Below are 72,089 nucleotides of genomic sequence, written 5' to 3' on the forward strand. Positions count from 1 at the left end.
ATCCCTTGCAAATGAAAAGCAATCGACGCGTTTTAGTTTGTGTTCTTAAGTTTTGTATAAACAACTAATATTTTCCGATCTTGCCAATACTACAGCTTACACCCATTGTTCTATTTATCACCTATCGTATAAAAAATCTTAAGTTTTCGGAACCAGCCAATTACACATTTGGGGCATAGTATCACAGTTCGGCAACGCCATCGCACAGGCCCGTGCGCAGGAATCATTCAAGGGGTGGGTTTAAGCGGGGTTCAAAAGGTGGGAAAGGCGTCATCCACAATATTTACAATGTAAAACAAATTCTGAGAATGAAGTATGAATGGTCAAGTTGTTTGCACTTTTATATAATAAGTATTGTATTGTTCATGGAACTTAATGTTGAAAAATTTCTCATGGGAGGGGAGGCGGTTTGAAACTAATGTTTTTTTTTAACTAAGATTTATCTAGCGATAATAGAGCAAGCTGATTTTGCGTTTTTCAACAATGGCTGTTTTCCTACGAATGTGAGTAGACCCTTAACGTGAAATTGATTCCATCTGGTTTCAATTCGATGATCCAATCGAAAAAAAAACATCATCTTAAGCATAAATCAAATTTGAACTGACTTGTGTTTTATCTTTTGTAGTCTTTCTTATCGTTTATTGCATTTTAGTTAGACGGCAAAGGAAAAAGAACACAATAAGCTAGATTTAGAAAATCTGCTTTAAATCTAAAATTAGTTAGATTAGAGACCTTACAACTTTTTAATTTTAGTGGAAAGTGTTCAAAATTAAGCAATTCCACAGTTCTGTGTATGGCGATGCTTAAGGGCATGCCAAACCGTGTTTCAACAATAGTCTTTTACTAAACGAAGGCGGGTGGGTAATGTCAGAGTTATAACTGGCGGATGTGAATACGAGTAAAATTGAAATGCTTCTTTCGCACAGCCGAATATCAATAATCTATATTAGATAATTTTTTTGTGTGAATTTTGCTACTGTTGCTGCTTCGCTTCCAGAATTGTAACTAAAACTCAGTTGCAAAATTGAGGTTAGGAATCCAGATCACGTATTCAGTTTATAAAGTTCTAGAATTCTAGAACTGAACTCAAATTCAGAATGCAATTGTGTTGAGGCACTGAATTCAGTTCCAAAATCTTGTTCTAGAACCAGGGCTCTGAACTCGATTCCAGCATACTTAATCTGAATTTTAGAAATTAACTCCAAAAATCAATTTAGGAACCAAATTCTGTAACTGAATTTAGGAAGTAAATTCTGAAACGGAATTCAGCAATTAAAATTAGAAGTGAGTTTCAAAATTCGGGTGCAGAGTTCAGTTCTAAAATGTTGTTCCAGAATTCCGATCTAGAATGCATATCCAAAGTGCGCTTGTTCATAATAACTATGAATTAATTAATTAAGGTACTAAATTGAATTCCAAAATCTAGTCAAGGAACCAGTTCGAAAAATCTAGTTCCACAATCCAGAATTAGGATTCTATTCCAGAGTATCAGTTTTAACTTTTGAACCTTTATTTTGGAACTAACTTGTGAATCTGAATTCTAATTCTGAGACTACCTCAAAACCGTCATCAGGATGCGAAAAAACAAGCAAGCGTTTGGCGACAATGGCATGGAGAAAGAATTATATTTATGCGTTTAGCATAATTCGAGACATTCACGATTAAGTTCTACCCATTCATCCACATGACGAATTTTGAAAAGACGCTACGTAGTAAAATAAGACGTATTCTTGTCAACAACACTTTTGAAAAATTCAAGAAATATTGACAAAAAATTTGACAAAATAAACTAAAAACATTAAAAACCTTAAACACTTTTCTGATTTCTAGATTTTTTCGGAAATTTTATTGCGAAAAAGTGTTTACAGATGTATTATTCAAAGTATTGTTCCGAAACTTTCTCCGATCTTTCCGGCAATTTTCGGATCGGATTTGCAACCCTGGTGTTGAGTGGAAGTGATCAGCCGCTGGTCTGCTCTGACAAAATGTGAAATACCGTGTGGTTTTTAACTTTTACAATGGAATATGTTGGATATTTGGTGAATCTAAATACCGCTGCCCCTGTGTCGAATAAATGTGAACAGTGGATGGATGGTCAGAGTGAACAAATGTAAACCTAAACTCAGTACTGGAACGGGAGATGATATCACAAAAGGGAGTATTATTTCGTTATATATTTTTCCAAATATAACTAACCAGCCGATATAGCACTCACTGGGAACAAATCAACTGTGGTCTATAGTTCAGCGATGCCAGACTCTGCGAGCAAAAGGGAAAGAAAGGGAAAAAATAATAAGAAAAAAATCACGGCCGGACGAGTTTTAGAAGTCTGTATGCTGTTCACTATCTGTATAAGTAAAAAAAAAGAAAGCCTCGAAATTCAGCAGAGTACCTGCAGGGATTTCGAAAGTCTGCTGGAGTTAATCTGGCATCTCTGAATGTCGAATCGGTGCTGTCAAATGAAAAGTTTTGTTTTGTTTGAGCATCCAAATAATACGATAAACATGGGAAGGTAGGATACTAGTATCGATAACTTTTTATTTCCATTCTAGTAACGAGGAGGAACCATACACATTTTTGACTACAATCGCCAAATTTGCACATAGTGAACAAGCGATCGAAACGTAATTTGATTGTTTTCGCTTATTATCCATAAACAGTGAACAGCTCTTTCATTGGTTGAAATGGTACAAGTACTGATGGATAGTAGATAATCCTATATTAATCTGTTTCTGAAATGAATAAACTACCGATGAATTGGTTGGACTGGAACAATTCTACAGGGTCCGGCACTCGAAGTGTAACCAACTTCAGACCGCTCGCGCAGCTGACGCACGGGCATCAGTTCTCTAGAAATTTGCTAAATGACAGTTCGGAGTTGTATTGTTTACAAGCGCAAGAAAGCATTTTGCCAAAAGTGAACGCGAAAAAAAAAATCTTGACTTGAGAGAGCGAAGGAGTTGCTTCGTTTGGCCGAAAGCGGTCAATTTCCGAACATTGTATTTTCTGACGAGAAAATTTTTCCAATTGAGCAATTCGTAAACTCTCAAAACGATAGGGTTTACATGACCGACCGTTCATACGAGAATTTGAGTCATCGATTGGCCACCAGGAGGCAACACCTGCAACAGATAATGGTTTGGGGCGCTGTAACCGCAGATAGGCGCTCTCCAATCGTTTTCATCGAGCCTGGCGTCAAGGTAAATGCGACATATTATCGGGAAAGTATTCTGGAGGTTGCTTTGTAGCCGTGGGCAGACAAACATTTCGGTGGCAGACCATGGACGTTTCAGCAGGACTCGGCACCGTCTCACAAAGCTCGAGTGAACCAAGAATGGCTGAAAAACAACGTTCCGAACTTCATCACGTCCACACAATGGCTCTCGAATTCACCAGATGCGAATCCAATGGATTATTCTCTTTGGGCCATTTTGGAGAGCAAAGTCCGAACTAAAAGATACATCAGTCTCGAGGCGCTGAAAAAAGTTATTGTCCGCGAGTGGGCCTAAATATCTGCAAGTCACATTCGGCAACTTGCGATTCGTTTTTTGACCGTCTCAAGGCCATAGTCAAGGCAAAAGGTGGTCATATCGAGCAAAAGTGAATTGATTCTGAATTTTGTATTATTTTTACACATTTTGTACTTTGAATTAAGTAAAAGTAATTTTCCAAACTGAATTTATGGCCTTTTTAATTGGTTACACTTCGAGTGCCGGACCCTGTACACTAACCCCATCCACTATACATTCCGATTCTTCCTTGTCATAGATTTGTAACAATTTGTGATGAAATTCCGATTTATTGTTAGCAAACTCACACCAGCCAGCATAGTCCAAATCATCATACCTATTTATAGTTTGTTCAATCATATCATTCCACGTAAAACCTGGACGACAGGACCTCAAGCGTGATGCCACTCGAATGGATGAGAGCTTGAACGCCTTTGTACATGGCCGAACCATCGCATTTGATACATGCTTACTTTTTTTGTAATCCGTCTTTTCTGTAAAAGTTGAGAGTTCAAAATAGTTTTTCATCGCGCTGTACGTTAATTTTTTGTAATAGGGCCTGGGGTCCTTTAGGAGATTGATAGTACCTATTAGCTCTCTCCGGACAGTACCAGCCTACATGCCGTGTGGAATCCGGCAGGGAAAAATGAACCAAGAATAGATCAACTGGGTTCCAGCTTCCATGTCGACAATTGCAGGAGTTTCGTTTTCCTTTCAGTTAGCAGATATTTTCAACGTTTCACTTTTGATTACTCTTTTTTACTAAATTATCTCTTCATTCAACCTATCAATTTCCGTCTAGCGTGAATTTTGGGATTACCAGAAGATGTACATTGAAGGAAGATTTACCAGTCCCAGGTCGAATCATCTAGAAATTCCCTATATAATTTCAGCTAATCCCGATCAGTAACGGAGTAGCAACCAGGGGTGGTCGCTCAAGCTCAAGCTCAAGCTCTTTCCGGCAATTTTCGGATCCCGACTCAAAAAAAGGAGTCCTCTTTTGACGCTATCAATGAAGCAATCCATTTCTCCAACTCTTCGAAGGATTGAAAATGTTGATCTGCCAGGCCGTGTGCCATCGAACGAATAGGTGAAAGTCAGAAGGGGTGACATCTGGGGAATACGGCGGGTGGGGCAAGACTTCCCATTTCAGCGTTTCCAGGTACTTTTTGACCACTTTAGCGACGTGAGGCCGAGTATTGTCGTGTTGGAGGATGACTTTGTCCTGTCGCTCTTGATATTGTAGCCGCTTTTCTTTTAGCGCGCGACTAAGGCGCATCAGTTGCGTGCCCAGGGCCTTGAGAAATTTTGAAATGGCTTGCTGACTCACTCCCAACGTTTCGGCAAGCTCTTCTTGGGTTTGGCACGAATCTTCATCAAGCAATGCTTCTAGTTGTTCATCTTTGAAGGTTTTTTCTCTTCCACCACCACGTTTGTCTTCGATATCGAAATCACCATTTATAAAACGTTGAAACCACTCCCGACACTTTCTTTTGCTCAGAGCAGCATCACCGTAAGTTTCTGAGAGCATTCGATGCGCTTCAGCTGCATTTTTTTTTAATTGTAACAGAAAAGTAAAACTTCCCGCAAATGGCGAGAATTGGGCACATAAACAGACATTTTCGAGCGTGAATAATACGAAAACAAGAACAACTGTCACTGAAACGGTGATGACAATTCGTTAGGCACTGTACACACTCACTTTAAAGGCATTATCATCTATATATTTTGAACAGCCTCATCCGGTACAGCCACCTATCGAAAACGGAGCCACTAATCGAAGCAAAGTTGTACACCTGATATTATGACGAATGACCATTAATGGTTAAAACCTGGGCGAAACAAAATAAAACCCCAAATATACCGCCCATGAAAATGTGGTTTCTTGGAACGAAATTCGATCTACTCACAAAAGTACAGTTCTTATTTTGATGAAGATTTTATTAATTTACATTAAATAACAACAGAAAATATTTCGCGTATGCTAAATCAAAGAATTGTTTATATGTAAACGACATCTAACAGTCAATCCAGCAAACTTCAACTACAACAGGGGATTGCATTTTCAAGTGAAGAGGTAATGTATGTAGCATTACATATAAGTTAAAGTATAACAAAAGAAAACAATTTCACTTGGAATGAAAACGAAGGGGGGGATTATTCCTTTTCGAATATAATCTAGGTCTCTCGTTAGTAGATGGTCGATTTCCAAAGTTCAACGTACGCATGATTTCCTCCTTAAATAGGCTACATACACCATTTGTTAACCACTTCGTCTTTGATAGAATGCTGGGAGGAGTTCTATTGCTTCGTCGGTGCCACTTCTGAAATATTTGTCCTTCAATATATTTGAAGTCAACCCGATGCCTTCAGTCTGATGTATGTATCCAACATCGTCTCAACACCACGCGTCCGCATTTCCAAATGCTTTTACCTTGTGTTGTTTTCGCATCTTAAATTTAAACAATATTTCGAATTCGTAGCTTGTCGTATTGAATTCATATCAAACACACTTACTTTCATCTCACCCTTTGGACCAAAACATGGTCTTAAAAGTCACTTAAATGGATGGTTTCAAATGGAAAAGGACATTTAGTACGGTAGGCCTAATCGAATGTTAAGAAAAACAAAACTCATCAGGCCAATTGTAGGAATTGCATTAAATTAGAATTCCATTTTCTAAATCACATCACAGTATTATGGTATGAAAGTGAGCCGAACAATGGGCATTGTTTTAAAGCACATATTCCATGATGACTTGTTAACTGTTATGGGTACTGCCATGAAGTCTTTTCAACAGAAGGAGTTTTAAATTGCCGTATTCTGCAATTCATGTTCTAATATAATGATTTAAGCTAAAAATCATCTAACAACCGCCTTTCCTCTCAATGGAGATTCATTATAAATGTTGATTTGCATTATATTTGATTTTTGATCCTATTTTTCGTTTCATTTCAGCGCAAACAAAAGAAAATAATGAGCAAACCGACAAAGAAGCGTCCCAACAGCGCAAAGCTCATCGTCGATGAAATTGAAGTGGCGGGCAAAAACCTTCGCGATGAAGCACTCAAATATATGAAGGTAAAGCTTTTCACTAGAGCTTCGGAAGCTTGCTTTAATACGAAAAATTACACATTTTATTCAATATATTCTATTTTATTTTCCTTACACGTATTGCAGGCTCGCAACTTTTCCAAAGCTTTGGGTCTTTATGATCAGGTATGCTTAGTATTCGATGTGTTTACAATCAGTAACTAAAACGGTATTGTCCATGGTATCCTTTGAAAATTCTTGTTTATTTCGCATATTTTGCATAGGAGTACAATAACGAAGGACACTTGTTGATAGTAGTCGATATCACCCATACCCGATCGGGTGGTTGGATAGCAAAACCAAACGCCTAGTTAATACATATATAGAGAGGGATCTGAGTGAAAATCATGCACTTCATGTTTTGAAAAAAAAAATCGGTTTCTGTTTCGAACGTAGCGTTCAATTCTATTTTAGTGAAAAGGGGTTCCATACATATGCGATAAAACACATTCATAGTATTTCTACATTTGGTTTACTACTGAAATATTTGCGTTATCCTTTTCCAGTGATAGTATACAATATCTAGAAAAAGTACCATTCATGACAAATCGATTATCAAGTGTTTGTTTCCATGACTCTGTATCACCAAAGGTGTATCGTTTCAACAGCTACGGTTTGGTGTTGGAATGGAAAGTCAATAAGATATACATACCCTTTCTCACTTGCTCTCATATAAGTATTCCATAGCACCTTCTAGATTTATTCCATTGATGCAGAAGTCAGTAACTTCTCAACACAATTCCTATTAGGAAGTTTTCCATTTAGAAGATTTATCAGTCGAAAAGTGTGTCATCAGTGAAACGCATTAATATTGTTAAGGTCAAGAAACGGCCAAACTTTTCATATCGTGTCAGAATGAGTAAAACAGCAGTGGGAATTTTGGGCGGTGACGATGAGCTCCTACAGAGCTTCGTCCGCGTGGGACTCCAATCTGAAGGGGACGACGGTCAGCAGATACAAAGTCTTATTTCAGCTGGAGGCAGTGGCAGTGGTGGTGGTAGTGGTAGTTCCGGTACACCTGGTACTACCGAGTCCCATCGGATGAGCCACCCGAAAATCGAGACACATTTAGTGCGACAGCACTCTGACCATATGTCGGATTTTAGTGATAAAAATGCTACCCGAAAGTACAGGTAATCAACGCTATATGTGTGCAAAATTGTATTGAAGGAGTTGTTCAAAAAGTGTAGAATTAATTGTTTTCAAAAATATTTTTCTCGACCAGGTTTCTAAGATCGTCGTTCAATAGACGATCATAGTTAACATACAATCAGACATAACACTCACAACTAACAACTAACTCATGCATCTTCCCAGTTGTCTTACCAGTCTTCTTGAAGACCCTCTTCACGACGTTCGATGGGTCGAAGCTGACGGCAATTTGGCCGACGCTAAATCCGACCAAAACAGTGGAGGTATACTATGCTTCTTATATAAAGGCAGCAATCTTTTCTGGAGACACTCAGATCGATAGATTTCTGCATTTATAGTTTCGGTAGTGTAAAAAATGGTTGACTTCAAACCACAGGAACATATTGCTTGCCATACCAGTACCTTTCGATCGAATTTCTTCACTTGAATCGACCTGTCCGTATCACTCACATCCTCCCCAACGACGACAGTAAAGTATTGTGGACCTGTAAGGGTTTTTGAGTCCTCTTTTACATAAGTCTCATCGTCCATCAAAACGCATGCATCCGGACACTGCAAAAGACTCGAATACAATTTCCGGGCCTTAGTTGCTGCTCGCTTCTTCTGTTCTACACTTTGTTTCTAGATTTTCTGCTTCTTGTAAGTCTTCCGGTGATTTCGCCTCTTGATACGCTGGATCATTCCGACACTCGTTCCTGCTTTTTTGGCGAAATCACGTATTGACATTGATTTGTTCTTCACGATTAGAGATACCACTTTCAGGTCCAGTTTCGGGTTGGAAGAACTGGGTTTTCTTCTTCTTCCTTGTAGCTCATAAAAGGATAGTGTTCCCCAAACTTATTAATGATAGTTTTAACAAAGATAAACTCAAGATGGAGTAGTCTGCGATTTCTTATGTATCATTTGAATAGGACCCCTCGATGAGCTCGGTTCACTGTCAGTTTCAGTATTTTGAAGCAAAACAACAAGCGTCTGATCGCTAGATGCGCTGTAGCTATGACAATGATTGTTTATGTTTGGAAAAATATCAAATTACAGTATGAACGATATTGAATAATTTTGCCTTATATCCAGTGGTTCTTGCAATAAAAAAGTAAAAACTACTTAGAACCATTCTGTAGAATTTATTTAGTTTGTTGATGCCTATGAAGTCAGTTGTGGCAAGAAATCATTATGTGCTGAATGTAAATATATGTTTAATGTAAATATATGTTTTCCTAACATGTATTGTTTCCATGGCATTTTGTCGGAACTAGTCGACGCTTATTAACGGAGGGTCAATAAAATTACATTATTACTGAAGCAACTGGTTCACGATTACTGACCCAACATTTTTCAAAGAATCGTATGGGACATTGTAATCTTGAGTTTATCTTTGGTTTTAACACTGACATGATGAATTCCAAACCGCTTCGCCAATTTTCGCATAGTAATACCCTTCTCACTTAGCCATGTGTCCAAGACCTAAATTTTCACTTCCTTTTCAATACGCGTCATTTTGAAAACGCATAATTTCAACCGCACAAACAAGCAAACAAACGAAAACTGACAGCCAAACGCGCAGCATGCTGTGATCTGAGCATATAAAACCATCACAAATACATGCGTATAACACAAATGTATGTGGATAGCTTATTTTCGATACACTACTTATTTAGCAGTTAAGTTGTCAACAATAACCCTACCCTATGATTGCTTTTGAAAGTTCGATAATTATTTTCAGGCAAGTCAGAAAAAGAATAATAGTAGTAGTAATAAAGTTCATAAGTAAGTTATGAGATGTTCAAATTACACACCTTCAACCGATTCTCGAAATGCCGAATTAGATCGGCAACACGAAATTGAACTGATTGTAATCTATACACTCTTTTTCGGAATTCGTTAAAGTAATATTTTCATATATCAATGTTTTTCTTTGCCAAAGTTCGGCATAATATATTACTGAACTTGTGATTAAACAACAAATATACAAATAGCTGTGTCATGTCCCCCTAAACCTGACGATTTTGCATAGCATTTCTCGTGGTGCAGAAAAATTGGGTGAAGGAAACGATTTCGATTACGGTAATCTATATTTCATTAATTATTGAATGATTTATTGAATTATTATTATTGATATTTCGATTTAACCGATTTCTGATATATCACCAAATAGTCAAACATCTCGGCGAAATGCATGAATATCGGATAATTTTGTTTTCTTTTTTTTCAAAAACGTCTGAGATCTCGGAAATTTATCATTCGTATGAAACTGAAAATATTGTCAGTCAGATTTAAAATATCATGATCCAAAAATTATAGTGTGTACTTTCAAATATCTTTTTATTTCCGGCAAAGAAGCACTAAAAACTAATGTTTTTAGTCGTGATGTAGCGAAAAAAAAATCAGTCGCAGTTGTCTTTTCTATATTGGCAGGTATAAATACGATGTTGTATTGGAGAAAAAGACATAAAACTTGGAAAAAATTAGAGGGTTGTATTCAAGACACTACCGAGCACAATAGCAAATTTTGTTCATATTGTAACTTGATGTTATTAACACATGAATGAACATTGTCATAGTTACAACGCGTGTAGCCATCAGACGCTTATTGTTTTGAAGCAAATAATAATTAAACTGAAACTGGCGATTAACCAAATTCTACGAGGATTCCTATTCAAACGATATATGTAAAATCGCAGCTAAGCTTACCTTGAGTTTATCTTTGATACTATATGATATTGCATCTAATTGTACTATGTATATGTGAGCCTGTGGAACTCATTTATACTACTAAACCGAGGAGGCCGCTTTTAGATAAGTTTCAGAACTTTATTTTGAATCTTTTGAAGCGTTTAATTCCTGGTGGGACAACAACTTGTTCAGTCACATTGCCACGTTTTGTTCGTGTGGGAATGGAGATTTAAGTATGCAAACCGATCCGTTGACAATTCAAACCAATTTTTCAATTCTATGCAATTGAAATATTCAAATGACATTATCTCATAAGTTTAAGTTAAATGTTTTCGAATCGATTGATTGTTGAATTATATAAATCCATCAACAAATGACGATTATAACCATAGTATGCTATTGAAATACTGAAACGACGTTGCCATATATGTTTAAGTTGAAATTTTCCGAATCGATTGGTTGTTAAATTATATAAATCCATCAATAAATGACTGAGTTATTAACGTTCAAAATTATGACGAAAAAAGGCGGGTGGGTAATGTCAGAGACATAAATGGATTTCGTGAATACGAAAACAACTGACATGTTCATTAATACTTCCGAATATCAATTGTATAAATTATGCAAGCATTCCCCTTTTCTCTCTTTTTTCGCAAAAACAAAGAAGGCTTCACTTGATCTCGATTACTGTGAATTTCACACAGCGAAAAGTGCATAAATCTAACCAAACTGTTCTAGATTTGCACTAAACTGAGGATATTTACCTTCGATTTGCGAGCAAGAAATCCTATTAGTTCTTTAGAAAACTTTTAGAGTAATTAGAACGGCTGATTTTGTGTGATGCTGTCCACCGTTGTCCTCTTTTCGTTGTTTTTTCACCAATGCAAACAACTGGCAGCTGTGACGTAATCGCTCTTGTCGGAAGCGAAACTAGCTTTGCAAACGACACACAATACATCTGCTAGCAGTGGCGATAGAATCCAAATTGATCCAATTTTTGTTAAGAGGTTTCTTTTTAAGTGATTTCGTTTGTAGCTTTTTCATTAATGGGCGGTCCTGACGGCTATAAAAATAGTCGCATACAGAATTTTAATGTAGATTATTTCATTTTGAATTTACATTTCATTGAAAGAAACTATTAGGATGCTGTACCTGTCTTTCAGAAGGACCATATTGTGGAACTCACTACGATATTAAGCACTGTTCGGAACATTTTTCTCGAACGATTTGTTGTACAGCAGCAGATATTTTGTTCTCTTCCTCAGAACGCGTTCTGATTGGCTGGTGTTAACATGGGTCAAATGAGACAGGTTTTTCAATAGTATACTATTGAAATACTTCAATGCTGTTGCTATACACGTTTAAGTTGAAAAATTCAATTGGTAGTTAGATTATATAAATTCTTTCACAGATCACTGAGCTATGAGCTTTCAAAATACGAGAAAGGCAAACGCGCCTTATGAATTATCCTTTCCAAAAACTCGTTTATACCAAACATTTCAGGAAAGTTTAGTTTTGAATTATTTGAGATTATGTCACACAACTGAAAATTTTATCATAAAATTGTGATCATATTTCCGATGGCATGTAGCAAAAATTATGTTGATTCGTTAGATATTCACGATCGTAAACTTATCACTCTCTCAGAGGGTAAATTTTGAAAAAGCGCCCCATAGTAAAGTAAGTCGTATTCACGATAAAAGGTTACGCGGCTATTTTTGAAACTTTTAATTGGCACCCGGCCCCGTATAGCGAAGAGTAAGGCATTTTTAATGCCAAAAGACATAAACTTCTCTTTGAAAATTTTTCTTCGCCTTCGCGAAATCGACTCTCTCACTGAAAACTTTGAGCACTCGGAAAACAAAAACCGAATACAAGAAGTACACCGGACGGCGTAGCCCGGAAGGTTGAAAGATACAAAAAACATCATTTGGCATATACAATTAGAGTGCAACATTCGAAACTCACTGTTTCGCGTAAAAACATTATTACGCACAGTCGCTTCAAATGCGCACAAATTCTTAATAAATACACTTTCCACTAAGAGTTTACGTCATTTTTACATATCGGTTTAAACATTTATATATGGATATATCGATTTATATATGGATATATGCAAAACAATATGCAAGCAGTGTCAACAAGACTGTCTTTTTAGCTTTTTAAAGTATTGTTTTGCTTTGACACTTCTCACGAGTTTTTGGCTAAAAACTTGTTAATAAAACCAATAACATTTTTGTTTTCTTTGCGCTGTCCTTCAGCAATGATGGTGATAAATAAATAGAAACAAATTTTCTTGTTTTAATAACATAATTTGTTGTCAATGAGAATTTCGTGTTGGATTGAAATATTGCTGGTTTGTGTCCATAATATTCGCCAACTAAACACATTCTCTAAAAATAAGAGTTTTTTTCAGCAAAGTAAATTCTCAATTTTAACTAATTTCATAGTTATTTTGGAAATTTTGTTGTTAAAATCAACTAATTCAAAAACAGTAATTTCAGTCGTTCCGTGATAGTTTTGAAAATATCGAATTTAGGGACTTTATGGTTCCTAATTGGATAATATAGCTAAAAGTAATCGAATGTTTCGAAACACCACCAGGCCAAGCAGAAGCTACCGAGCTGTCGGACTTACAAAAAATTTGACGGGCCGTATTACGAACGACGACTACTGAAGATTCATATGATTTGATCATGATGGGATTACGAAAAACAAAAATTTGTCAAACCAATCGTCAATCACTCCAATGTCCTTATATTGCAACCCAAGTTGCAAACATTGTTCTTGTATTGGATCTCTCAACTCTTCCCGCAACGATTGTGTGATTGGAAAAGCGCACTTTGCTTGTATGATGTGCATCAACTTTCTTGTTTGACATGTTTCATAGCAGTAATATTTGTTGAGAGAAAACTGGAAATGAATCAGTTTAAAAGAACATATTGTTTTAGAGTTGGTTTCACAAGCAATAATATGAATGATTTTCGCATTTGTAACAAAAACACGTGGAATCACTTGTCTAACATATCAAACAAAAATAACCGTACTGTAGCAATTCCTATCGTTCGCTTGATTAACGTATACAACATAATAAAATCTGTAGTTCCTTCTATGGGATTTCCATTTCGTATGTAATAATCATACGAATTGCTAGGGCTATGAACCGAGCGCCTAAAGCAAACAACTGTGTCGACGGTGCGAAAAACTCGGAGAGGAATATCGGTTGCAACCAAATGGATTTTATGCCGGATCCGGCATTCCAATACATGCACACGCCGGCAGCTCAGTCATCGCCGATGATGAAAAAACGTCCCGGATAGTCCCGGATAGTGTGAATAGACTTTTAGCGTTCCTGAAGTAGGTAACCAATTCTCACGCTAAAAGTTGTTGTAGATGATTTTTAAATTCTAACAGTTGGTACAATTTTAGGTCATCTGAGAATATTTGTTAGCTTTTGATCATCAACCAAACTAAAAATTGAAAAAGTGGATGATTTGTCGCAAATGAAAAATATGACCACCACACTATGTTTACAGTTTACTACAGCAACTCGCTCCTAAAAAGGGACGATAACTTACGGAGCATTTAAAAGCGAGTTTTAGCATCAAGTGACGATTCATTCTGAAATTGCAAACAAGATTTAATAGATTATATTTGTCTGCATGGTTTTAACATAGTATAATTTCGATCGAGACATTTTGATTATCTCAGACATGTTGAAATGAAGATTATTCGCGTAAAGTGGGTTAATATAAAAAATGAGAATGATTATATAATCACATAAAAGATATGTTTCATTGTGTTTTTTTTTAAATAATTTTTACAAATTTTGCCAGTAAGGAATTACCAGCAATAATGTAAACAACAATTTATCTATTATGAGTTTGATAGACCTTCCGAAAGAAATGCTCAACCGTCGACAATTAATGCGTTTGTGCCACTTGTGCTACTGCCTAGATATAGCACCTTCGTATTTCTATCTGTTTCGAGCACTGACGTATGACCTTGCTGTGCAATGGTTCACGTCATACGAAAAAATGAAATTGTTTCGTGAATTGAATCGATATCATGAAATTGTTTTGAAAAGAGAATCAGAGAATTTTCCGAATGGTTAACGAGAATTATAGTAGTACTTTGAATGAATTCGGTGTACCAATTTCTTATAATAATATCATGATTTCTGAAATAAAATTGGTATTACATTTCTGTAGTGGAATTTGACCAGACCAACAACAGATTTCGCAGCCGATTCACAGTGTACAGAACCATTGCATGCCGATTCTACTGACACTACGTCAGCCAACTGGTCGTATTTCAGCGGAAAGCACATGTTAATACATGATACGAAAAAAATTCAAAACATTCTCGGTAACCGGCTACCCAGAATCAATGTCCCACATTCTCAGCGTTAACGGAGCGTTACGACAAATTGCCATTAATGTTATTCGCTTCGGTGGTAGAAACACCGGCTTTAAAAGTTTTCTTTAAAAAATACTTTTGCAATTGAAAGTATTTGAGAAATGTAAAATTTAATCCTATTTTATTTTAGAAATCTATTTAACGAACCTATAGATCTGAAAAAACGCCGGTACTTCGACGAGGTATACACGGATAAGGATCGTGCAGCTGCTGTTAGCATCGGTAATTATTATATCACGACAAAATTAATCATTATGAAATTGATATTTAATCTTATCTACGCAGGAAGCTATGACATAAAACAGAATCTCCTCAACAAACGTCGTGCTGAGAGACATGAAGCTTTGCAGTTACCAGAACAGGCGGATCCAGGTGCTATACTGGCACTTGGAATGCGTGAGATTAAAAACAGAAACCTGGACAATGCCGTTCATTTTCTTTCCAAGGCACTATTATTTAATTGACTAGATTGCTTAGATTTAACCTATTATATGATATGATGTTACTTTTTTATTCTTACATAGGCTTTGGATATGAACAACAATGACCAAAGTGCGTTGGTAGCTAGAAGCAAATGCTACCTTCAGCTTGGTGAACCTGCTAAAGCTCTACAAGTATTGTTTATAAAATTCTCGTTTCTCCAATCTAATATTAGATGGTATTGGTTGCAGGATGCAGAAACAGCATTACTTTTGGATAAAACTAATATAAGAGCTATTTATCAGAAAGCCGAAGCCTTGTATTATTTGGGTCAATTCGAGCATAGCTTGATGTTTTTTCATCGTGGATTGAGATTACGTCCTGAACTTGCAAGTTTTCGATTAGGTAGGTTGGTTTGGTGCAGTCGCTTCATTTCTTATTTTATCATAAATTCTGTTATTCCTAGGCGTTCAAAAGACACAGGAAGCAATTGAAAACACCATTGGGAGTAATACTAAAAACATACCACAGAAAAAAATGCCCAAAGTAGACAAGCCGAAAACTGCAAAGAAAGCTCCACTTACGAGAGAAGAGATGGACAAAAGAGCCGCTCGGCGTTTACTAGGTGATCTCTACGTTGATAAGGAATACTTGGAAAATCTTCTCAAACATCCGGATCTTAAAAAAGCTGATACTAATACCGAAGGAGTTTCTGAATTTGTCAAAGATGCAATTAATTTTCTAAACAACAGACAAGAGTTCTGGCGTCAACAGAAACCTTGCACTAGTTTGAATGCCAAGAAAATAGATGGACATAACGGTGGATTACCGAGATGGTGAGAATCTAATATTGAATCCAACTTAATTGAGGAACGATCATGTTTCTTAGTACCAGAATAAAGTTTATTTACTAATGCACGCAGTAAAACAAAGAATTTATTAGCTTTTAACTATAATTCAGAAAAATCAATAATTCAAATTTTCCAGAAGCTTGTAGGATGCATTTAGAAATGTTGAATACATTGAATAATTTACTAAATCTTTCAAACTTAGTTTCTTTTCAGTCTCTAAGTGATTTGAAAAATTGTTATTCCAAAATTTAACGACTTGAAAAAAACTTTTTTGGTGTTGTTTTTGCGCAGGATATACATGATGATGAAAAACTCATAAAAAATCGAATAACTTCTAAAATCAATATGAAAATATCAGCGTAAAATCCCCATAAAAGTAGCACAAAATTCCGGACAATGCTGACGAGTTTATTTTTGTTAATATTGAGACATTAAGATTTGTTTCATCCAATGTTCAACATCCATCGGTATCGAAAGCTTATTGTTTAATCGACACTGATGTCGATAAAATTGCATTACCCCAGAATCATAATGCGATGAAAAACGTACAGTACTGTTACCACAGAAAACAGATATTTAAGTAGAGATCTCAACGTATGTAAAAAAATTAACGGTCGTTTGGCATAGTGATCACTAAGTAGTAATTCGCCTATAGAGACGGTTTGAGGAGCCCGGCAATAAAATGGGTCTCCGAGGCTCCGTTCGAAAGTCGGGTTTTCCAGCAATTTTATCATTTCTATAACGGAAGGCAAAAATATTATAGTTCCTGTATTTTTTGTTTCAAGCGATTATTAAAATATCAAATACTGACGCGAATTTATGCAGCATTGGGTTTTGTGTTGAAATAAAAACGAGTTGGATACAATAAAATGGGTATTGTAAGAAATAGTTTCAAAAGTTTCACTATTCATGTACCATTTAATTCCACTATTTCACTGTCACGTTCTTACATTTTCACAAAGTCACTATACTTTAATGAAGCATAACAAACGTTACAATACAGATACGCGTATTTCGGAATGTTATTTACATCTTTCTTCAGTGTATCAGTTTTATAAGTTTGTTTGAAAGAATGCTGTAATGCTGCTCCTTTTATGTCTTATTGTCAGCGGGTAAAAACGGGAAGAAACAGGTAGTAACAAACGGGTAGGACGGTAGTTTGATTGTCAGCGGAGGGTAACAAACTGAAGAAGTGGGAGATTAAGAGATTAAGTATTTCCTAAATCTATTTGTATCTTATGTGTCGGTAATAACTTGAATAGCCAGAAATCGTTAGCAAGTTGGTCAATACATGTACATATAACCTCATGTTAGTCATTCATAATTACTCATGATTTATAGCTCTAGTGTAAGAGTAATCACTAACAATACCGATTGAATTAGCATATATTCAAAGTGTGAAGGATTCAAAAATCCATTACGTCCAGTCTTATTTACAAGTTAACATATCGAGAGATAAGCCCACTGCGCTCAATCACTGAAAAAAGTTCTGGTTTCTATGTGTCGATTTTTCTTGGTATGCTTTATGCGACGGTTCGTTCAACTGAAGAGGATAAAATTTTGCGCGCATTTTATGACGCTACATTTCACCTTATGAACGACGGACGGACACTACGGATTTATACTGATTTTACTTCCTCTACCACCATTTCGATACCAGATGGAATACGAAGATTCGGTGCGCATGATCTGACAACACTGGTCTAAAGTGAAAGTCAAGTTCCGCATGGGAATGTATTACCCACACTGTTAGCAAAGGATACATCCGTAATCCAAAGCCGTAAACTTCACTTTAGGTAGTTTTTTTTCTCATTTCGCTGTGAATAAAAGCAAACGAACTATCAGTGAAATATACTTAGAACAATTGCGTTTTTTAACAGGTTTTAAACTCCTTGCAGATTCATTTAGTAAACGCATCAAATATCTATTATACATCCAGAGATGCCATTTATACAGATTTATCTGTATTATACAGATTTTCACATGCGCATACAGATTTAATACAGAGTACAGATTTCTTAAATTTAATGCAGATTTATACAGATTTCACCAAAAGTATTGAACAAAAAAAAAACTTTTCGGTTTGAGCTATCTATTAGTATTTGATTGCAGTGACGAGATATTTGATGATGAACACTGAAATACATTTATATTATAATTTATAACCAATTTGAACTTCCAGTCAAGCAAGTCGTGGCATCATGAAACATCTTTGACGGTTGTATTATCAGGAATCAGAACAAATTAGCTCAAATGGCACGTTCCCCTTGATATTTGGAGATTTGTGCCTTAAAACATCTGAAACATCTTTGCCAGACTGACAGTTGTATTACCTGACTTAACGTTGCATATTGGGTTTTGAAAATTCATCTCAAACTATGAAGTGAACATTTTCAAACTAGATAAGTATATGGAATCATAATTCAATTGTTGTTGAACTATTAAATTTCGTCGTTGAATATTCTTGTGAGTACCGCAATGACTTACGAAGATATGAAATTGAATCTACCATTCTATAATCGCAATCTGTTGGAATAACATCTTTTAACATAATTGTATTGTAGAAATTTCACTGTATTAGCAAATACAGATAAATACAGATAAAAACAAAACAGAGCAAAACAGATTTTCTTTGAAAATATCTGGCATCTCTGCATACATCAATCAGCCCCAAGTAACGCACAATTTAAAGAACGATACACTGAAAGAATTTATCGGCCACAAGTTGAATGGTTTTTGCTTCATCCGATCCCCATAACAATTTTCAGATGGTTTTAATAAGTCGGCCATTCAATTTCCCTTCTGTCAAAAACAAATTGATTTGTATGAATATCATTGAAAATTTATGTGAAGCACATACACTTATAAATTGAATGAATCCAAAATGTAGATGATTTTCGTTTCAAAATTAATCATCACAGCAGCCATATAGAAAATACTATTCATTTTTTAGTGCGTATGATGTTCGTACATATAATCGCATACCATAAACCGAATGAATTTAATCTACACCAATCGTCGGATGATATTAAGGAGGTTTTTATGTAGTTTTATGTATTACGGAGTCCTTATAATGTGGATGATATTAAGAAGAAATAATATTGAAATTATACAGCTGGAAATGAAAATAAATTAAAATGCAAATGACCTACAATTGAAAAAAGTTTAAAATATTCTCCACTTCCATTTTAAAACATTTCTATGACAGTTGAATTTTTTTACTATTGCATTGGAGTTCAATGAGTATGAATAAGAACTGGTCAAAGTGTCAAAAAGGTATCACAGTATATGGATATTTTTCAAAATCGAGGAACTGATATGTAAGTGCTCCTAACAAAGGTGGAAATGATCAGATTTGATAAGCAAAATATAACGAAGAATGTTCCACACACTTTCGTCAACTAAGATGTTGGAACGGATTTTGGCGTATACTATAGTTTACAAAAATTGATAAGATTATTCGCAAGAGTGTTTTAGGCTGGAACCGCAGGATGCCTAATAAAACTATGAAATATTGTACGAATAATTAAGTTTGGGCAATTTCAATTTATTTTATTGAAATAGTAATAAAGTCATAAAAAAGTTAATTTAATGAATAGAATTGGTTGAAGCTGCAATTTGTTTTCCTTTAATGGATTTAGATTTTTTTAAAAACATTTTCACTGAATTAATAAAAACAATAACATTGAAAAAAGAAGATACAAAAAACACTGAAGATAAAAATCATTTATTTAACAAAAATAAAAATATATTTGTTCAAATTTAAATTTGGTTTATTTTCGCATACGTGGTATTATAATTATAATTAATATATTTCAAACCGATCAGCACTATCACCCGATTCATATGGAAGGTTTTGCTTCTAACCATTACGACGGCACTTTTTTCATGTTTTGATCTGCTTTTTGAAGTTGGTCGTATTTTTGTTGTTGATAAAACGGTTCATAATAATCGAATGATTTGTTGCCAAATTTATGTAAATCCACTTACACTGATTACACCAGAAATTACCGAGCGTGCTATTTTTCTTTGAAATAAATTCCGAACTGCAAAACATGTCGCAACATTTGTCGTATGTATGCGGATCAAAGATAGTTTCTTCTGGCTTCTTGCCCTTGACTAAAATAACTGAAAGACAATTGGTTGAATAGTTGATAATGTCTCAAGAAACTTACCTTCCCACTCCATGGGAGAAGAAATAATATATTTAGTGAGGCACTCTGCTTTAGTTTTAAGGTGCCGAGAGCAAGGTTTTCACATATACCACTTAGACACCTGAGACAATGTTGCAGAGAAACCATAAGATTTATTGTTACATATTCATTGAAACTTTTCCATTTATCATAAGTAGACATTTCAATATTCTGTATAAACTATGCTGGAGTCGGTTGAGTTATCGTACCAATTTTCGTCAGTGTATTCAATGAATTGTACACAAACTTTTTACAATGAAGTGTGTAGGTTGTTAAGTATCGTAACAATTAAAAGCTTAATTTTTCCCCTCAACAATTTTTCTGAAAAGAATTCAGTTTGAATATATTCATCATTTAGCAGCAGAAACCAACATAAGAAAAACATATTTCACAGTGAAAAATATATTTTTTCATCAAAATACAATAAATTGTATTTAACCGAATAGTTTTGATTGAGAATCACTTATTTCCGCTGTGGAATTGGTTGGTCACATGAAAAATACAATGGTTTATTAATATAAGAAAATGTAAGAAAACTTTAAAGTTGAAAGTATCAATTTCATATAAAATATCGTTTGCTGTAAGATACACGACTTTTCCGTTTCCATTCAAATGCAAATTATATTACTGTTGAAAACCGTTAAAACCTTTCCAAACGATTTCACACTAAATTCGTTTAAGCAGCCAGAAAAGTTAAGTTTGGATAAAGTAAAAGCTTCTATTTATTTTTGTTATTTATTGTCTGTGAAAGTAATGATTTAAAAAATATTTCCCAGATTATTTAAAATAATATTTTTATTTACAATAAAATTGATTGATAGTAAGAACATGATTGACTTGTACACTAAAAATCTGCAGCAAAGTATGCAGATGATCAAGTTCTGCATTGCAATATAGTTACAGAGATTTGTTGGTTTCCATCTTCATAGCAATCCTGGAAAAAGACGCTTGTAAAAAGAAAAAAACTCAGATTTGATCCATACCAAGAGTATGCAGTAGATCTATGGTAGAATGAAAACTTTCTTGTTAAATTTTGAGCATGTTTAATTCTACTGATTAAATCTGAGTTTTTTTTCTTTAAAAAGCTTCGTCATTCATTTCGATTCAGTTGTTTGGCTCGATTTTCTACTAAACATAAGGGTCGGAGGTCGGAGCAGGTCTCCTCTTATCTAACTGATTGTTTAATATAGTATATACAATTAAATATAATTGATCCGAGATACGGATTCAAAAAGGTTTTGAATTAATTAAATTAAGGGGGCAATATACAATCCTAGCAAAATAGAATTGGCCACAATAATTGTTTGTCTAAAGCAGAAATTGCCCTTACATTACGTGAATTCTAAGTCTACTACAGACTCTTACTTCACTGAATACTCACCAAAGTACTCTGACACCAGGTTTTCCAATATTTCCATCGAGCACCATTCTTAATCACTGATTTCGTATTACCACCACAATACGTATTAAATAAAAACCTTAATCGTATAACTTCGGTTAAAAAACGCGTTTTGTTTACATTCTGTCATTGACTTTTCTGACAAGTTATCCACAAATATTTTAACAATTGGAGGAAACGCACTGATAATCAATAATAAAATCATGCTATGTTATTTTTCCTTCAACATTCATCAAAGTTTCATTCAAATTTCGAAAGAAGAAATTCTTCTGTGTTCGATTGTAAAACACTGCAAAATGAAAATAATACATGCATGGAAAGATTTTTGTTACGGGAATAACATATAACAAATTCATTTCGATTTTATCAATTTTACATACAATTGTAATACAATTCCATATATTTATGCCAATCATATAAATGATGGAAGAAAATCAGAAGAAATGAGTATGAAACTCGATTTCCGCTCATCATAAAATTATTCGAACTGTTCTATAATTCATTATTAGGAATAAACTCTTCTCAGGGATTAAATGACAATGGGTAACATACATTCAGTCTGATTCATGATGATTAACACACAGTTCACTAACATTTCAAACGTAACTGACAGTCATATAATATATGAATGGTAATCACACATATAAGAAGTAAAACTCACTGAATATTGATCATATGATCATGCAGATTGTTCTATCATTCAATAGTCGGAATTCTCAGTTCTTTATCGCATTGAATGAAATTTCATTCAAAATGCGGCTGGCGTTTTCTTTCAGTGTAGCAGCACTTACAGTGGTGAATATTTCATTTTCAACATAGCAGAGACACCAACCGTAACGCTTGTGGGGCTGTGAGAATGCGCTAGATGACGGCATTGTGATTAAGGTTGCGAAAAATCTATTTGCGGAAGCATAGCTTTTCATCCCATTACATTTTGCAAATCTACATATTCAGATTGTATTCAGAGCATTGTTAACAGTTTACTAAGACGAAATTCGGCATGGAAAATTAGAAAAAAAAATCGTCCCATTCACACGGTGTCGTTCGAAGTTGATAATATATCAAAGTAATCAAGACTAGAGCTGTGCGCCGATCAAAATTGTCAACATCGGCGGCTGAAACGTCTTTTTGACCAGCGGCGGCGGCGAATCGGCGTGACGCTATTTCCTGAAAACATCGGCGGCGGAGGCAGCACCATTCGGCGCAATCAATTATAAACATATTAAAAATTTTAATATTGATTCACACAGGACAATTTCTCTATCTTATTGTTTTGTCGACCTACAATCAACGATCCTAATGTTTATGTGATCCATTAAAGCCAACGTAGTGAATGGAGATGGTAAATGTTTTCGAATGTATCGAATTAGAGGAGAAATTGAGATGAATATAAGTGCGATATTTGGAGATGGTTGACTATTGTTTATTATGAGCAAGAAATATGAAGTTTTATTCGGAACTATTTTTCAAATCGCTTTTTACATAGTTGATAATTATCATGTATAAAAATCGTTTTACCAACTCAAAAAATAAGTATATCTTTTTCGTACGTATGTAATTAACATAAAATCGATTAGGCGCTCAAATTCATTCAGATATCAAAAATAATATCAAATTAACAAATTCAAATTTTAATTACTTCACATTTGTAACGATTTCTTATAAAAACAGGTAAATTCATTTGAAAAGTCATAGTAGAAGTAGAAGAAAATGTTTTTACTTTGAGTTGGTAACGTTGATCTTAATCTATTGTGCGAAAACTAACGTTTATTTAGAATGGATCATGAAATTTTGTTCAATACCATTTTTCAAATGCCCGGAAATAACAAATAAAGTATCCAAAATAAATGGTACTCGATCACTAAACATTCTAGTACCTGAGAAATCAACACTACACTGGTTTCTAAAAAAAATGTTAATCGGAAAAAACCTAACATTATTTATTTTTTTCGGAAGAACCCTCCTTTTTTTTGGTTCCATTTTTCATTTTCAGATGTCGCGACCGATAATGTGCCAATAGCTCAAAAACTTTTAAATAAAGACAGAAAATAGGCTTTGAATCAAATGACATTGGCTTCGGTTGACATCGGTAGTACTGATTTTCAGTATAAGCGGGAGGAAAGTAACTGTACTGTAATTTTCAATGAATTTTCATGAAAACTGTAAACAATTTTCCACATTGATAACATCATTTTTCGGCTGATGTAATATTATCGGCGGCACGATTAAAATGTGATAACCGGTGCGCTGATCATCTTTTTCTTAAATTGGCGGCGTGTCGAAATTATCGGCGGCGGCGGCGTGGCGCGGCGGCGCACAGCTCTAATCAAGACACTTACACATGAAACCAGGGCTATGCAATCGCTGTGAAAACCAACTTTACAACCGGAGGGCCTAGTGTGATATACCATTCGACTCAGCTCGTCGAGATCACAAAATGTCTGTGTGTGTATGTATGTATGTGTGTATGTGACAAATAATGTCACTGAATTTTCTCAGAGATTACTGAACCGACAAAAGGGAGAATACATCTCGAGAGTTCCTAATCAAAAACAACATTAACATTTCACTACTGCTCTTACTCTCACTACTATCCGACGATGATTAACTGAGATTGTTATGACGATATATGCTGGAAGACTTGAAAACATACCTTATTCTGAATATTGTCAGCTGACTTAGATAAAACAATACGCTTCTCTCACACATTGTTAAATTTCTAGCAATTAGATCTGTAGTTAGTTATATACACAGCAAACAAAATAAGAACACTTAGCAATGAGTTATGTCTCCAGCAACAGGTATTATAACGCAAGTATTGCATACGATCAGCCGGAGAGTTAAATGAATAACTCTCTCTAAATTCAAGATAGTGAGGGATGCTTCCAAGATGGTAACCCTACCTGTACTTTTTCGATATTTTTTTTCAGTGCAGATTGAAAGATGATAGTATTAGTTATTATTCTCAAATTAGGTCCGAAAATTCTATCGCTGATAGTTTTAAATAGACCTGTTAGTTACAGGAGAATCAACAGCTGATTGGTATTCAATATACTCAAGCGATCACGGTGTGCAGCAGACGGAAAATGGCATCCACACACATCACAAAAGCGATTATCCAGCGAACGAATGGATGCAACTCACTTTTGTCTTATACTCACTAGACAAGGCCATCCAAAAGCTATCTGGAATGCAAACCTTAAGATCTACCAACGTAACGGATAACGAACATATTTTTTAAAATTCTTTATTAGTAGTGTGAACCCGATCAATAAGGGAGAACAAAATAGTATCTGGGGTTGTTTTGTTTTTTTCTATCTAAATTCGTCATAATCTTGGCTTCGTTAATAGTTAAAATATCAGAAATTATAACTCAAGTTAATCTAGGTGACGACAAAATTGTTACAAACTTTGATATGTGAATATCAATATTATATCTAAATTTGTTACAAATTTAGTACGACTTTTCAGCTGTTATTACTCATTTTTGGGGGGGAAAGGCTTTACCGTGCAAATCTAAAAATAGATTTCGCGGAGTAAGATGAAATTGCATACTTTTAGGCGATTTGATTTGCCTATAAAAAACGTGTACGTGTATGTATGTCGATTAGCGGGTATATTTGATAAAAATGTGCACTTAATCTTCTCGGAGATGGCTGAATCGATTTTCTTAAATTTAGATTAGAATAAAAGTTCGTTTGAAAGACAGTGAAAAATCAGAAGTGTATATAACATCGATTCGAATGGCAAGTTTTTATGATTGATGATCAACCAATTGCCTATTAGTCACATTAGTTTGTGATATCCGCAGCCAATGTTCAAAAAAAAAATTTCAAAAACCATCAAAATTGAACTTTTATTCGGGTTGAATGTTTGATATCTACCTAGATTGACTCACAGGAAAAATGATTCAAATGGAAAGTCTCATAATGATGGTCGGTTGCTTTACACTCTACATTGCAAATTTCGAATCCCAGCTCATGGTCCCCGATTGGAAGTAATCAAAATACTACGAAATGAGACTATCATCAATTTATCAGATATGGATAGATTGAACTTTTCAAATCGAGAGTATTATGGTGCGATAAATCGTTTTTGTCTGATTCATGAATGTGAAAATGTTCATGCAATGATATTTGACCACGGCCAAAATGCGATATCTGCAATTTGTAGATTTTATTAATTGATGACCTAACCAACTCATTTCGATTTTGCTGAATTTGGGTCTATTTTCAGTACATCCGGGGTCCGGTAAAACCAAAGTCGCTATTTTCAGTCTGCAACTAAAAGACCTATAAATCGAAAAAGTATTGAGCTGAGTTTAGATTTTGGTTTTGAGCCTAGTTTAGATTTTGTTTTTCGTTTATTGCAGCGTCACTTTTGAATACGTTTTGAAGTTTTGAACACTTATCACTCTGTGTTTTCGGAAACAAATATCGGTCACCGACAAAATTGAAGAATTCAAGAATTCATTTGACTTCAAACTTGTGAAAATCATATCTGAGGAAACATTGCAGAATTCAATTAACTGAGTCGAATGCTATATCACTTTTTTCCAATATTTATTATTCAAGTTTTAAAGCTTTTGCCTTACCATTCTTTGTTCGAAAGAGAAAAAACTCAAAATCATCCTGAAAAATATTTATTTTCAATTTAAAATTAATATTTGAATATAAACTTTACACAATTTAAGTAGGAATTACTTAGGAACGTTATCAAATTTAAAATTTAGGCCGTCATTTGAAATTCAAATATCAAATTATTGTTTTCAAAAGCATCTTCATGTATGTGAAATTGGAAAATATGTTTGTTACTGCTGAAGTTGAATTGAAGCATAGCATTTTTCGGGTTGAAAGTCAAAAACATGATTGACAAAAGTGTTTGAACTCTTTTTTTCTCAATTCTCTAGTATAGTTTTTCCTGAAATATAACAGCCCTTATATAATATCTGGACTTGCTATAATCATAATCAAATCTGAATGTTTGCTTCTGATTTGGAATCATATTTTAAACATAATGAGATATAAATATTAAGATCATTTATAATTTTGATAGAATCGTGTTATGCTCTGTTGATCGGGTAAGCTTACCACATTCAAAGCAAAAACAGTTGATCGTTCACATGTATAAGCACCCGGCAAAATTTCAAAGAAGAGTTCTTAGATCTTTGAACATCTCTTACGGATTTCCATAGTCCCAAAATATAATCAGATATTCCTAGATGCTTTTGCGTATAGACGCAGATTTGATTAGATTTGAAATAACACTATGTTTCTAACGCGAAATTTAATTTACGTGAAATTTAGTTTACGCGCCCCAACCTTTCGCGTAAATCGAGTCTCTAGCTTTATCATTTTTTCATAACATAAGCCTAATTTCTATATCAAATAGCTATTTGCTCTAAACTCAAAGGGACTGGGGTCCACTAGGAGCTTTATGGTACATATTATCTTCCTCCGGACAGTACCAGCCTAGATGCCGTGTGGAATCCGGCGGAAAAAAATGAACCAAGAATAGATCCACTGGTATTACAAAGTTAATAACAGAGATAACATATATCTGTATATTGAATACATAGTAAAAAACACTTGATATTAATATTTCAAACAATAAATTAATATTTATCTCGGTAGCCGGCTGCCCAGATCAACCAATATTACCAATCAATAATTTTAATAAATAATTAAAATAATGAAGAATCAAGACGCGCGTGAAATCTGTTGACCTTTATTTGGTGATTTAAAATGATTTTATAACAACTGTTTAGAATATGTCAATGCAATGAATCAACTATTTTGTCTAAACCCCCCCCCACTCGTTTATTTTGTATCACGTAATTTCATTTAACATATAAAAAAATAGGGAACTTTTTATTTTTTACGCGGTAGTATTGCAATTTTTTCTTCAGTTTTCTTCGAGCTGTGAATCAAGGCTTCACGGGACTTCAATATAGGATATTGTTGAAACGTTCACTCGGGAAGTCAGTGAGTTTAGTGGTGCATCCGAGCACCGGAACATACTGAGTCGCGCGCGAATAATACCAATACTGAAATTTTTACTAACAAATATCCTTCTCTCGTGACACTTGTGGAGTGCGCAGTAGCATATACGGCCTCTAGTAACAACAAGTGTTGGACTAAAATCCTTAGACGTTCGGGCCTGGCCGGCGCCGGTACTGATCAAAGAATTCTGGGATTACCAGAAGATGTACATTGAAGGATGATTTACCAGTCCCAGGTTGGATCATCTAGAAACTCCCTGTACAATTTCAGCTAATCCCGATCAGTAACGGGGTAGCAACCAGGGGTGGTCGCTCTAGCTCAAGCTCAATGGCTAAACTCAAAATCATTTTTTCAGTCACTCTTAACTGGTGTTGAACCCATGAATGGTCTTTTTTTCAACCCTTCAAGTAATATTCTTCCCATGCTGCAGTACACCAAAAGGCATTCGTTAGAAAGTCTGTAAATTGATAAAAAAAACATGCATTTTATCATAACACAACACCTTCTAATTCAAGAGAAGCAAATTTGCACTAAGCTAGGCTAAATCTTCTAGACCATTCTTTCGACTACTGCCAACCCTACTATTGCCACGGTGGGAGGGAAAACACTTTTGTTTTCATTCAGTTTCCACTGGAGCGAAAAATGGTCGAATTGCACCATCGCGGATGATTCGGCCGCATCGTTTGCACTGATTCACTGTACTCGGCAGTCGGGTCTTCAGAAGTACAGTTCAGACCCATGAAATTCCGGTCACGGTTTCTCATGATTGGAATTCATGAGCTGCCTTTTTCCGTATTACTCGAGACTTCACTGTACACCTGCTTACCTGTTTTGTGCTGATGCAAGCTCGAAGATTTTCGTGCTGGCCGGTTAGTAAAGTAGAAGGTAACTTGGTTGTTGTTTTTATTTTTTTATTGTAGAGGGTGGAATAAAGGCGACGACGAAGAAAAAACCCTGGGTAAACTTAAGCCACATCGAAGACGAAAGTGCTTTATATAGCAAAACATGTAGTTTCAAGTCTTGATAAACAATTATGCATCTCTGGCGGTTCTAGTGAAGGTGCTACCAGCACAAAAAAAAAAGTTAAATAATTTTCCTGTCGCCGAATATGAATTATAATTTACACAACACAAACGAAAACCTAACGAACCATGCCAAGCAACTATTAAACCGGAGAAAGGCGCGATTGCGCCGAGCATGAATTAATGCTAATTCGGGGAATTTGAAAAGATCAACCAAGTCGGATCAGAGGTAAAGCAAGACGGTCTTAATTCTGTAGCGGAGATCGGTTTTCTGATACGAATGTCCGATTTATGTGTACCGGACAGTTCCATAGCTAGTGTCAAAACAAAAATCTTTCTTCAAACATACGACAAATGGTTATCTTTTGAACAACCAATACTAGTCATACCGAATCCCATGCAAATAGCAGTCAATACCAGTTATGTGACTACTTTTCGGGTTCGCTCCTGACTCGCATGCATTGTTGCAACGGCGCTGCATCAAACCTGAACCCTTTTTTTTGATGCGCTTTGCTGTATAAAGAAAAATGAAATAAGTCAAGCCTTACTTCATCGAAACAATCGGATTATTATGTTCCTGTCCTGTGGGTTCTGCTTGGATTACAATGGGTTTGCATTTTGGCACGTAAGATTTTAATTCGGAAAGTTTACAAATTTCTGATGAACCAAATCTCTAGTTCGGCAGTATAAGAAAACGAAAATGCACCTGATTTAACCGGATTAAATCAATTATTCAACATTTGATATTTGCAGCCTACATCAATAAAAAATTACTTATATACAACTCACTAAATGCGTTTTTGATTTAAGTTTTTCGTTTATTCAGACAGTGAATCATTGTTGGCTTTCGTGCGCTCGAATGTTACATAAAAACGTGCTGAATCCACCTAACAGAGAGATGATACTTTTTTTTTATCAATCCGCATGTGTTTTACCTTTTTGCATGAATATGTTTCGATGTTTTAGTTTTCATGACATTTCAAAACAAGGTCGTTTTAGAGAGTTGGCATTACTGGGAGTGCGATGCGGTGTCCTGGTGCTGCTAACAAAAACCTGTTTTAATCCACCTAGTGGTGTGATGATGCCTTTCTCATATCAATCATACTATCATATATAATACTGTGGTATTCTTCAAAATAATTCTCTGCGATTCTTGAAAGAATAACCGAAATCGGTTTGTTTGACCGTCTACTGATAAAAACTATCAATTGGAAAAGATTTGAGGTCGATTTAGAAAATTGTTTAAGGTTTTTCCCCAATTTCAGTGATGGTATAAAAGTTTTAACCCACTTTACCCTATATTTCCGGATCCGGAAGTCGGATCCGCATGAAATTCAGGAATTACGTATGGGACCACAGGACCTTTCATTTGAATCTAAGTTTGTGAAAATCGGTCGGGCCATCTATGAGAAAAGTTAGAACACATATTCTCTTTTTTTGCACATTTTACCCCATAACTCCCGAACCGGAAGTCGGATCCAAATAATATTCAGGAATTTTTTATGGGACTTCAAGACCTTTCATTTGAATCTAAGTTTGTGAAAATCGGTTCAGCCATCTCTGAGAAAAGTTAGTGCACTTATTTTCACAATTTTTTGCACATTTTACCTCATAATTCCGGAACCGGAAGTCGGATCCAAATAATATTCAGGAATTTAGTATGGGACCGCAAGACCTTTCATTTGAATCTAAGTTTGCGAAAATCGGTTCAGCCATCTCCGAGAAAAGTTAGTACAAAAAAACGTTACACACACATACACCCACACACACAGACATTTTGCGTACTCGACGAACTGAGTCGAATGGTATATGACACTCGGCCCTCCGGGCCTCGGCTCAAAAGTCGGTTTTCACAGTGATTGCATAACCTTTCTATATGAGAAAGGCAAAAAGGGTAATTTCAATGTGTTGTTTTATATGTATAGTTAAAAATTTGGTTGGAACAGTTATTTTTAGTGATAATGCAGATGTGGCAAGTGTGTGTTTAGTAGTCAGAGTGCTATTTATTGAAAAATGTTGAAACTAAAGATGCTCAAGCGGCGGATATTGTGAATTTGTCGCCCCAAAATTCAACGATGTTAACCTGTTAACCGATCGAAGCGCCGTCTGCATGTCATTGTCGGATTTCTATGGAATGTGTGAAAGTTTACAAGTCGATCGTGTCATTCAGATTGGTCTGCAGCGGATCCACTCGCGAGTGTTTTTATTTTATTCTTTCAGTGGTCTTTTTTCATCTTGCGTTATTGACAGCAGACCAAGTGGGAGAACAGGGATACTGGTGAGATCGTTCCTTGGAGATATTTTATATTTTTCTTACTTATTATATTTCTCCTGAGTATCGAAAATCAGGTTTTGTTGAGATCATATTGTTTACCAAAACATATCCGGATCTTTTTCTCTCCCTACTAACAAATCTCCTATCCCGTGATGTTCGTGGAGATACAGTGGTACCCGCGGTCTCTAGAGAAAACGAGTATCGGACTAATATTCCTTCCTTTCCCTTAGTAGCACAGCCTTTGGTCGTAGCCAGCGTCGTTATTGATCATTTAATAAAAAGTTAGGAGTGAGTGGGTATGTACAGTGAAAATAATTTGCTTCTCCCAAACTTCATTTTCTTGGTTCATTGTACATTTCCACTCATTCGGTCAATCACGAAGTGCAACTACGGGTGATCTACTTCAGCTCAGCTCATTTCAAAACAAGATCGTTTTAAGTGGCAGTTTGAGATTTTAATTACTCATTACCCTGTGATGTCGGAACTGCAAATCGGATCGATCGAATTTGAATCTAAACGTGTGATAATCGATTGAACGTTCCATGAGATGTAAGTAAGTTCCACTTTTGAGTTTTTCGTCATTATTTACGGTACTTCCAGAGCCGGTATTCAGGAACCAGCATAACCCAAAACGATTCGTATGACCATAAATTAATATGACGAATAAATTGCATTGCAGTTTTGAGTCCAACTTTGAAGCTTTTTAGGATTGCCTTCTTCTACATATATGGGTTTGAATTTTAAAAACTCATCACCCTGTAATTCCAAAATCGGAAGTCGGAATCGGATAATTTCGATTCACCGATTTTGTATGGTACCATGAGTGTTTTCATTTGAATTTTTGTTTACGAAACTCGGTTTGGCCTTTTTGAGAAAATGATTGAGCTTTACGAAACGATTCGATAGCGGAACCGGAATTTGAAAATCGGTGTAGCCGAAGTCAGTTTATTTATTTTGTAGCTTTTATTTATTTATTTATTTATTTATTTCTGGACCAGGAAAAAGCCCACTGGAGAAAAGTTATTATCAATCTATCACTATGTCTTCAGAAGGCATAAAACCTCCTCATCTTTTGTACAAACAGATTACAGAGTATCCAAATGATACATTTCATATTAATAACTTTTATAACATATTGCATATCATTAGCTATTATAACTTCATAGCTAAGTACTTAGAACTAACGATAAACTTCTAAAGGGATAGTGTTCGACAAAACAATTTCCTAATAGTATCACGAGTTAGGTGAAAGTCGAACTGACTTGAACAGCGATTGAACACTCGGCACATACTGACAAATGCCTCGTTGTGGCCATAGTTGGTTCTAGCGGCAGGAATGCGTAGGAAAGGATGAGTTCGAAGACAACGACGACGAATATCAAAATCTAGCAAACGTAACAGCTCCGAGCAATCAATTCGTGAATGTGTGTGTGTTTTTTTTTATAGAGGATGGTAAGGCGAATTTGCAAGCCAGACACCTGAGAAGATGGCTCAGGTAGTGTCCGGTTCGACGGACGAAACCCGCTCAATTGCCTTCACGGTCACTCGATATGCTCCCTCTGTTAGCACAACCAACACCTCCGGAACTACTTTATGGTATTACTTCGGAAGGTGACTGCACCACACCGATTAGTTACACTATGCTCCATGCTGAGCCCTTTGGCTCCAATTAGTTACACTACAAGGAATTATGCTCCATGCTGAGCCCTTTGGCTCCGATTTTATGTTAATTCCTGTCACATGCTAAGCCCTTCGGCTTCCGTTAGTATTTTGTTAGTTACTGCTACTTCGCCATTTAGCGACTATCAATTTGTTAATTATCCCTTCTACTGAGCCCTTCGTCTCCATCAACATGCATTCACCGAGCCCTTCGGCTCCCAATTAATCCGGTGGCATTTATTACCCATGCCCGTGCGGTTATCGTCTGTAATCTGGTAGGATGCCGAGGTAGGCGCCCCGACGACCCGAAACCAGTGTTCGGCGCACTCTACTCGATTAGTCCCCGACGGTGGACGTAGTCTACACCGACGAAGAGTTCCCCGGCGGTGGAACTTCTTCCGAGACCGATTCTTCTTCACGGGCCTCCCGTAGGGTAGGGAGTCGGTCCAGCGATTCCGGTGGAGCCTATCGTCCGGTTCACTGGTACCCCGACGACCCGAAACCGGCGTTGCGTCGCGTCTACTCAACCAGTCCCCGGCGGTGGACCTAGTCTACTCCGGCAAAAAATTGCCCGGCGGTGGATGTTCTCCCGTTACCGATCCTTACGTTGCTGCTGCTTTTCTATCTGGGCCGACCGGTAGGATGCCGGAGTCACTCCAGCGATTCCGGTGGACCTTAGCTTTCGGTTCCCTGGCGCCCCGACGATCCGAAACCGGTTTACGACGCGCCTACTCAATTAGCCTCCGGCGGTGGGTTTAGCCTACCCGACGGAGAGTTTCTCGGCGAAGAAACCTCTCCCGAAACCGAGCAGCATTCCACACGCTTCGTCCGTCTTCTTAGGGTGCCGAAAACGATCCGGCATTCTTCGTCTTTGGACCTGCACTTCTCGCCATCTCCTCTGCAGTGTGGACATAATCTGAACAACTGTCCGGTTCACCGCGTTCCATTTTTCTTCCTCACTGCACATCCTTTGAACGATATTCTCCACGCTGACATCGGCGCCAACGATGGTAGTCATTTCGTTACGCGGCTGAATAAACCGTGGGTAACTGAATATTACGTGCTCTGGCGTTTCTTCTGTGTCCTGGCACTCAAGACACAACGGCGACCTTGCGTGCAAGTATTGCTTAAAACAGCCATGTCCAGACAGGAATTGCGTCACTTGGAAGTTTACCTCACCGTGCACTCGAGTTGTCCGAACCGACAGGTTAGGAATTAATCGATGCGTCCACCTTCCCTTCTCCGCGTTGTCCCACTGCTGTTGTCATTTAGTGAGCGTATTTGCTCTCTCTCTCTGTTCCGGGCTCGTCCGGTGCCTCGATCCCTGTAGCATAAGCTATCCTCTTCCAGTACCAGACAAATGGGGATCATTCCGGCTATCACGTGCACAGCGTCTGACGATATTGTTCGGTACGAACTTGTCACGCGCATTGCCATCAGTCTGAAAGTGCGGTTCAACTGGGCTCGGTTCCTTCCTGTTGTCAGTGCCATCGACCACGCTGGAGCTGCGTATCGTACGATCGATGATGACACGCTCGCCAGTAACCTCCTCTTGCTACTGACAATCGTTGAATTATTTGGCATAATCCGAGATAACGCCAATATCACCTTCATTGCCTTCTTGCATATGTAGTCAACGTGACTGTTAAAGTTCAGTCGATCGTCCAGTACCACGCCCAGTTGCTTGACCTCACGCTTCGAGTTGATGATGCACTCGCCGACCGAGATGCTCGCATGTTGCACCGCCTTCCGGTTGCTGATGATGACCATTTCAGTCTTTTCATGTGCCAGCACCAGCTTCTTCTCCCGCATCCAATTCTCAACAACGTCTACTGCCTCCATGGCGAGAACCTCCACCTCTTCTCGAGACTCGCCGATTACTAGGAGCGACACATCATCCGCAAAGCCGATAATCCTAACTCCCCTGGGTAGGTTCAGCTTCAGCACTTCATCGTACATAATGTTCCACAACGTGGGACCCAGGATGGATCACTGTGGAACGCCCGCCGTGACAGACATATTTTTGTATCCGGCGTCTGTCTCGTATATCAGCGTCTGGTTCTGAAAATAGCTTTTCAGAATCTGACATAGGTACTCTGGTATCCTCAACCTGTGCAACGAGTCGGCTATTGCTACCCAGCTGGCACTGTTGAAAGCGTTTTTCACGTCCAACGTGACCACCGCACAGTAGCGGTTTCCCCTTCTCTGCTGCCTGTTCCATGGTTTCCATGACCACTACAATGGCTTCTACAGTGGACCTGCCTCTCCGGAATCCGAACTGCATGTTCGACAGACCGTTCTCGCCCTCAGTGTACTTCGTGACCCTGTTAAGGATCACTCTCTCCAGCAGTTTTCCTTTTGGAGCCTTCTTCACCGGTAAGGCTTTCGCTACCGCAAACAGCTCCTCGTTTGATACTCGGATTTCATCGCCGCGGACATCCTGTACGTCGTACAGTACTGGCGGCCAGATCGTAGGCTCATGCTTCGGGAACAGGGTCTCGATGATAGTTTTCATCCTTTCCGGGCATCTATCCGGTGGAACTGCTGGACCTTTCATCTTTGCCATGGCCATCTTATAGGCATTACCCCACGGATTCTCGTTGGCGTTGTTGTACAGTTCTTCTAAACACTCTTTCTTGCTGAGCCCTATTGCCTTGTTGAGTGCGGCTCTTGCCACTCTATAGGGCAACCTTCTTTCCTCCCTTTCGCCGCTGTTGCTAGCTCTCTGCATCCTTCTCCTGGCATGGAAACAACGTGCACGCAGGTCAGCCATCGTCGAATTCCACTAGTACGCCGGACGTCGCCCATTTCTGGGTTTTCCCATTCTAGGCATGGTTGCATCACACGCACGTGATAGTGTTGCAGTCAGCTCTTCCGCGCTGAGGTTTATTGGGTTGCGATCGAGCCTCAGTGCTTCCACAAATACGTCCTTGTTAAAGTTCGCTGTTTTCCACGTTCGCTCACCAAACTGCGTTCTGCTTGATTCCACCTGCGAGTCGCGTCCAATACAATACCGGATCGCTTGGTGATCGCTGTGGGTGTATTCTTCGCACACTCTCCAGTCCATGCTCCTTATCATTCCCGGGCTGCAGAAAGTGACATCTATGATGGACTCTCGACTATCCTTACGGTAGGTGGTAGTGGTACCGTCTTTGGCGAGATCGACGTTCAGCTTAGCTAGGGCCTCCAGAAGACTGCTTCCCCTTGGGTTAGTGAGGCGGCTGCCCCATTAGACCGCCCAGGCATTGAAGTCACGAGCTACTAATACTGGTCTTCGGTTGGTTCAGAACAAATTGGCTCAAATGGCACGTTCCCCTTTGAGCCAATTTGTTCTGAACCAACCGAAGACCAGTATTAGTAGCTCGTGACTTCAATGCCTGGGCGGTCTAATGGGGCAGCCGGTTGAACTGTTCGATCGTCCATCATGGAGGTGTATAACAACTACAGATGAAGACTCCGTTGATTTTGGCTATAACAAACCCTTCATCTGCGCAGTGCACATCCGGTTGAACTGTTCGATCGTCCATCGTGGAGGTGCATAACAACTACAGATGAAGACTCTGTTGGCTTTTGGCTATAACAAACCCTTCATCTGCGCAGTGCACCACACATACTTTCTCCACTTTCAACGCTTTAATAGCTGCATCTACTAGCAGCTTAATTGTGGCTACCTTGGTGCCGTCAGGTCCATTCCTGATACGGATGGTCATCTGGACCTCTCCTAGCTCGCATTGCTCCTCCAGGGCTAATTTTACATCCTCCTCCGTGGTAATCTCGTCCAGATCTTTACACCGGAGAGTCGCTTCCGGGCACAAGGCTCTTACTTCCACCTTGTTTCCGAGAGCTTTCTCGGTAAGCTCCTTGTACGAGATGCTGCCTGCTTTGGGGTCTCTTTTCAGCTCAAGGAGCATCTCTCCATTACAAGTGCGTCTGACCTTTTGCACGTCTTCCCCTAGCTCCTTAAGATCCGGGTTCATCCGCATAGCGCGTAGAACTCCGACGTACGAGTCGTCGCTAACAACTCCTTCTCCCCTGCTTCTGCTCTCCTTTACAGCTGAACCAAGAGCGCCTTGGAGCTTAATCACCAACGCCTTGATGTCTTTGTGCACGTTACTTCTTTTATCCACATACTCGTGCAGCTCGTCCACCAACTTTTTCGCTGCTTCTACCCTCGGTGTTTGTGGTGGTTTCGTCCACGCGCTATACTGCTGCTGATCCTGCTGCTGAGCCTGCTGCTCGTTCGTGTGCTGCTTTTGCACCTGCTGGGTTTACGGCGGCGGTGTCCTCACTAAGCCACTCTTGTCAAACGGATTTATCACTTCTTCCTCAACTTCAATTTCTCTTACTTAGATTCGTCAGGGTCCCCACTCCGGGCCGCTATCTCCACTCGTTGTAGTAGTCGTTTATGATCCCTAGGTTATCTTTGCGAGCAGGGAGGCCTAGCGAGGGTTGAACACGTACCTTCATAGGGTTCGTGTCCAGAGCCGGATCAGCGTAGGCCAGGAGTGCTCTCAACTGGGCCTACTACCCACCTTAATTTGTGCGAGTATTGAACGTACCCGGAGGCCTGCCAAGGTTTTAACGGGACGGAGGCAGACGTACTGTTGGCCCGCTCGCCGTTTCAAGTCGGTATCACCCTTCCTTACTCAGGGAACAGAACAGCACGAATGTCAGCCCATCATCGTCATCCAATCCGTTATCCGCATCATGTCCGTTGTTGTTCGCCGTGGCCAGTATATAATAATCAGGGTCTTACTGGTATCGAAACCTGATGTGCCAGTTGGCACTCCTGCTGGGCTTTGTGTGCTTTGAGCGGTACACAGTCGCTTTGCTAGGGCCTACTTGCGGACACATGCAGCTTTTTATAGAAGTTCAACAGAGCCCACTGCCGAACCCCACCAGGCAGGCCCCCTAACTCGCAGAGGCCATGGGGAGGGGTCGTTAAGCCCTTGGATTAGTCCCTGCTGCCCCGCGTGCGCGGGTGTGTGTGTGTGTATGTCAACAAAGAGGTCGAGATCTCAGAGATTACTGGACCTATTTTGATCAAACTAGACGCAAATGAAAGGTCTCCTCTTCACCGTGAACGCTATTGAATGGTTTTAAGATCGGATGTTCATTTTTTGAGTTACATGCAGCTTCATGTCAAAATTTTCATCTTTTTCAATTATCTGTCACATTTCACCTTGAAAACAGAATATGTTTTTAGGCTTAGATTCCACACGGTAATAGCTATCCAACAAGCCATAGACTGTTACAATCCCTCCATTTTTAACGGAAATATCGATATTTTTGTGTAAGCGACTTCTCGCGATGTTTAGGATAATAATGTTTAGGATAATAAATCTCTCGGTCAAGCGACGAAAAATATACGATTTTTCAACACCAAGGAAATAACTAAAAATCCAAAGAAGTTCATCAGATTCCTTCAATTAGCAGGTCTTGTTCCTTGATGACTTTGAAGTCACTAGCAGACATTCAAACCATTAAAGCACGTTATATGAAATTGGCGAGAGATAGCAAAGATTCCAATGATTTCGATTGCGGTATAAGATGGAAACCTTATTTTGCATGATACTAGAGATAGAAATGGCTTTGAACGTATTATATGTTACGTGAGTATGTTTTTTTTAGTTAAATAAAATAAATAAATCGATATAGTGAAGGAAACGTACGAAGATGATAACAAACTCTACCTGCGTATCATGTAGCAAATATTAGAATTAGTATGATCGTATCTTCCGTACTCATTAATCAAAGCATCATACTATGTCTTCTGGAAAATTACATCACGGTAAGATAAATACTTGCAATAATTATTATATTACGTAAATGCTCAAAGTAATCGGTGTTAATATCTTCGCTTCGATTAAAAAAAATATCTTGGCAAAATTAGAGATTGTTTCAATTATTGTTGTAAAAACCAAAATTTGAACATCATAACTTGAAAACCACATTCCATATGCCTATCGAAGATTTGAGCATTACCATAAATGATTTCTTTTTATTTTCTCGAAGGGAGCGATCTTTGACAAAAAAGGTGGGTGGGTAATGTAACAGACATAGGTACATAACTGGAGGACGTGAAAACAAATGAAACTGGCACGCTTCTTTCACGCTGTGTGTCAGTTGATTGTGTGAATTTGGCAGCTTTTACTGCTTTGAGAGTAAAAGAAAACAGCAAGTAATGTTTTAGTATCTTGTTTTGTGGATTTACATTTTCAGTAGAGGAAAACTTCGCATAAACTTTTGGAAATATTTTAACGATTAAGAAAGGAATCGATTTGCGGAATTTATCCGATGTTTACAACTGTTGAGTCCTTTTTGTCATTTTTATTTATATGTGAATGGTAAACTTAGAATAAAATAAAAGGACTCGGACACACCCAAGTAACATTTTTTGTTATGCTAGCAACCAGAAATTTGAGTGATTATAACTAACATCTAACCACTTGCTTGATTCAAAAAGCGCAACTTCTACTAGATGCTAAGTCGGCTAAGAATAATTTGCCGTTACGTTGTAATGTCATACTGTAAAAACTTATTCTTCCATAGCATGAAAATAACTTGTTTTCGAGTAAACTAGCTGAAACTTAGTCACCATCGACATTATAAACATTGAATGAATCCAGAATGCTTTTCTATCAACAATAAAAACGCATTATAATACTTGACATTACAAACTTGATACAAGGTACAAATTTTACAACGATTTTAAAACTGTCGAGTGAAATTCAATTTTAATTAACTGGTTTTTATGCGCCTTCAATCAAAATCTGTTTATGAAGATATGAAAAATAAACAAGGAAATAACCCTGTTCAGAATGCTCAACATTAATCCAAGTAGAGCGATTTCTCAAAATTTGAAAATCATATATCATGAGAATTATAATATTATTGCAATCGATGTTCAATCACAATATTGTTTTCTTCGTGTTTGTGATAGTGCAGAGAACAAAGAGTACATAGAGTCGATGTGTTATTTCGGGGCTATACGAACCGTTTTGGCTTAAAATGAAAGGATTTTTAGTGTAAGTTGGATCATAGTACTAGCCATTCAATGATTCTGTACCGTAATAATCGTCTGCGAAGTCTGTTGAAACATAAAGGCCAAATTCAACAAAGTGAATGTAATGCACTGGCTTTGCTTTTTGGTCTCTGAATCCCGGTTCAAGAAATACCGTAAATAATAATGAAAAACCCTCACCAAACCAAAAAACCAGTGGAACTCACTGCGACATCTCATGAAATTCTTAATCGATTTGCACACGTTAGGATTCACAGAATTAATTTTATGGTTTCACACAATTTTTTTTTTCGATCTGACTTGCAATTTCAAATTATCATATGAAACGACGATCATGAAAATAATTTCATGAAACCTAAACACACTGAAGAATAGCTCTTTTTCTTTCTAGAAGTGGAAATGTCCATTATTTGCGACTCATTTGGGCCTGTTGATTATTTAAGTGTACTTGTCCCTGGTCCCTGCACTGGCCTTACATGCTAGTTTTTGAGAATCTCCGGTGTAGGTTTAAAATGAAGTACGGGTAGGATGAGAAGTATTTACAGCACTTGTGATAAGAGTGATTTTCCATTATCAAAATAAATCTTTCAGATTAGTTGAGTAGTCTTGCTGCAGCCTACTATGACTGGGTCAGATTCCGATGATAACACTCCTATGCAGGAAATGTGCTCATTTGGCGAACCTTGTGCACTCCCAAAGTCGTGCATGTAGCCAGCTGCTAGGAATGTGTATTTTTTCCTGACTACACAGCAGCACTAGTTGCAGTTTTTCTTTTATTAATTGTTTTGGCAGCTAACAGCCGCTTAGCGTGGGTTGCTCACGTTTGGGTGTTATTCGTTCTCACTCGTTCACTTTGTTTTTGCCATTCTCATATAGAAAGGCTATACAATCACTGCAAAATTCGACTTTTGAATCGAGGCCAGGAGGGCCGAATGTCATATACCATTCGACTCAGTTCGACGAGCTGAGCAAATGTCTGTGGCTGGGTGTGACAACTATTGTCACTCCCTTTTCTCGGAGATGGCTGAATCGATTTTCACAAACTAAGAAAAAAAATAAAGATTCCAATGAAAGGTCTGATAGTCACATACAAAGTTCCAGAATTTAATTTGGATCCGAGTTCAGGGTGATATGCATCAGATGGAAAGTCTTAAGATGCCATAAAAATATTTCAATTTTCATACGGATCAAACCCCTGGTTCCGGAGGTAGGGGCTCAGTATAAAAATGTCAAATTTAGGAATACTTTGTTCATAAGCTACCTCTTTATACTGGTTGGAGATTTTCTCTAGTTTGCAGACCATGAGAGTCTGTAACCAAATAAACCATTGATAGTCCCATAAACGATTTGCTGAATATTATCCGAATTAAATTTTAATCCGACTATCGGTACAGTTTTTTCAATATTCAAATCGTCATAGGGAATCGTAAAAAAAATTGTGGTTTATATTACTGTATGATTGAATGAACCGAATGTCACTATGCCGATTTTTTTATTCAATAATGTAGTATAATTTTAGGCACACTGCTTAAGCTTTAAGATGCCAAGGGAATTTTCTAAACTTAATTAACGACTAACTTAAAACTAGAAGAGTACCATTAGACTATGTCATCTCGGGTTCTCGTCAATCCAGCTTTCAGCTGGCGATCGGCAGTGGTCGATGAATTGAGTGTTGCTTAAGTCTTCCAGATGGCATTGGTGGGTCCGCGGGAAACACCCCCAGTCTACGCAGGCCCGGCGGGTGGCCCGCATACTGGTTTTCTACTGGAGCGGTCTTCCTTGGGCGGTGATGGTGATGTTACGGAAGAGAATGAAAAAGAAAGTGAATATTGTGGAAATGGGGTAGAAAGGGGATGTGGGAACAAAATGTCTGAAAACGACAGAGATCTAATTAGTTGCATCGAGATGGTGAAGAGACAGGGAAGGAGGAACGAAAAAGTTAGTGACAAAAAAAAGATCTTGTTAGTTCCAATGAAGATGGTGGACAGGAACGGGGATCGAGAGAATCGGGCGGATGTTAGTGTCGAACCTGTGGGTGGAGATTATACTTTCTGAGCGAGGAATAACACATTACACTTGTATATCAATGTGTTTAAGGTACTGGTATATGAGAAGCATATATAAACTATCCCGACTCGCCAACACATCCCGAACCGGAACCTCAGGCGGTCTACCTCGGGCCCTAAGGGATTCCAGTAGCTTCGACCTGGCGTCACGATACTCTACGCACGACCACACGACATGCTCGATGTCCTGATAACCGTCGCCACAGGTGCAGAGACCGCTCTCCACAAGCCCAACACGCCGGAGATGTGCATTGAAATTGTAGTGATTTGACAGGAGCCGCGACATAACACGAATGAAATCGCGACTCACGTTCATCCCTCTGAAACAAGGTTTCGTCGATACCCTAGGGATAATGGAATGTAGCCATCGTCCCAGTTCGCCATTGCTCCATGAAGTTTGCCAACTTTAGAGAGTTTTCTGACGAGAGATACTGAAAAATTCATTGAAGCAGATGGGTCTTTCATAAATATCATCTTCTAATGCGCTCACCTTAGCCAATGAGTCTGCCTTTTCATTGCCTGGAATGGAACAATGCGAAGGGACCCAGACTAACGATATTGAATAAGACCGTTCAGATAAAGTTCGCAAGTGTTCCCGTATTTTCCCCAGAAAATATGGGGGATACTTTCCTGACTTCATTGCCCAGAGAGCTTCGACTTGAGCTTAGACTGACCGTGACAATGAAGTAATAGTCTTTGGGCAAGGTTTCAATGATCTCGAGGGTGTACTGAATAGCAGCTAATTCTGCGACGTAAACTGAAGCCAGATCACTGAGTTTGTACGAAGCGGTGATGTTCTGATTGAAGATGCCGAAGCCTGTGGACCTGTCGATGTTTGATCCATCAGTGTGAAACACCTTTTCACAGTTGACTGTTCTAAATTTATTATAAATTATATTAGGGGCCACTCGATGGCGCCACTATGCCGATATCCAGCTTGCGGTGCCGGAAGTACCGACTATAATAATCAAATATGATAAAATGGAGCTCACTCCACTTTCTGACATATGATAGAATAGATTTTCGCTAACTTAAATTCAAATGTAGTGTATCAATGTAGTAGTATTATGCAACAGAAGTCTTCAAAACTATTTTCTGAACTTTTTTAAATTGTAGTATTTCTGGAATTTCTACTGTAATTTACAGGAGAAAATGAAAATGAGAAAGGCATCATTATATTAGTTCGCTTTCACATCTGGGTTTGTGTGTGTGTGTGTGTGTGTGTGTGTGTGTGTGTGTGTGTGTGTGTGTGTGTGTGTGTGTGTGTGTGTGTGTGTGTGTGTGTGTGTGTGTGTGTGTGTGTGTGTGTGTGTGTGTGTGTGTGTGTGTATGTGTGTGTATGTGTGTGTGTTGTCAACAAAGAGGTCGAGATCTCAGAGATGGACCGATTTTGATCAAACTAGTCGCAAATGAAATGTCATTAATATTTTTCGGAGATGGCTCAACTGTTTTCTAAAACTTTGATTTATATAAACAGTCCTTTGCTCCCATATAAGGTTTCTGAATATCATTTGGATCTGACTCTTGGTTCCAGAATAACAGGATGATATATGTAATGAAATTAAAATAATGCCACTCATTTTACTCGAACTGGCTGAACCGATTTCGTCCATCTAACATTCAAATAAAAGGTCTTAAGGTCCCATAAAAACTGCTTGTATTTCAATCAGATTCGAATTCTGGTTCAGGAAATACAGTATGATAAGTGTGAAAATTTCACATAAATTTATCGAATTAATCGGGTTCACAGATTTTGGGAGTCGACGACAAAATAAACTTATTTCAGTTTTACTGGTATTCGGTTTTCGATCCCGGAACGTACCCAACAAATTTTATGTGGAACGCATTACGAATTCTCTAAAATGGCTACACTGATTTCTAAAAATTTCGAATCTAATGATCTAATGAATTAGGCGAATTCAACTGATTTCGGCTACATAGATTTCCGAATTCTGTTTCGAAAGTATCGACACTAGAGAAACTAGAAGAAGGCCAAAACGAATTCAATAAACAAAAATTAAAATAAACTTATGCTTCCATACAAAACTATTTCGTCATACTAATTTATGGACATACGATCTTTTTTGGGTTATGCTGGTCTTTGAATACCGTTTCTGGAAGTACCATAAATAATGATAAAAACTTTATAGAGGAACGCACATGTACATCTCATGGAATGCTTAATCTATTGTCACACATTCAAATATAAGGGAATAATTTTAGGGTCTTATACAATTTCTATCTTCGATTCGTCGATTGGTCATGAAAATTATTTTATGAAATCTAAAAACATCGAATTACGCAAAAAACACGTGCGGATTGATAAAAAAGGTATCATCTCATTGTTAGGTGGATTAAGCACGTTTTTTTTGTAACGATCGTATTAAATATAGTCGAACAGGTGATATCTAATGAGCCGATTGGGGGAAAAAACATGATTTATTGAAGTGTTTCTATAATCTAACTTTGAAGTATTTATGATTATAATGGAAAATTATTATCTTGTTTCAATCCCTACAAATCACTACTATAAAAAACGCAATTACTATTAACCCCGCCTGGCTGCGAAACTTTGTGCGACTAGGACCTACTTTGGAAGATTCTAGTCGTTCACAATAAAATCAAGTGAAATATTTTCAAATTAAATATTCTTAGGTTAAAACAGTCGGACTCGAGAAGAGTAGCGGAATTTTCGAGAGGTTACTACTTCTTCAAACGATTTTATCTATCCACATTGTTCAAACTTGCTCCGAGACTGTGAATGGAAATATACTACATTCATAGACTACCCGGGCTCCACTAGTCCACTAGCATGTGATTGCCCACCCCGCACCAAGAGACGACCACTGAGACGTTCGTCTCCTCTTCAGCACCGCAGGCACGCTGTATCTCTTTGTGGTATTTTCCTTTCGTGTCTGTTGAAATCGAAGAAAAAAACGGCAACCACCAGCCAAGCCATGCCGAACCGTGCCGCGGAGTATTTATAGTGCAGTGAACCGAGAAAAGCGATGCACGACCGCAGCAGCAGCACTAGTGACACACTGCTCCGCTGGCCGAATGGCCTTGCCGAAGAAGCAGGAACAGCGAACTGAGTGAAAAACATGCTGCCAGCAGGCCTCCGACCGTTGGCTGTTTCGAATTGGCTTGCATCAATCTTGTGATGAACGCATTAAAGCGGGCTGACAGATTTATTCGGACTTAATTTCGAATTACTTATTGACTTAAAAAACACTGTCGACCGTGTTCGTTATAAGTCAAAAGCTCTTCTAAATTTTCCTAGCATAAAACGCATTATCTAACTTTGTTGGAACGCTTTAAAAAAGTCTGACTAAAAGTCCTGATAATTGAGGAGATAGATGGTTGGTTTCAAAAGTCAGTAATCATATTATCCAATCCAAATCTGAGAATAGGTAAAAATAGGAGGCACATGCTGTACTCTTTCAACATTCATTTTTAAGACAAAAAATGTAATTTGGAAAGTATATTGAACTACAAAACAAGATGATTTCATGGAGTGATATAACTAACTTCTCAAAAGCTCCTGTCCTCCTGAATAAGATGAGAATAAATGAGATATAACAATAGATAGCAATATTTTAGAACAATCAACTTTCTGATATACAGAGCATAACCTTCAGGCCATGAATATTCTGAACGACCGTTGATGATGATGCTTGGCCGAGGTATCCATACGTTGCCCGACGTTTTGGATTATCGTAATGGACCAACTTTTTTATCGCCAGTAACAAACGATGCAGAAGCTTTTGCTTTTGGGCAGCTGGAGCAGTTGTACGCACGTGAAGAAACGGCTTGGCTTCAATTCATACGGTACCTAATTGTCTACCATTTGGATCGTTCTCATTGCTTTCAAACGTTGACAACTCTGAGTGATTTTTACAGTTTTTCTTGTGTTTCTCCTATGGGTCTTGACAGAACAATTCCTCCAACTCTTTATCTTCAAACTTTGGCCGCTTTCAAAATTGTTACTTTAAAATCGTACAAACAATTTTCGAAACATTTGGTCAGCTTGAGTAAGTTCTCGATACACTTCCATCAAAACACGATGACTATAGGCGGCTGTTTTCTTCACATTGAAATAATGAAAAACAACTCTCCGCGAAATCACTTTATTCGCCACAAAATTCGACATTTTCAAATCAAAAAAGTATTGTTGTTAACGCTTCAGCTAAATAATACATAATAATTTTAAAACAGCATGATAGTAACTTTTCAACGCACATTTGAAAGGTAAATCACTGGATTGAAATCAAGTTACGCCGTCTGTGAGAAAACGGCACGAACGGCTCTAGTCGATAGATATGTTATCTGAGAAGTAAATTGCAAAATTTTAAAGTCAAACCACGAATATTTTCGGAGATAGAATTAATTGAATTTATTCGCGCTAAATCATTCCTCCGATGTGCCTAAACTTTGAAACATGATTTCTCGAAACCGCCCGTTTACACGATAAAAATAAAATCACCATTTGACATAAATCTTTTTGCCTTTCTCATAAAGAAAAGTTGTGTAATCACTGTGAAAACTGACTTTTGAACCAAGACCCGGACTAACTAAGATTCAATTAAAAGAGTTTTGTTCCCACACAAAGCTCCTGGACTCCATGTACAGAATACATTTTGATTAGTAAAAAACCTACAAAGATCAGCCCCATGGGATTGTTCGAGCCATTGATGTGGAACAAGGCAACCAAAATTTCTAATGATCTACAATCGAACAGTTCAATCAATCGTCACACTTTTGAATCCGCAATTGCACGAGAGTCTGCTTATATTGATTTTGATTAGGAACCAAAACCGAACATTGTTTATTCTATAGCCGACGAAATTACATCAATATCCCAAATGTATGCAATTGTACAAAGGTACATACACTGAGGTCTTTCTTTATGCGGTTTTTTTACGCGACTTTTTTTATGCGAATTTTCAGAGTTATGCGGTTTTTTTTATGCGAAGTTTCAGAGTTATGCGGTTTTTTTTATGCGAATTTTCAGAGTTATGCGGTTTGCCCTTCTGCGGTCTTTTTTTATGCAAAGTTTCAGAGTTATGCGGTTTTTTTTATGTGAATTTTCAGAGTTATGCGGTTTTTTTTATGCGAATTTTCAGAGTTATGCGGTTTTTTTTATGCGGTACGTAAATTCGCATAAAAAAAGACTTCAGTGTACTTGCGATACGATTTTGATATTAAATCTTCGCCAAGCTTGTGTTCAAGTTTTGTATGTAAGCAGTTATTTTTATAGCGTTAAGTTTCTCTACCATTCTGCGATTTTGGTTGAAGCGATAAACTTTTTCTCATTATCAATCGAGTTCATCTAATATAAGTTAGAAATTAATCGCACTCAAAATTTATCCTGGGGTAGTTGCCAATTTCTCAGGTGAAACGACATAACATGGAATTTCATTCGAGCTTGCATGACTCAAGATCAGAACATACCAATTAAAACTTCAAATCGTTTTATGGCACTTTTTGTCTTGCTGTCTAGCAATAATCTACCTCTAGCATGCTACACGTAGGACTGAAACGTTAGCTATAATTTCGCTTCTATTTATAGATTCGCGTGCTTCCAACAGCTTCGCTTTTGCATTGATTGACCAATCAGAGCGATGCCTTCTCTTTGATATATCGCTTACTCCTTCAAAACCGTCTGGCAGGGAAATCTGCCGGAGAATTTAAACAGACAAATAGGACACTGCTCGCTACTAATCAAAATTTCTGCCATATGTAATTTAAAATACCTGGCTTGATACATTCAAATCGAAACTTAGAAATATTTCCAATCAAATGATGTAATAATAATTATAATTGATACAAAATATACTAAGCTGTAAGTGTTTTAAACCTAACCACATTTCTACGTGTATTTTTCGCTGAGTTTCTGATTTGCACCCCTATATAGAAAATAAAAATGTGTTCCACATCAAAAAATAAATTTTAAACTACTTAGTCATTTTCCTCAGTGATGGCGTGACCGATTTTCCAAGCTAAGGTTCTAATGAACGGTTTTATTAACTTCTGAATCTGACTTCCGATCCCGGAATCGCAGGTTGAAGAGTGATAAAAACTTTCTTATCTGTTTCCTATTTCAATACAACAAAATAAAGCAAACGGAGTATTTTTATTCCGTTTAATAGAGTGTTAGTTTAGGTGCAAGTTTTATCGTAAAGCTTTTGTTCTCATATTGTCTACTAGAAAACCAACAAAATAGTTTGAAGACACCAAATTGCTAGCTATATTGGACAAATATTATATTCCTAGTCAACAACGAAAGGGAGGAATGTTAAATACAGCAATGTGTTGAAGATAGGTTCCATATGAATTGAATGAAAAACAAATTGAACTCTTATGAAATTTTGGTTTATAAATACGAAAAAAACCTGTCTTAATTCACCTAGTGGTGTAATGATGCCTTTCTCCTATTACTTATATTTTCAAAAAATATCACTAGAAGATTCTGTGAAGAAATTTTTTTTTCAATCTTGAATAAAATAAGAAACTTTTTTTGGGTAGAAACTAACCTTTTCAATTTGTAAACAGTTATGTCAAGTTAATAAGATTTTTTCTTTATTTTACATCGTCGCACTAAATGATTAAACACACTTTACTTTATAGTTATGAACTGTAGGAACTTTTATTTGAGCCTATTTGTGGAAGTCGATCAAATCAACTATGAGCAAATTGAGTGAGTCTCGTTTTTAACAATTTGACCACTGAAAAATATAAATTTTAATGCGACAACCCTGCACGAAATTACTAACGAAACAACGCTGCGAACGGAGCAAAGCCGCACGTACCGTCGCGTAGTAGTTTTGAATCGTCATTTTGAATAACGATTTGATTGTTTTGACACTCATCGTCCTATAATTTCGGAACCGGAAGTCGGGTCTTGATGAAATTGCACAGAATACCTAAAGACAATGAGTGCTTTGATTTGAATCACGATTTGTTAAAATCGGTTTAGCGGTTGCTGCAAAATCGAAGTGAGTTCCGTTTTGGAGCTTTTCTTCACTATTACCGGTGCGTTCAGAAGCGAAAACTGTGCACTAGTAGTCCCAAAGTAGATTTATATATCCACCAACTAACAAGGTCTGTCAAATTGATGAATTTACCAGTAAATTTGATAAAAATGTGCACCTCGTTTCGCCATCGCTTGTGAAAAAATACTCATGACATTTGATATTTTTACTAATCGCATCATAATACTGGAATCGAAAGTCGGATGTGAATCAACTTTGCGGGGACTTTTTAAATAATTTCAAGACCTTTCATTTTCATCTTAGTTTGTAAAAATCGATTAAGAAATTTCCGAGAAAATTGAGTGCGCATTTTCTCATGGATTTGCATATATTGCTTTGTCATTCCGGAGCCATCTATGGAACCATAAGACCTTTCGTTTGAATCTAAGTTTGTGAAAATCGGTTCAGCCATCTCTGAGAAAATTTAATGCCATTTTTTTTCGTTTTATTTAGTGCATACCACGCTGTAATTCCGGAAACGGAAGTCGGATCGGGATAAAATTCAATAACGATCTATGGGACCATAAGACCTTTCATTTGAATCTGAGATTGTGAAAATCACATTTGTCACATTCACACATACATACATACATACATACATACATACACACACAATTTACTCAGTTCGTCGAGCTGAATCGAATGATATATGAAATTCGGCACTCAGGGCCTCGGTTCATTTATGTATTTTGTCCTGAAACAAACGCTTCCACTTTAAATGTAAATCCCACCCTGTAGGTAAATAGAAATTTACTCAACTCAAAAGAATATCTTGAAGATTGTTGTTTCTAGCTGCCGCATAATTTCTACTACATCGATTTTAATTGGTAAAGCTAGACTAAATAGGCTAATATAAGCATAATTGGAATAAGTTCATAACTTATTTAATCTAAAATACCTATCCATCTTTTCATTTCATAACCTTCACTTCTCTCAGTTAATGTTTGCCAAAACGGACTATTTAAAATCGATATATTAATCATTAGAAATGCGCACAGTGGCGTACCTAGCATAATTTGCGCTCGGGGCAAAATATGATTTGCCTCACCGAATCGTAAGAGGCGTAAGGTAGTGACCGAATTCTTTGAGGATATATACAAATTAACTGTGTATTTTGGAACGGTGGCAGGTTTGAGAAAACTGGTAGAAATTGTATACATTCGCGATGATTATTGGTAGAAATATATGCAGAAAGTATTCAAAGCAAAGTCTTCGCATTGCATTCCTTTTGGCGAATTTGACCTTTCTGTTTCAATAGAGTTCGCAGCCGATCCATAGTGTACAGAATCATTGCATGGCTAGTACTACGATCCTACTGACACTATGAATCCTTCCAGGTCGGGGCTCGAACATACGGCAACTGGCTTGTAAGACCAGCGCCGTATTCATTGAGCCACCAATCCGGGCTAGCAGAAAGTATTCACTATTATTTAATCTTTTCCACACAAAATACAAATTTTTGGATCACATATTATTTTCGAAGAAACACGTAAAGTTTGAGATAAAACTATAGAATGGTTCAACAGAACTAGTTCTTTCTGTATAATTATCAAGCTCTGAGTGGTTTTTTTTTTAAATGAACGATTGTGCCCATCTCCAGTCATCATGAATATTATTTTCACGTAGGAAATCTTATCTGAAATTTTGCTCATTTCGTTAATCAAAGTGATCAGAAAACAGATCAGACAAAAATAATTAAAGAATGACACACTGTTTTGGTCATTTCTGGCACCATGCCATTACGCGAAACTACGAAGCCAACGAACGCCCAACTTGTCAGAACTTCGACCAATAGCAAAATTATGGGCGATTATGAAAGGCAAGCCCCGGTAAACCAGCAAATTATTCAAAAACGGCAAGGATTTGAAGCAAGATTGGATGAAAGTATGTAAGAAAAATGACGCACAGAACTTGAAAGGTATCACTAGGTCCAAGTCTAGTAGATTGAGTCAAAATTTCAAAAATATCCGACTTGAAATGAATAAAGTCTTTATGACGGAATTTCAAAACTGATTTGAATAGTCAAGACGGAAGTCGGAATTGAATACGTTTTTCCTTCCAATATAACATAATTATGTTTGTTTCCAGTTATACGTTCCAAAAATCCGCTCAATAAAATGTTTGTTCAAGTAAATTGTTCAAAGTGACAGGTAAACTAAAACATTCGGAATAACAACGTACAGTTGCATAATCGTCTGTATATTATTTACATGAGGCGCAGGAATAATGCTGTTTTCATAATTATATCACACATCTGGATGCGATGCAGTGAACGTGATAAAGTAATTAATTCAGCTTACGATTCGACGGCGATGAACATTTGTCGAAAACTGAAATACGATCTGAGCCAGGTTTAATAATAAAACATTTGAGAGCGAAATGCGATTTTGCGTTTGAAAGATCAAAATTCTTTATAAAATAATCAAATTTGTATTTTCAACCAAAAAAGTTAAATTACTAATACTTATCGTTCAAAGTTTATCTATTCGAAGATCTCCCCAATCTGAGTAAGTCCAAGAAAAGTGATTAAATCTACATTTTAGGTCGCAGGCACCAGCGTGCTTTGTATGAGTGTGTGTGTGTGCCGATAGTAAGCGGTAAGATCGTAATTCATAAATCACGACAGATGCTGAGATCTGCGTTGCTCTGGAAATGGATGATCCGTCCGTTCAGTAGAGCCAGTTCCAACATGTTGAGAACTGGCGTGAAGTGAACAGTAAAAACAAAAGCGAACTTTAGGGTGGTCACGCGAGCAAGCAATGAACGGGGATACAGTAGACAAATGTTTGGACGCGCTGTCAACAGTCACCACCCTACGGTACATGAAAGAAGCGAAGACAGAACAGAAAGCGAAAGCGCAGCAAGATAAACAAATATTATGTAATATTTGCACTCAATTTTTTTTTCTTGTAATTTAAAGCATGCCGAAGAGAACTAGGTACCGACGAAGAGTGCACTGCAGCGGCGGTTGTTTCTGTGTTAGCCTAGCGCGAACGGAGTTTGAGGGAATCGATGGCGCTCTGCAAAATCTATGCCATTGATGGCGTTTGTATGGCAAACGAGATTTCATTTGGAACATATCTTTTGGTTTGTTGCTTTACGGTTCCATCGAAAACTATTTTAGGGGAAAATAGGATCGAGTACAGTGATTCTTGTTTAGAAAAATTCAGTAAGCGGGATCGACTCCGTCATGTTGTTGTTGAATGCGCCCTTCCTTTTATCGTGAATAAAATAATAAAAGCGAGGCTAAAAATGATGCAAACCAACCCAATTGTGGTTACCCAAACCAATGAAACTGCTTGTATGAATTGATTTAGTCTCTAGAAAATTGTTGCCAAATCATTACTGAGATAAGCCTCACACTGCCCACCATGATTTCCGACCCAAAACATTTGAAGTTTATTACACGGAAAACCCTCCAATTAAAAAATTATGATCTGGCAATTTTTGATTTTTGCAGTTGTTGTTTTAACTAATAATTAGTTCATTCAACCAATTTGCTATTTGATTTGCACATATTGAAGTAGTTGAAAAATATGTTGTTTTTAATGCTGTCTAATGTCAAAAACAACAAAAAGCAAAACAAAAATCGCAATAGAAAATCAACCATTACTTTAGTTGAAATTCAAATGCGTTTCTTAAACATTTTCATGCAAACGAAATTCGCTTATTATACGTTTGTAAAACTCGTGAAGAGTAACTTTTGAATGATAGTAAATTAATGTTTATCATAACACTAGTTGTCAGAATATTAATGTGATGATAAATTATCTACATATTTACTGCTCTGCACGGAACCCCTCGCGATCGTGAAACAACCAAAATATTAGTTGTTTTTCTGAATTTGATTGGTTAAAATTTGGTACAACTAATTGATTGTTGTTTTTTTCTAAGATGTCATTTTTGTTTTTCGATCAACAGAAACAAAATTTTTGGTTGAAAATAAGATGCTGTCAGTTAGTCAAGACACACACCTTTCAATTTCAATAAAGATTTTAGTTACAACAACCGACCTTGTTTTTGATTTAACAGTTATGTGAGTTGAAAAACAAATTGGTTTTAGTTGTTTTAGATATACGATAAGTTATTTCAACTTAAGCAAAATTATTGATTTTGAATGACAATATAATATTCCTTATTGATATACGTTCTGATTTTTTAAATGAAAATTCGGTATGTTAAGATATATAAAAAATATGTAATATTTAATATAAATAATATAATATGTTATGATGGTACAAATAAAAGTTAATGTTGTTGTTGCTTTATATTAAATGAATTATTCATTGAAATCATTTTTATTTTTGTTTTGATTATACTGTCTTTTAGTAGTGCTGGTGTCAACGAAACTTTCTAATTGTGACCACTATATTACTTACGAGCAAAGAGTCGAACCGAATGCACTGATTTTTATTTTTTGAGCCATTGCAACTTACCGTTTCAACAGATTATATGAATGAATATTATACATTTTCAATTTAATCACTTTATTCATACAATTTGTGTACATGACTTGATGCTCATTCATTAACATGCATTTCACGATGGAGAATCAAGTTGATTTTAAGATCAAAATTCAAACGCATACAATTCACTGGATTCTAGTTTTGGTCAAACACGTTTTGTTAATTGCAATATCTCTAACGGCTATCAGTTCTGTGCATAGCACTACTTTATATCAATCGTTTCTTTTTGTACCGCCAGAGTAGTAAAGATGTAGATAATTTACCATCACATTAATATTCTGACAACGTGTTATGATAAACATTAATTTACTATCATTCAAAAGTTACTCTTCACTAGTTTTACAAACGTATAATAAGCTAATTTCATTTGCATGAAAATGTTTAAAAACGCGTTTGAATTTCAACTAAAATAATGTTTGATTTTTCATTGCGATTTTTGTTTTGCTTTGTGCTGTTTTTGACATTAGACAGCATTAAAAACAACATATTTTTCAACTATCCAAATCGTCCAACTATGTCCAAATCAAATAGCAAATTGGTTGAATCAACTAATTATTAGTTAAAACAACCTTTTGTTCGTAAGTAAATTTGTAATGTAGTTTTTCAACTTAAATAACTGTTTAATCAAAAACAAGGTCGGTTGTTGTAATTAAAAATCTTTATTGAAATTGAAAGATGTGTGTCTTGACTAACTGACAGCATTCAGTCAAAAATTTTGTTATTTCAACCATCGTTTCTGTTGATCGAAAAGCAAAAATGACGAGTTAGAAAAAACAACAATCGATTAGTTGTACCAAATTTTAACCAATCAAATTCAGAAAAACAACTTATATTTTGGTTGTTTCACGATCGCGAGGGGTTCCGTGCGGGAATCAGGATAGCCGGATTCGGTTTGTTTAGTTACCTACTGATAATGGCTATCGATTTGTGTGGTTTTGAGACCAGTTTAGAATTTTTTTACGGTTTTTGTTTCGCCGGTTTAAGTGACGGTGTACAATATTGAACACACTTTACCCTATAACTCCGGAACTGGAAGTCGGATCCGGATAAAATTCAGGAATTACGTACGGGACCGTGAGACCTTTCATTTGAATCTAAGTTTGTGGAAATCGGTCAAACCATCGCTGAGAAAAGTGAGTGAAATCCTTTTTGATTATTATTTCCGGTACTGCCGGAACCGGAGATCGGGAACCAGGATAGCCGGAATTGGTTTGTTTAGTTAATGGCTATCGATTTCTGTAGTTTGGAGACCAGTTCCGATTTTTTTAACGGGTTTTGTTTTTTTATGACACTTGGCCCTCGGGCCAATTTTTACTAGTCGGTTTTTCAAGTGATTGCATGAGCTTTCTGTATGAGAAAGGCAAAAAACGTTTGTCATGATTTTCAAAAGTATACATTTTTTTGAAAATATGTTACTTTTTCAAATATTATTTTTCCATTCTAGAAATTTGACAGTATTTTAATTTGGACTTCAGCTAAAATATATTTTAAAAAATTTCTATTTGAATTTAAAATGTTCTTTTTAAATTAAAAATTTAACGAAAAATATTTCTCACCCGTTTTTTTACATAGTCCGTATCTGAAACATATATTATTGAAAATTTCCAAGGGATTTTTGCTTAGTCCCATCTCAAAAGTAAAAGTAGAGTGAAAAGGGCAAATTTATGATGCAAATTGTTTCGTTCGGCCATGAATAACTCTTATGCAAAATTTGAGCCAAATAAAAATATACAAAAATAAAATTTCAAAAAAAAATCTGCCATTTGCGGTGGAATTGCTCTATAGCCTTACACGGAACGACCGAAATTAGCTCTGCACCTAATTCGTATTACTGTTTTTGAATTAGTTGATTTTAACATCAAAATTTCCAAAATAACTATAAAATTAGTTAAAATTGGGAATTAACTTTGCTGAAAAAACTCTTATTATTAGAGAATGTGTTTAGTTGGCCAATATCCCGGACACAAACCAGCAATATTTCAATCCTACACAAAAATTCTCATTGACGACTAATTTTGTTATTAAAATCAGAAAATTTGTTTCTATTCATCTATCACCATCATTACTGAAGGACAGCACAAAGAAACCAAAACTGAAATGGGTATTATTAACAAGTTTATTAGCCAAAAACTCATGAGAAATGTCAAAGCAAAACAATCCAATAAAAAGCTAAAAGTCTTGTTGAAACTGCTTGCAAATTGTTTAGATGTTTTTCGGATGTGTTATGTGTGTTATGTGGATATGTAAAAATGACGTAAACTGTCAGTGGAAAGTGCATTTATTCAGAATTTGTGCGCATTTGAATATGAATTTCGATTGTGCGTAATAATGTTTCGAATGTTGCACTCTAATTGTACATGTCAAATGATAATTTTTATATCTTGCAACCTTCCGGGCTACGCCGTCCGGTATACTACTTGTATTCGGTTTTTGTTTTACGAGTGCTCAAAGTTTTCAGTGAGAGATTTCGCGAAGTCGAATGAAGAAAACAGCGATTTAGAAGAAAAATTTTCAAAAAGAAGTTTATGTTTGGCTTATGTCTTTATCTCCAATACAACATCGTGTTTATACCTGCCAATATAGAAAAGATTACCGGGACTGAAATTTTTTTCGGTGGTAGTGTGCCATCTAGTGGCTAGTAGTCGTTACGGTGTTAACGTTTTTCCGGTGACAGAGTGCCATATAGCTGCAAATGGCAGAAACCAATTCAACCATTTATGTTGGTTGAAAACAACATTTTATTTCTCCAATTCAACTAAAAAATTAGTTGAATGGATATGAAGTGTGCCTTAGCTAAGAAATGACAGCACGTTTAATTGGTGAATTCAACTAAAAAAATAGCTATTTCAACAAATACTTTATTATTATTAAGGGAATTAGAATTAAAAAAATCCAAATTAGCAAAAGTAAGATTTTTTTAGTTGTCTCAAAAAATAACTAACTAAAATCAGAAAATCAACTAATTTTTTCGCCAAAATGCTGATTTCGCTCGTTCCGTGTACTTTTGAGAAGTGAAAAAACAATCTTTGGAAAATTACATAAGCATATATCTCAAAAACGGGTTGGCCGATATTTTAAATATTTTTTGGCACTGTATGAAAAACACACACTGAAAATCTTATTTAGAAATTGAACATCAATTATCTAAAATTAACGCTATGAATAATTGCGAATTTCTAATTTTGAATATGTTGTAGTTGACAATTGAAGAAGTTTATCATACTTTTTATCAAGATGAGCGAATAATTCACAAAGTAAAGTCCTAGCGTTACAATCATTTTGTGATATTTCTGTTTCAACAGACTTCGCAGCCGATTCTTAGCGTACAAAACCATTGCATGACTAACACTACAATCCTACTGACAATAAGAATCCTTCCAGGCCGAGACTCAAATATAGGACAACCGGCTTGTATTCGACTGTATTCGATCTCAACAAATTGTCGTTCTTCCGAATCACAATTTTTATGGGATAGAATTTGCTCAAAAATAAAAGAAACCTGAAATTTCAATAAACAATAATCAAACTGAATGCTTGTATAAAACCATGAAATTTATTTTAAAACTAGAAATGCAGACGAAACTTGATGCAAAACACTAAATACTATACATTAAAAATAAAATTACCTTCTGTATAATTATCTAATTTTTAGATCTTAATATCTAAATGAAAATTCAACAGTTTTTCTTTATAGTGTACACTTTCCTCATATAACCCCAATGATTACCTTCCAATGCCGCAGACACAAAATCTACCGGACCAACCTGTTTTAAGATATATTCTAATTTCACATTTTGACACGGAAAACAGTCAGACATGATTTTGGTGCGTCCTCTCTGGTTTAGTGCAAATGAGTTACACATACTCATACATATACAATCGGTACAATCTTCATTTGAATCGACTCGCTCCTTGTTCTAGTTAGTACGATAGTATATAATTTCCATTTCTTCCAATAAACATTATAAGTAGGTTTACAATTTTGAATACGAAAAATCACAGTATTGCGAAAGCAAATGATGTCTTAATAGTAATAACCAAATTATGTATATAATGGTGCTGAAAAGTCACCATTTGTGACTGAACACCAAATTCAAATTAAAGCAAAGATTTTGATACGACTTTAAAGACTGTCCCAGAAAGTATGGACGCAACAAAAAACTGCTGCCATTTCGCAATGGTTCAGAATCTGTCAATTTTTATGGCTGCTGTTTACACTCTTCTCGAACCACTTGTGCAGTTGTTTATTCGTTTTCATTAGTTTGTTTCGAAATGCGTGGACTTTCAGCAGAACAACGTCGAAAAATTGTGTACAAATGGTGCACAGAACGTGGACTGTCACTGAGAAAACGGGTCGAAAAAAAGGTCCTGCTAACCCTCAGTTGGATAAACGTATACTGAAGGCGTTCGAGCAAAAGAAGGAGGTTTCAGTTCGGGATGTGGCAAAAAAGTGGGCACTTCTAAGTCAAATGTTCTTCGTGCTAAAGAACGTTTGAATCTTCGAACCTCTAAGAAGCAAAAACAACCAAAACATAGTCCGAAACAAGAAGCATCGATCAGGTCGAGTGTTCGAAAGCTGTACAATACGATTCTTGATGGAAATTGGAACTGCAAAATCATGGACGGCGAAACCTACCTGAAACTCGATTACAAATCCTTGTCGGGACCACATTATTATACGGTGCGAGAAGAGCAAGTGTTAAACCAGTTCGAGACATCGATTGAAGTCGAAAAATTTGGTAAGAAAGCTATGGTCTGGCAAGCAATTTGTAGCTGAGGTATGATTTCAAAACCCTTCATCACCACTGCTTCAAATAACAGCGAAATATACATCAAGGAATGTTTACAAAAACGACTTCTACCCGTGATTCGTAGCCACAAGGATCCTGTTGTCTTCTGGCAAGATCTTGCTTCTTGCCACTACTCATAATCAACGGTAGAATGGTATACTACCAAAAATGTCACGTCGTCCCAAAAGACATGAATCCACCAAATTGTCCACAACTTCGACCAATTGAGGAATTTTGGGCATTAACGAAGGCGCATCTTAAGAAACATGTCTCGGCAGCTAAAACCATTCAACAGTTCGAAAAAGATTGGAAAAAAGTGTCAAAACTTGTCGCCAAGAAGTCTGTACGGAATTTAATGAGGAACGTTCGCAAGAAGGTGCGCCACCTAGTCTACAATGGCTAAGTAGCAAACGTTATTCTGTTGTTGTAGTCTAATATTATCAGCATTTCGAATAAAATTTGAATATCTAACACTTGTGAATTATTTACAGCGAAATCAAAGTGCGTTCATACTTTCTGGGACAGTATGTAGGCATCGTGCTCTGGCATCATTATGTTCAACAATATTCAACACATGGAACTAGTTCTACGAAGCGTGCTCAAAAATGCGGGAATAGTTTCACACTCTTAACGTAGATGGCGGTCTGCGCACTCGATGTATCTCCGTTCACGAATTATCGTAGACTGAAGCTAGCAAATGTGCAACAGAATATACTTATAGATTCATTTGATTGCTATATTTTGTGTTTGAAAAAATAGGGAAAAATTTTAAAAAAATCAAATCTGGAGTAATTTTGTAACGGTCTCGAATTCCTAGAACTGATAGAAGTATTGAAACTAATTTTGACATTTATTAGCTGGTTGTCGAATTTTTTTCTCGAGTTAGAGTACCAATCGAGGAGCACATTATTTTAACTTTTTTGAGTGTCTTTTCATAGCTAATCTTTTTACCCGCAATGTTTGGTTCATTACCGCACTGAACATAAAAGGTTTTTTTTAGCGGATATGGTGTACAATGGAGCGGTGATCTATTTTATGATTGCAATGTAAGAAATTCATCCCACATCCGCTGTCAGATCTGTACAACTGCTTAATTTGAAACCATCGTATGCTGCAACTATGTCGAATCAGGAAACAGAGAAATCGATTTTGTACTAAACCTCTGAATAACCATCGAAATATTCTCATATTATGGATCATTTTCCTGATTAACAGCCCTCATTAACCAGTCGGCGTGCGGCACCGGGCGCAGTTAATTAAATTTCCATGAGCGGTTTATTGATGTTTCTGCGAACACACGGGGGATGCAGTAAAAAAGAAAGAGAGAGCTAGAGAGAGAGACAGAGAAAACCAAAAAAAAAAACAGCCACCAGGATTGTACGGCTATTATGTTGATTATGATTGTTGTACGATTTGTAGAGCATGGTATGATGTGGTGGGTTATTATGTAACTCCCATACTAAGCGCAGACACGCTCAGCTAGTAGATATCTGCATGAAATGGTGGAGAATTGGATGAAACACGTAAAACAAAAGCGTACTTTGCTCGCAGCACGGGAAAAACAGAGCAGGCGCGCGGCACTCAGTCTGGCCAGTCCAATCGCATGAGGGGCCCCCATGTGCTTGGGAGAACTACCCAACCACACCTCGGTGACTAACCGACACCAGCCACGCCACACCACACCAAGCCGAGCCAACCTGTTGCGGACGCCATGCGGTTGGGTTGTAAAGAAAACTCCGAGCAAAACAAAAAATATTAATTGAAACTGCTCTCGGCTGAACGCAGTAAGGTGCGAATGAGAAAGAAATAAAAAAATGAAACTAATTAGCATTTTGACCCAATTTTGTACTTTTTGTTTGCTCCGCTTCTTCAACTTTTTTTTTGCTCTTGTCGCGGTGCAGCAGCCAACACACACCCGCCAATCCGTCACCCGCCTCCGTTTACATCTTCGAGCAGTTATTATTCAATTTTTTCTCACAATGTAACTAATTTTGCTACTGACTGATTTTTAATCACTTTCGGCTTGAGCTTGACGAGTTACGTATTGCCTGTTAATGAACTGAATTTGAACTGGATCGAGATCGTCGAACGAGAAACCGATTGACACCGTTACAGAGATAGCGTGATAGCACGGATCAGTACTTTTCAGGTTTCAAAGCGCAAGGCTTCGAATGGTCCCTACGAATACACTGCACTGACGGTCGCCGGAATCATTTCCCATTGCTTTGATGTGGACAAATTCGGCAAATTTGAATTCGATTGCTAGAATGATTCTCAATCTACATACTGATAATAGACCTACATCAACCTTCTGGGCATGAAAATTAAATATACGGCAATCGATGGCTGAGACTTTAAAAACACATTAAGCTCGCAAGACATTCTCGTATGGCAAGCCATCTTCTCTTGTGACTTGAAGAGCGAAATTGTCATTGCAACCGAGATCATGAATCAGAGAATTTAATTGCAGAACTGCCTTGAAAAAAACTCTTTTTTAATCCACCTAGTGGTGTAATTATGCCTTTCTCATATTGGCTATATTTTCGAAAACATCACTAGAAGAGTCTGTCAAGATTTTTTCCAAACTTGAATAAAATCGAAAATTTTCTTTGGTATAAACTACCATCTTCTTTTCAATTTGATATCAGTTATGTCAAGTTAATATAGATTTGAACTAAGCAATCTATGTGTTAGGCGGTGGTGTTTTCTTATTCCTTACCAGCACGTACCGATACGTACCGATATTGCATCATTTTGTATGACAGTTTTGATACTCATTGCCCTATAATTTCGGAACCGGAAGTCGGATCTAGATGTTACACAGTATCTTTTAAGAAACTGAGAGCTTTAATTTGAATCATGATTTGTGGAAATCGGTTTAACTGTTGCTGAGAAATCGAAGTGAGTTCCGGTTTTGGAGCTTTTCTTCACTATTATCGGTGCTTCTGGAAGCAGAAACCGAGGACTATTAGTCCCAAAGTAGATTTATATATCCACTATCTAACAAATCTGCCAACTAGATAGCTTAAGTGTAATAAAAATGTGTTCGCCATCGCCTGTGGAAAAATACTCATGAAATTGAAAATTTTCACTAATCGCTCTGTAATACCGGAACCGGAAGTTGGATCTGGATCAATTTTTCGAGAACTTTTTAGAGGATTTCAAGACGTGTTATTTCCTTCTTAGTTTGTATCTATGGGACCGTAAGATTTTTCATTTGAATATGAGTTTGTGAAAATCGGTTCAGCCATCTCTGACAAAATCGAGTGACATTATTTGACACACACACACACACACACACACACACACATACACAACCACCGGGTTATCCTGCCTCGTATAGGCCTATTTGCCTGCTGGACACACTTTGGAAACTCCTGGAAAAAATCATTCTCAACAGGTTGATGAAATGCACGGAAGGCGAACGACGATTGACGCAATCCGAACAGTGCTTGAGAGCGCTGATAAGGCGTCCAAACAGAATCGAAGAGGTGACCGATACTGCGCCGTGGTCACAGTGGACGTGAAGAATGCTTTCAACAGTGCCAGCTGGGAGGCCATCGCCACAGCACTACACCGAATGCGGGTCCCAGATTATGTTTGCCGTATCCTAAAGAGCTATTTCCACAATAGAATCCTGGTGTACAATACGAACGAAGGACAGAGGTCAGTGCGAGTGACGGCGGGTGTCCCTCAGGGATCCATTCTCGGGCCGACTCTCTGGAACGCTATGTACAATGGGGTCTTGACACAGCAACTTCCCAGGAAAGTGAAAATCGTGGACGACATATCGTTAACGGTGATGGGCGAGTCTCTCGAAGAAGTAGAGGCCTCGATGACAAAGACGATAAGCACGATTGAGGGCTGGATGAACGGAGTCAAGCAACGTATAGCTCACCACATAGTCAAGTCGATCCAGCGTATCGAGATAGATGTAGGGGGACATGCGATTTCAACTAAGCGAGCTATGAAACTTCTCGGAGTGATGATCGACAACCGATTGAACTTTAACTGCCATGTCGACTATGCCTGCGAGAAGTCCGCGAAGGCGATAAATGCAATAACGAGGATCATGCCAAATGTCGGTGGTCCGAAAAGCAGCACAAGACGTCTGTTAGCTAGCGTATCTTCGTCGCTATTACGGTATGGTGCTCCTGTCTGGGGAACAGCATTGAAAACGAAGAGGAACCGTGAAAAGCTGAACAGAGCATTCCGGCTTATGGTCATACAAATCACGAGCGCCTACAGGACAATATCGTCGGAAGCAGCAAGCGTTATCGCCGGAATGATCCCAATCTGCATCACCCTGGCAGAGGATATCGAGTGTTATCAGCGTAGAACCACCAGAAACGTGCGAACGATGGCTCGAATCGATTCGATGGCGAAGTAGCAGCAGGAGTGGGACAGTACGGAAAAAGGTAGATGGACTCACCGGCTCATTCCACATTTGTCGCCGTGTATGAATAGACAACACGGAGAGGTAAACTTCTACCTAACGCAGTTTCTATCTGGCCATGGTTGTTTCCGGAAGTATCTGCATCGGTGTGGTCACGCCGCGTCTCCATTTTGTCCGGAGTGTTGTAGAAACACCTGAACATGTGATTTGCGGAAGTACGTAGGGAAATGCCTGCCTTAAGGGTGGATAATATATCTGAGGAAATGTGTCGTGAAGAAGGCACGTGGAATGCAGTAAACAGAGTGGTAACACAGATACTCTCGGAGTTGCAGCGAAAATAGAGAAAGGATCAGCGAGTAAGCGTCGGCTCGAGAGAACTTCCTTCGTCGGGGAACTCTCAGTCGGTGTAGGCTAGATCCATCACCGGGGACTAGTCGAGTAGACGCCACAACACCGATTCGAGTCGTCGGGGCATCAGCGAACCGGAAGACATGCTGCAACCGGAATCGCGGAGCCGACCTCGGCACTCCTTCGGGTGTCCCGCGTGGCGTAAAAGGGGATTCGGTGCCGGGAGAAATTCCTTCGCCGAGGAACTCTCCGCCGGGATAGTCTAGGTCCTAAGTCGGGGACTAGACGAGTAGACCGTAGCGTAGTATCGTTAGGATCGTCGGGGCACCAGCGAACCGGAAGCCATCCTCCAACCGGCATCATTGGATCGACCCAGGCATCCTTACGGTCGGGCCGTGGACGGGTACCGGAGGCGCCGGTTGCGGGAGAATTTATCTTCTCCGGGAAACTCTCCGTCGGTTTAGGCTAGATCCATCGTCGGGGATTAGTCGAGTAGTCTGGCGCGACGTAGCGGCATTGGGTCGTCGAGGCGCCAAATGTGGAGCGAGATGGATAAAGAGAAAAACGCAGGAGCTCATTTTCTCCCAAACGAAGAAGTGCATGAGCCTCCCTCGAAGTATTGAGCTTAGCTTAGTCCCGGAGGGGTCGTGGCAAGTTATCCATGGTGTTTTAGTGGGTAAAGTTCAGCCAGACCCACTCGCTGGTTCACAATAGCGGTAGCTTGACAACTACCGAGCGCGTGAGCTGGGAAAGTACATAAAGTATTTCATCTTGTAAAAAAACACGCACACACACACATTTATTCAGTTCGTCGAGCGTCGATTTTCCCAGTGATTGCATAACCTTTATATATGAGAAAGACAAAAAAGTCTGTTGTCCGACCTCGAGCAACATAATTGCTTCCCTCTGTTATGTCTGAATCTGGCATCTTACCATTAGGAAAAAATGTCATTGATGGTCTAAGTCGCGGCGAGCTGTTCTCGACATTACACTCCAACACACAAGAACCCAACATAAAAAATATTGGGGCATCTGCCAAAACTGCCAATCGATGATGACGTGTTCGAACAACACAATTCTTTTCGAATGAAATGATTCTTCTGAATCCACCTTATTTAGTTCAAACAGTCTTATTAAAACATACTTTTTTCGTTAGGATAATTTCTGACACGAATCAGGGCTGATTTACACTTACGTCGCATATTTAATAATATTTTCGAAACCAAATATCGTATATCAGCAATAAACATTTGAACTTTATCATTGGTTACCTCCTGAAAAAAAGTGCAGAAAGGAAAACAGTGCTTTGTCGGTTCTAAACGATGAAAAAATCATAATTTTTGCGAATTTTTTCCAGAATTATCGTTCTACAAAATAAATTCAAATGTTTTTCATGATAGAAAGCATCATTCGAACAACATTTTGTGATTTTTTCGTGGTAAATATTGAGAAATAAGTCGGTGAAGAGATGTTTTCGAGAACGCTTCTTACAAATCATGATTTGCGGTGTCCACTGTTTCTCAGCGCAGACTAATCAGAAGTGAACAAATGAATGCAGCATAGTAAGAGTAGAAGTTTTTCTAGACCCCAACGTTTCTGTTTGATTTTTTTAATTTTTGGTGGTTGTTCAAAGTGAAAACTACGATTTTGCACGAAAAAATCCGACATTTTGTAGCTGTTAAACCTCCCCAAAGTAACAAACAACGAAAAGGAAAACGTTGGGGTCTGGTTTTCTTTAATGTAGGAAGTGTGTGCAAAATTTGAAAAAAATTGGTGCAGTAGTTTTTGAATGACGACCTTTCAAAAACCTGCTTTCGAGGAAAACGCGTTTAAAGGTTTTTGTCTATAAAATAAATGGAAACAATTAATTACTCCAGGGAGCCCGTAGGGTCCAACATTTTCAAAATATCATATTTTTTCTTTCATAATTTATTATAACGAAACATTTCAAGAATGTTTTGTCAAGTTTTGAAGTTAATCGAAGTAGCAATCTTGGGCCTGTGCGCCGAGCTGTTACTTCTTCGCAGAATGAGATAGCCATAGATAAAGAGTTTCGTTCCAATAGGCTTGAAAATTTCACAGAGTATTTTTGAAATGTTTTACTAAAATAATAAATGATTTTTCAAAAGTGTTAGACCTAACCCCCCCCTACACCACCACATAATGTATTATATTTTGAAGTGCGGTACGCTATTCCAAATGATAATTGGAGATAGTTGTAAATAAAAAGTAGACGACCAAACAAACTAATTTCGGCTTTACTGGTTTCCGGTTTTAGATTAACGACAAGAGATTGTAGTCTTACACTAAAAAAAAATCACACTCACTTTTCTCGAACCGACTTCAATTATACCGGTTCCCGGATTCCCGGGTTTCAAAGGTACCTGCAATTGTGAAAATCATTTCGTTTTCTCATAGATGACCATCTCTATTAGCTAATTGTTTCATTCTGTAGGTTATATTAGTTTAAACACAACTCTTTTTTCATGAATCCAATTATTTTGAAGAATGCCGCACATTTATATATGAGAAAGGCATCATTACACCGATATTGCCGGTCGATATGCACGGCTTGATGAATTTGCTGTACCCACATATCGCCTGCCATACCGAGTACTTCTTGGCGAATTTGTTGACCTTCTTTTTTCTGAGCTACTCTGACACTTACCGACGACCGGGAATCTGATTGGCATCCACTTTAATGTACATGTACGTCTTCCATTACGATGCCTTTCGAACTTCACCAACTGCTCGAAGTACAGCTTTCTTGTGCAGGATTTTGACACCGTATTCTGATTATCGATACGGGTAGGCCCCCTCGTTATCTTGATGGCAGGAAGTCAAGCCCCCTTCATTGTTTGCTGGATGAACTAGACGGAAAAAATTGACCTTCTTGGTCTCGTCCCTAATCGAATGGTGCGGATTGCGCTCGAAGTAAGCAATCTCCTTCGTTGCGTTCACTGGATCTATTTGAATGATTATACCACGCAGGATACGGTCAAATCCGATTCCCAACTGTTTCACGACTAGATTTTTCTAGATCACGCCTTAATTTTTTTGACGGAGGTCTTCTCGTTTGGAGTCCATCTTAATAACCACTTGACAGATTGGGATGAAATTTTGCACATGTTTTTTCCCGAATTCCCATTCATTATCTTAGGCATGAATGCACTTTTAACTCGAAAAAATGATTAGCAAATTTTTTTTTAAATTGGTGAGATTTAAAACGAGCTTCGAGTTGAAAGATAAAACCAAAAAAAAAAACGGTAATGTTTTGCGAAACAACACCCAATCGATATCGAAACGATCAAGCATCCCCTCTGATCGGATTAGAAATCAGAGAACGTTTGTCTTGCAAATATCAACTACCCGCAACAATATAGACCAGAAAGATTCCCTCCGGCGACCGTAGAGAACCGAGCAGTTGTGTAATAAATCCTAATCGAGACCCATAGACCGATCCGAGCGGGCCACTACTCGAATTGTGCAATTTCCCCATCGATCGACCGACTGACAAAACCCTAGCAAAGAGCATTTAGGTATCTTTTTCCTAACCAGCACCATTCTACTATGTTGAAAAAATCTTTTCAGGAAACCCTAGAGGGTCAACCAGCACTGAAGAACCGGTCCCGGCTATCAACCGCGCTCTATCTGTGGCCGGTCCGGCATTTTCATTTCATTCCGCTTCTTTCTAGTTCGGCTTAATGAAACCATAAATAACTGAATTCATCCCACGCCAGAAGCTGCGCGCGGGGGTTCGCGAGGTGATGAACTGTTTTTTTTTGTTTCGTAGGTACTACTAGCGGTAATGGCCAAATTCTGTCGAGTGTCGGGGCACTAGCCCGTTCTGACCGGGGAATGGTTCGCTAAGCTCCAACAAATGGCAGTCGTGCCAACTCCCTCTTTCTCTCTCTACTCCACACCATGGCCGATCTTCGGCGGTTCCCAGATTTTCGCTTTTGATGCAATCGTCGAATGCAGAATGTTACGGAGATTTTTGCTTTTGTATGTGCAGAGAGTGGAACTGAACTGTCGGTTTAATCGACATAACAATAGAAAGCGCGAGTGAGTGGGATAAGCGCCCGGCTCTCGTGATCTGCGGTTGGAGTTGCGTCCCGACCGGAGCTTGAAAGAATTTGAAAATCGTGACCTATTTGATTGTCGTTAATGCTGAATTGTCGTTTCGGTTTTATTACTGCTATTCTGAGCCCCAAATTGAACTGATCTGAGAAAAGATCATGCAGAAATTTACTAGTTTGACATGCGAGCACATAACACGTGTTTGAACATTCAACGCGACTACTTCATAAAACGTAAACAGGTTCAGACATTCTAGCAGTAACATAAACAAGTGATAGACGCAAAAAAAAGTGAAGATCATCATCGCAGCTATTTACGGTCATCAGGACACACGTTACCGCAGTCCAGGGGCCGCCAAACCACAGCACGATCAGTGATCCCTCCGAAGCCTGGCAGAAACTATTTGATGGCATCTCTGGCGGTTCATTGCCCTGCTGTTGTTATTGCTGTCGCTGTTAATGCTGCTGTTCTTGTTGCTGCCGCCGCTGCCGCTGCTGCTGTTGTTGTTGTTGTTTTTGAGTTATTGTACGCTCCGATCAACCCACCGAACCAAAACCGCTACAGTCGGCTATTGCAGAAATAGCAGAAAAAAGCAGAACGTTCGCTGCTAGGCCGAAGAGATTATGTAACCCAAGCTGGCTCGGTGGTAAGTTTCTTTTCTAACGAGCCGTTTTCAGGTCACGCTAGCCGGCAAAGTGGCGTGTTTCTTGGGCTGAAATTTCTTTTGCCTTGGGTTTCTAGCGCATGCTGGCATGCTGCATGACGAGAAGTTCGATATTCTGTATCTGGAAATTATTTTCTTCGTAGTGGTTGCTTAATTGCCTTCAGTGTGTCATTATTTGTCATCACTCATATCAACAGCTCGAATGATTTTGCATTACTTGTCATTTTCATTGAACGACAAAAAAAAGTAATTGAATTTTAACTTTATTCGTTATTATTGAATGAATTATCCGGCCTTGCTCGTCATGTTCCCTGAATGTTTCGGCTTGTTAAGCTTGAGCCCGGGGACACTGTTTATTATACTGTAGCGCTCTTAGTCCTAGAATCTAGAATCAGGCACGCACCCAGATGAGGGGGCCCAAGAAATCGTACAAGTTCATCGATTGCTTTGAAACATACTTTTATTTATGTTATAGAACTTTCTGAAAAAATCGTTCTTTAAAAGGAATTTGTAGAAATACAGGACAGTGTCAAAACCACAAACAGTGGTGCTGAATGACCGTAAAATGAAGGTGCGCGAGCTAACCGATGCCACAAGGATTAGTACTGAGCGAACACTTAAGATTCTACAAATAAGAAAGATATGCTGTCACTGGGAGTCGCACATATATATTCAGAATAATAAAGACCGACGCCAGTGATTTTCGAAAGCATGTCTGGCAAGGCAGATACAAATTCGGTTGGACTTGTTGTGTTTGTTGGTAACTGTTGACGAAACCTGGACGCCAGAGAACAGGCTTACCTGACAATGAACTTTAATCGGCTGCTCCAAAATGGCTAGCTAAATGAGAAGGACATAGAGTCGAGTCTCTAGGATTGTCATGGTATACTTTTCGTGGACCGTCAAAGTAAATAATATGACCAACAAGTTAGAATAGTCTTAACGTTCATCAAGTTAAGAAGCCTTTCTCTGTTCTCCACGAGTAGATACAAGGGAGGTCACTCAGCGCCACTCTTTCTCGTGCTATTCGTGAATGATCTATGAGGTGAATTGTAATCATTTGAAGTAATAACAGTTCGGCTGAAAAGTTCGTATCGTTTAATGGAAACACACATTTTTTTGCCAAAATTCGTTTTTATTATTCAACATAATTGCCATCAGAGGCGATGCAGCGATTATAGCGATCTTCCAACTTTTCGATACCATTTTTGTAGTACGATTTGTCCTTTGCCTCAAAATAGGCCTCAGTTTCAGCGATTACCTCTTCATTGCTTCTAAATTTTTTACCAGCGAGCATTCTCTTGAGGTCTGAGAACAGGGAAAAGTCACTGGGGGCAAAATCTGGAGAATACGGTGGATGAGGGAGCAATTCGAAGCCCAATTCGTTCAATTTCAGCATGGTTTTCATCGACTTGTGACACGGTGCATTGTCTTGATGAAACAAAACTATTTTCTTCTTCAAATGAGGCCGTTTTTTTTGAAATTTCGTCCTTTAAACGCTCTAATAACGCTATATCATAGTCACTGTTGATGGTTTTCCCCTGTTGATGGTTCAAGGTAGTCGATGAAAATTATACCATGCGAATCCCAAAATACAGACGCCATAACCTTACCGGTCGATTGTTGAGTCTTTCCACGCTTTGGGTTCGGTTCATCGCGTGCAGTCCACTCAGCTGACTGTCGATTGGACTCCGGAGTGAAGTGATGGAGCCATGTTTCGTCCATTGTTATATATCGACGAAAAAAATCGGTTTTATTTCGATATAACAGCTCCAAACACTGCTCAGAATCATCAATTCGTTGTTGATTTTGATCGATTGTGAGCTCACGCGGCACCCATTTTGCACAAAGCTTTCTCATATCCAAATATTCGTGAATAATATGTCCAACACGTTCCTTTGATATTTTTAGGGTGTCAGCTATCTCGATCAACTTCACTTTACGGTCATTGAAAATCATTTTGTGGATTTTTTTCACGTTTTCATCGGTAACAGCCTCTTTTGGACTTTCACTGCGTTCATCGTCTTCGGTGCTCATATGACCAGTACGAAATTTTGCAAACCACTTACGAATTGTTGCTTCGCCCGGTGCAGAGTCTGGATAACACTCATCAATCCATTTTTTGGTATCGGCGGCACTTTTTTTCATCAAAAAGTAGTGTTTCATCAACACACGAAATTCCTTTTTTTCCATTTTTTCACAATAACAAAAGTAGCTTCACTCAAAATGCAATATCTCACAAACTAATAATCAGACAGCTGTCAAATTTATACACGTATCTTTTGAAGGTTGGTACTAACTGAAAATGGTATGGATTTAATTCTAGTGGCGTCCTCTCATAGAAACGATACGAACTTTTCAGCCGATCTGTTAAATGTGAAGCAAAGTCTTGGCATTACTTTCCTTTTCCGGAATTTGACCTCTCTGTTTCAACAGGCTTTGCAGCCGATTCATAACGTACAAAATCATCGCATGGCTAGTACACTGAGGTCTTGGCTAGTACACTGAGGTCTTTTTTAATCCGCAAAACTGAAGGAATTTATTTTTTTGATGTCAAATGTCTTAGAAATGCATAAACCATCCGGATCTGGTGTAATCTCAAAAAACAATTAAATAAATACAGACTTCGGGATTGGGACACACCAATTTTTCTTAATGCTAAATGTCTTAGAAATCCATAGAACGTCGAGAAGAGAATCTGAAATTCTCTAAGTGTCAAACTTAGAAAAATTTCAGAATAACACAAGATCTCGACGTTTCATGCATTTCTAAGACAAAACGAGAAAATCCGATTTGAACTTTGAAAAATCGCGTTGAAAAACCGCGAAACTTCGGAAATCCACTTAAAAAAACGCTTGATTTTTTCAACGGAGCGGTGGGAAGGCTCTCCAATTTCAAACAACTCTTCTACTGTAGTGAATGTACTTATGCATGCAATAATTGGATCGTTGTATCCGAATACAGTCCTATGGAACCTGTTCTGAAGCAGGTTTGTGCTACGCAGTGATCTATTCGGTATTCGAAAATTAAGGTCATGAAGCAGTTCAGGAGCATCAATCTCTCCGTTGATCAACTTAGCAATTATCAACGCCTGTTGAGTTTTTCTACGTCGCTGTAACGAGTCGATTCCCAACAATTGGCATCTGTCTGAATATGGTGGCAAGTGGTGGCAAGTTTACTGGATCTCTCCACGGTAAATTTCGTAATGCCATACGAACAAATCGTTTCTGTAGTCGTTCAATTCTAAGGCTCCACTACGGCTACTTGATACGGAGTCCAGATTACCGACGCGTTTTCGAGAATTGGGCGAACGAGTGAGCAATACAAAGCCTTAAGGCAATGCGGGTCTTTAAAGTCCTTTGCAATCTTAGCGATAAAACCCAATTGACGTGTTGCTTTCGAAACGATTTGTGAACGATAAACATCGAACTACAGTTTAGCATCCAACCGTACACCAAGATCACACACTTGATCCACGCTAGAGATAACCACCAATTAAACTCTAGAGATGGACGAGAATTTTTTTAGTGGCTCTATGTTTCCGATTCACTACCTAATAACATCGATTGCTTTGTAAAATTGGAAATAGCTAAAATAATTGTAGCGTTCTGAGTAGATCATTTTGGATATCGCAATTTCTTCAAAGTTCAATTGATCGCAAACAATCGTCACATGGATGTTTGTAATCACCGTTTCGGAAGCGGAGGCTCGGTGAAACTGTATAGAAATCTACTCATAAGACCTGTCAAAGACCATTCTCACATTTGTGAAAATTGTCCTAGCTATCTCTGAGAAATCATTGTGTGTTTCGTTTTAGAGTTTTTGACCGCTACAGTGCACAGTGATGCCTCTCCATACAAAAGTTTGCAAAAACCATAAATACGTCGATAAACGTCAGCTGGATGATTTTTTATTAATAACTAGCTGAATTACCCGGCGTTGCTCGGAAATGTTTCGTGAAGGGAAAAAAAGGGTCGAAAAAAATTCTCGAAGTTGTCCTGCTTAGTGAAATACTCTGATTGTAGTGAAACATAACTTAGACGGAAACCCGATCGAGCAATACTCCGTTCATGTTCAGACTGCGAATGATCAGTGTCCCATCTCAGATCTCACAATAATCATAATTTTCATGGTATTCTCGACAAATTGGGTCAGTTTTATATTTGAACCCTTTCGTTAAAAACATTTAAAACTCTCTATAAATACCTTCTTAGTAATCTTTATGACATCATGAATTGTTCAAAATTTTCCATCTGATAATGATTATTTTATAACGAAAGGTTGTTTAACATCATAACTACATTCGTACTATAGAATGACGTTTTTATATAATTTATTTTACCAAGGTTTTAACCACTTTGGTCGTTCATCGGAGAGGAAAACCTATAAAATAATGATTCAGTTAATACAAATGTTGTTGTAATCCTATTTCCATCACTTTGAGTCGACAGTTTTCTCAATTTACATAATAAAATGCAGATTGATTGTATGATTTCGTCAATTCAGATCAATGTTGAGAATACTTATTCCCCCTCCCTCTTGTGAATATTTTTGTGA

The 72,089-nt window shown here is 37.7% G+C and overlaps 1 protein-coding gene across 1 annotated transcript; it reads left to right on the top strand.

The window, feature by feature from the left end:
- Positions 1–6,778: 6,778 nt before the first annotated feature.
- LOC131436001 (outer dynein arm-docking complex subunit 4) lies at positions 6,779–16,305 on the top strand. Its single transcript, XM_058604360.1, has 6 exons — positions 6,779–7,735; positions 14,977–15,068; positions 15,132–15,292; positions 15,371–15,460; positions 15,518–15,671; positions 15,733–16,305. The coding sequence occupies exons 1-6, from the start codon at positions 7,458–7,460 to the stop codon at positions 16,104–16,106; spliced, it is 1,149 nt and encodes a 382-aa protein (XP_058460343.1). The 5' UTR covers positions 6,779–7,457; the 3' UTR covers positions 16,107–16,305.
- Positions 16,306–72,089: the final 55,784 nt, after the last annotated feature.

This window comes from Malaya genurostris, chromosome 3, assembly GCF_030247185.1.
Source record: "Malaya genurostris strain Urasoe2022 chromosome 3, Malgen_1.1, whole genome shotgun sequence".
Lineage (NCBI taxonomy): Eukaryota > Metazoa > Arthropoda > Insecta > Diptera > Culicidae > Malaya > Malaya genurostris.

Coding starts and splice junctions, on each gene's coding strand:
- LOC131436001 (XM_058604360.1), top strand. CDS start 7,458: ATGAGTAAAACAGCAGTGGGAATTTTGGGCGGTGACGATGAGCTCCTA. Junction 15,461..15,517: donor AACCTGCTAAAGCTCTACAA/GTATTGTTTATA, acceptor TATTGGTTGCAG/GATGCAGAAACAGCATTACT. Junction 15,672..15,732: donor ACTTGCAAGTTTTCGATTAG/GTAGGTTGGTTT, acceptor TGTTATTCCTAG/GCGTTCAAAAGACACAGGAA.